General features: G+C 52.5%; 1 protein-coding gene and 1 long non-coding RNA gene across 6 annotated transcripts; one reads left to right on the top strand and one right to left on the bottom strand.

Moving 5' to 3' along the window:
- Positions 1–485: 485 nt before the first annotated feature.
- On the bottom strand, positions 486–15,359 carry LOC107542221 (uncharacterized). Of its 5 annotated transcripts, none has more exons than XR_001603691.2 (5): positions 15,285–15,359; positions 4,366–4,536; positions 2,251–2,825; positions 936–1,633; positions 486–638 (listed from the first exon to the last, which is right to left on the bottom strand). It is a non-coding gene; the product is annotated as an uncharacterized LOC107542221 (long non-coding RNA). The 5 variants fall into 5 exon arrangements; XR_001603692.2 differs by having other exon boundaries at positions 486–1,041; positions 1,393–1,633; XR_001603688.2 differs by having other exon boundaries at positions 486–1,633.
- A 424-nt stretch (positions 15,360–15,783) lies between these two features.
- Positions 15,784–47,110, top strand: MAP2K3 (mitogen-activated protein kinase kinase 3). The gene is made up of 12 exons (XM_087825714.1): positions 15,784–15,847; positions 33,721–33,787; positions 34,103–34,151; positions 35,382–35,495; positions 35,657–35,776; positions 37,189–37,305; positions 38,589–38,640; positions 40,038–40,165; positions 40,666–40,743; positions 44,702–44,841; positions 45,832–45,877; positions 46,425–47,110. Exons 1-12 carry the CDS (start codon positions 15,799–15,801, stop codon positions 46,506–46,508), a joined length of 1,044 nt encoding a protein of 347 aa, XP_087681840.1. The 5' UTR covers positions 15,784–15,798; the 3' UTR covers positions 46,509–47,110.
- Positions 47,111–60,948: the final 13,838 nt, after the last annotated feature.

Raw genomic sequence — 60,948 nt, 5'->3', positions numbered from 1 at the left:
CAGGGTATAGTAATTATCTAGCCAGTTCCCTGTTGTTGAGCATGTAGGTCAATCTCCAATTTCCCATCACATGGGATTATGTTTATACATATCCACCTGCGTGATTATCTTCTGAGAAAAGTTACACCAGCAGCAACACCTACTGAGTGTCCCTTCCAGGCCAGGTGCTGTGTAGAGTGCTCCGTGTGCATGACTTCGTTAATCCTCGCACCCACCCTGAGAAGCAGGGGTCATACAAATGAGGGGCTGGGCTTTGGAGAGACTGAGAACTGTCCTAAGTTCTCCTTGGTGGTGGATCATGGAGCCGGGATTCCAACCGGGGTGAGGTTAAATCCAGAGTCTGACGTCTGGGTGGAGGACAAGCCCCTGTGGCGGCCCTGACAGGGGCCTCCTGAAGGGGTGGGCGGGCATCCTCCCCAGAAGACCTGGAGGCCTTTGGAGATCATCGGGAGTAGATCGAGGGCTGAACCTACGTCACAGAGAGACAGGCAGGGTATCAGACAACAGGGAGCAGTGTGGGTGTGGCAAAGTGGGGATTAACCGCCTGTCCAAAGGGGGGGCTGCTGCTCACTCCAGCTGACTGTTCCATATTGGAGACCTGTTCTGGGTTCTCTGAACAGGAGCTATTTCAATAGGAGCTGGAAATAAAAGAATAAAGTGAGGTCTTCTGATATTGAAGTGATGGCAACTGATTAAAAAACACAATTATGTGTGTCTGCCACTAACTCTTCAATGGTTAGGGGAGAGAGAGGATCTGGCAAACTGTTAACAGTTGATGGGTCCAGATAAAGTTCATATGCATATTCATGGCAGGGTTTGGGCCATTTTTCTGGAGATCTAAATTTTTTCAAAATAAAAACTGAGGGAAAAAGAGATAAAATGAAACTGATTCAAAAAAATTTAGCCTATACGACATTTTGGAGCTGGTTGGGTACCTGAATGTGGACCATGTATTAGATGTCTGGAATTACTGCTTTTTTCTTCGGTAGGATAACTGTATCATGCTTACAAGGAGAAAGTCTTGTTCTCAGGCGATACATGCTGAAGGGTTAGGAGCAAAAGATTATGATGTCAGTAACTTACCTTAAACGATTCAGAAAACAATATATGTCTACATGGGGAGAGAGAGAAGCAGAGCGAGCGAGCAGAGGGGTCAAGTGTGGACGATGGCCGTCCCAGGCTTCAGTTGCTTATGTGCTTGAAATTTTTCATAATAAAAACTGGGGAAAGGGGTAGGGAGAAAGCAATCATGGGGTAAAACGAAATGTATGTCGGGGCTAGAAATGGCTCCGAGTTTGCCAGCTGTCATTTAGCCCAATTCACTCCCACTGCAAGATAGGGAAACTGAGGCCCAAAGCAAAGGAGAGCGTGCCCCTTTTCCCACTGGTTTACCTTCCGAATTTGTTCTCTTCACCCAGTGTGAGTGGGTGTTTGGGCTGGTGGGGATGAGACCGTAGTTAGCACTTGCCCCCTTTGGTTCCCCTCTTTCCTCACAGAGCTCAGTGAGGGCGGTTCTATTACAGGTCACATTACAGAGCTGGAGACTGAGGCCCAGAGAGGAGAAATGGGCTGAGCTGCACATCGAGTGGGGAGTGAAGCTGGTCCTCTGGGCCTCTCTCCTTCCCTTCTGTATCTAGAATGAGAACATGGTTTTGGAGTCCACAGGGCCGGCTCTGCTGCTGGCTTTGCTATGTGAACCGGGGACTCACCTAACTTCTCTGAGGCTCCTGCCCCCTGCCCTGTACTCAGTCAGCACTATCACATGCCCCTCTGCCCTTGCAGCCCCTGAAATCTGAGCATCTCCAGCCACTGTACCCACCCAGGCAGCCCACAGGGCCCTAGGCCCTGCCTCCAACCCTCTCCCCAGCCCCAGCCCCACCTACCGGCTGCTCTCCCACAAGCCTCCCTGCAGGTCTGTGTCCCCTCCTGTTGGGGTTGCCGCCAGCCTTGGAGCCAGCGTGCCACCTTTCTGAGCCTCAGCTTCCTCTTCTGTAACAGCAGTAATGGCCCCAACTGTTTTGGGCTTTTTTTCTTAAACAGGCTTCCTTCGCCTTCCCCCAGCTTTAATAAGGTGTGATTTATATACAATAAAATTCACCCATTTAAATGTAAGTTTGATGATTTCCGACCAATGTATACAAATTTGTAATGATCACCACAAAATCCACCTAGAACCTTTCGTTTTACTTTCAAATTTCCTTTATGCCCCTTTGCAGTTAATTCCCCCTTCCCCCAGCAGCAACCACTGACCTGTTTTGTGTAACTGTGGTTTTGCCTTTTCCAGAATGGCACACAAATGGACTCGTACTGAATGCTGCCTTTTCAGTCTGGCTTCTTGGACTTGGCATAATGCACTTGAGACTTACCCACGTTGTTGCCTCTTTCTGTAGTTATTTCTTTTTTGTTGCTGAGAAGTATTCCACAGGTCAGTGTTCCACAATTGGTTTTTCAGATTCATAGACTTTCAAGTTCTTTGTTTTAGTTATAATGAGTAATTCTATAAATATTTGCATACAGGTTTTTTGGTGTGTTTTTTATTTCTCTTGGGAGGGGAAGGGCTGGGTTGTAGGTGGGTGTATATTTGATTTTATGAGACTAATAAGCTGCTTACCAGGGTGGTTGGCCATTTCGCATTACCACCAGCAATGTGAGAGTTCCAGCTTTTACATATCATGTCCCATGCTTGGAATTGTCAGTCTTTTTACTGTTAGCTCATTCTATAGGTGTGTAGTGGCCGCTCACCATGGTTTCCGTTTGCATTCCCCTAAAGACTAATGAAGATAAGCTCACTTGCCATCCAGGATCTTCTTCTTCTTCAAATATATCTTTATTGATTTCAGGGAGAGAGGGAGAGAGGGCGAGAGAGAGAGAGAAAGAGAAACATCAATGATGAGAGTCATTGACCGGCTGCCTTCTGCATGCACCCTGCTGGGGATCGGGCCTGCAACCCCGGCTTGTGCCCTGACCAGGAATCGAACCGTGATCTCCTGGATCCTAGGTCGATGCTCAACCACTGAGCCACTCCAGCCGGGCCGGATATCTTCTTTGGTGAGGTGTCTGTTAAGGTCTTTCGCACATTTAAAAAATTGGGTTATTTGTTTTCTTATGATTGAGTAGTAAAAATTCTTTGTATTCCAGGTATAAGCCTTTATCGGAGATGTGATTTGCAAATATTTTCTCTCCAAGTTGTTTTGAGAATTAAATAACATAATAAACACTCAGTGAGTGCTCTTATCATTATGATTCTTATTACTACTGTTATTTTATGACTCTGTTTTGTCATGTGGCTAGAAAAAGACCTCATGTCTCTCAGGCCAGAGCTCCCAGTGGCACCTGCCAGTGGAGGCTCCTTGGTGCCAAAAACCTGGCACTCGGGTCCTCTCTGTTGGAATTCCGAGGGAGACTCAGCCTCCACTGGAGCCCAGGATATCTCCCTGTTGTTTGTTGTTTGTAACTGTCATTTATAAAAACCAGCCAGCTGGCTTCAGCTGCTTGGCTGGGCCCAGAGGACTCTTTGGAGACGCCCCCTCCACCCTGCCCACAGGACAAAACCACACCCCTCCCATCTCCCAGCCAACACGATGGCCCCTGACGCTGGTTGTGCACAGACATGTCCCCTCATTCGAACTTCACCACACACCCAGTGTCTGATTCCCATTTGTCAGATGAGACAACTGGGGCTTGAAGTCCTACAGCCCAGAGGGGTGGCACAGGTTTTCTTGCATAGACATTATCATTTGAGCATACCCTCATTCAGCAAATGTTCAGTTTGCACATATTGCCAGGCTGAGTAGAAAACAGCTGGAGGCACACGGTGACCATTTATTGAGCACCTAGTAGGTGCCAAGCACTGGGCTCTGCATGAAGTATCTCACTTGAGGGAGCAGCTCTTATGTCCCATTTTACAGGTGAGGAAACTGAGGCTTGGAGAGACCAAGTGACTCACTCAATAAATTAGTGGTAGAGCAGGATTTAAACCCAGGCATGCTGTCCTCTCAGCCTGAGTGCTTGACTGTGGGCCCAGCTCATGGTCTCTGCCTCTTCCGTGATGCCTGCCCAGACTGTGTGGCCAGCAGTTCTGGCCACCCAGGCATGGCATGGTGCATCCTCACTGACCATCACAGCAGCCCAGTTTCAACCTCCATTCCCATCTCCCTTCAAATTCATTATGGCTCCCCATCTCTTCCCACCCTTATCCATGAGACAGTACTGCTTCTTGGACTACCCATCCCACTCCAGTATCACTCTATTATTTAAAATCTTCCCACTGGAAACAGGCTGACTCCGTCTGTTGGGGCTCCCTATGTGGAGGGTGACATGGCAAGATCTGTTTATATTAAGATGCCCTTTGCCCCAGCGACCTACCTTCTGGGACTGTCTTCCTCACACGTGTCACAAGTGTGGTAAATGATGTTTGCAGGAGGATATGCATTGTAAATGCAAAAGCCTGGAAGGCCTACCAGCAGGGGACCAGCTAAATGCATTGTGGGAGTCATTTGGTGGATTCTCTGTGGATGTGTAAAGGAAGCAGCTGCTCTGTAAAGGAAACAGAAGGACACAGGATCTAAGGGGGATGGTGAGTCGCCCTTCCCTTGTGTGTTTGGGTGAGACTGAACACCCCTGAGGGAAGGGCAGGCTGAAGCTTATCTTTCAGGGGAGCCCACATATCCAGTTCAAGACCCTAGCAGGCCACTGAGTTGGCCCAGATCCGGAGGCCTCCTTCTGCCCCAGGCCTCAGGAGTGGGCTGCTTTCACAGCATCAGGCACACTCTACTCCTCACCCTGACTCTTTAAAGTGAGTACCATTCAAACCTTCACTTTACAGAGAAGGAAACTGAGGCTCAGAGCAGTTCTGAAATCCCATAATTCACTTGGTGTCACACTCTAGTAAACAGAGGAGCCAGAATTCAACCCAGAGGTTCTTAGTAGCCTGTTGTGGGATACTGGTATTCCACCCCCCAGGAGGCCCTGCAGCCTGGAGGTGCCTTCCTCTTGCACTGGATGACTGGGAAGCCAAAGATGCACCAGGCCTGGGCCTTTGGGCTCCCTACCCAGTGTGATGATGGCAGCACAGAGTTTTGGGGAGTCCAGAGAAAGCAATTGTAATTCCCCCTGCAGCAGGGGCTTCCTGGAGAGGTGGCTGGCACTCAGCCTAGAAAGATGAAGTACCCATCAAGCTCTTCAACTTAACATGTTCCCCACCGTGCTCACTATCTGCTCCCCACAGTTACTGCCTGCCTGGTTTTATCTTTGTAATTGGCATCCTTCTCCTGAGCTCGGAGGCTCCAAGCCTCCCCATTACTCTGGCCTCCTCCCTTGGCTTCCACCCTTTCCCACCATCCACTGAGGCTCTGAATCTTTTTCAGATCCTGTCCCCACCTTCCATCTCCACACTTGTCCCATCTGGACTTGCTCCAGCCTCCTCACTGGAGAAGATCCCTGCCCTAAGGGGCATGCACACACTGGAAAGTGTGGTAGGTGGCTCTGTGAATGGTCACTGTCTGCAATAGATTGCAGAAGGGACGTGGAGGTTTTAAATAATGGCTGCCTGTTCTCTGCCATTCCTCCCATTTCCAGGTGGGGTCTATGTTGCCTTCCCTTTAAACTGTGTGGGCTGCTTCAACCAACAGAGTAAGGCAGAGTGACAAAGGGTGGCTTCTAACATTTTATCAGCTAAAGGGTCAGCCTCCTTCTGCCTGGTTCTCTTAGGCCACCTGTGCTTGGTGTCCATCTGCCATGCAGTGAGGAACGCAGGGGCTACGTGCAGATGTCCAGTCCACAGGCCCAGCCAGGCCCAGCCTGCAGTCCTCCAGGCCCAGGTGCTGACGTGGGACAGAGGCAGAACACCCCTGCTATGTCCTGAGCATCGCAACACTCGGGTTTTTGCACTACTGAGTTTGGGAGAAGGGGCTGTAACCCAGCAGGAGGTAAGTAGACGGGGATTTTGTGACTTTGCCCACCTGTGATCATCATTCCTTTCTCAACACATGTCTGCTGCAACCTGTGAAGGGCTGGCTCAGAACTCGGCCCAGGGTCAAACCCTAGAGCCACTGTTTACCTCTCTCTAGTGAAACAATGGGGCTGGATTAGAACCAGAGAACATTGGCTGTGACCCTCTGCTTCCTCCAAACCACTATACACACCCAGCCCCTGACCACTGGAGTCTGGAGCCTTGAGTCACTAGATGGTATCAAGTCCCATGAGGATCTCAGTTTGGGTAATCCAGGAAGGCTGAATGTAAGAGGCAGGATATAAATTGTAAAGAACAGGCAAAGTTAAAAATAACCATGGCAGGCCTTGGCCAGGTAGCTCAGTCAATTAGTGTTGTCCCAATACACCAAGATTGTGAGTTCGATCCCCAGTCAGGGCACATACAAGAAGCAACCAATGGATGCATAAGTAAGTGGTAAAGCAAATCGATATTTCTCTCTTTTTCTCCCTCTTCCAAACAAAAACAAAAACAAAAAAAACCAATAAAAAATAACCATGGGTTTAATTTTTATTAAAATATTAAATTAACATTAATTGTGTTAATGAACTTTCTTAACATTAAAATAGTATATATTTAGTATATATTAAACATAACACATGGGTCTTACAGAAATATTTGACAGAAAAAGCATAAAGAAGATAAACACATTTCTTGTAATATCAATGCCCAGAAACCACATTGCTGACCTATTGGAGTCTTTCCTACATTTCTACTCTAGATCTTGGATCAAGCTGCAACTTTTAGCAAACTTTCCCAATGGCTCAAAGCAGAGACCAGATGGTAGAAAGAAGAGTTCCCATTAGTTGCAGATGAGGTCGTTTGCTGCATGTGGCCCCTGAGGAGTGTGCTGGCTTGTGCCCTTCTTCTGGCCCCCTGCACAGCCCCCAAGGACCAGGTCATCCCAGCAGTTCCCCCTGCCATAGCCCAAATTCTGTCATTCACAGGGCAGCCCTGTGGGACACACTTCTGAGTGTGCAATACAGAGCACCCTTCCTGCCATTTCTTGGCTCAGTGATCCTCAAGCACAATGACCTCTGCTAACTTAAAAATGGAAGAGCCTTTGAAAGTGAGAGTCAACAAGCATTTACTGAGATCAATAAGAATAGCCACTGGGGATGAGGATGCTCTGATTCAGGCAGAATCTACAATTAATATTCTGATTAGGTGACAAAGGCAACGGGCATTTATGAGAAAGGACAGGACAATTACATCAGTGGAAGACATTTCTGATGGTGCAGATAACATAACACAGTGCTGTTAATTCTCAACAATGTTTTTAATTTTTGGTCCAGTAGTCATCATAACTGCTTTCTTGTTATCTTTGCAAACAGTTCTTTGGGACACAGTGTTTCCCTAGGCCCAGTGCAAAGGTTATTTTGCTGTTTTAACATTGCAAGGTTTGAGGCGTAAGTCATGCAAGGCACTTTCTCTGTCATAGCGGCTCTTGCTCCATTTTAAAGTGACTCCTTTTATATTATTGGAAATCTATGCTTAGGAGGGCAAAGGAAGCCACTTGTCTAAGTGAGCCTGGGACACCATGACCACCTGCCCAACAGATGTCATGTCAGTCTGAGTGTGGGCACTAGGGGAGGAAATTAATTCCTTCACTGGTGGCTTCAAGTGTCCCCAGCAACCTGCCTTCCCCAGGGGACACATTTTTCTTTCTACCCAAGAATATTTGCAGTTCCCCAAGATCAACCTCTTCAGCACCACAAAGGGTCTGGAAACAGAACATTTGGGAGGATGGGATGGCTGGGCCTTTGTGGAGCAGGCTGGGGGTAGCAGTGCCCTCGGCCAGCTGGTCCCAAAGAGCTTTCTTTTGAGGAGACACAGCCTCTTTGCTCAGGGAGGTGGGAAATAGTGAAAAAAAAAAAAATCGATATAAACAACAAGTGTTGGTGAGGGTGTGGAGAAAAGGGAAACCTCTAGCACTATTGGTGGGAATGCAGACGGGTGCAGCCACTGTGGAAAACAGTATGGAGGTTCCTCAAAAAATAAAAAATGGAGCTGCCTTTTCACCCAGTGATTCTACTTCTGGGTATTTATCTGAAGAAACCCAAAACACTAATTTGAAAAATACTGTATATGCACCCCTATGTTCACTGCAGCGTTATTTGCAATAGCCAAGATATGGAAGCAACCCGTGCTCATCAATAGAGAAGTGGATACAAACGAATGAAATCTTACCATTTGCTACAGCATGGATGGAGGGTCCCAAAGGAGCAGAGCACCCGTTCTACAAGCACAGAGAAGTTTGAAGAAAGGAATGCTCCCCAGTCCTCACTGAAAACCCCCGTTTGTTTTGTCTGCAGTATTGGACCTAGAGGATGTTATGCTAAATGAAATAATTTAGACAGAGAAAGACGGATACCATATGATTTCACTTATATGTGGAATATAAAGAGCAAAATAAACAAAATTGAAACAGACTCACAGACAGGGAGAACAGGCTGATGACTGACAGAGGGGAGGCGGGTGGGGGCTGGGTGAAAATGGTGAAGGGATTAAGAAGTACAATTTGGTAGTCACAGGAAGTACAGTCAATAATATTCTAATATTTATGTATGGTGCCAGGTGGGTACTAGAAGTATCGAGGGAACACTTTGTACAGGATACGATTGTCTAACCACTATGCTGTACACCTGAAACTAAAACAAAATACTGTTAAATGTAGGCTGTAATTAAAAAATAAAAAAATTAAAAATCGATAGTTTCTGCTAAAAAGTGTTGTGACAGTGCTCTGCAAGGTACCCTCTGATCCGGGGCTTACTTCCATCCACGTGGCTGCACGGCTCCAGCTGTCTCCCCGGCAGACCCCTCGGCCAGGGCCCGGGCGCGGAGGCTGCGCCCCAGCCCAGCGCAGGCCCCGCCCCGCCCCGCCCCGCCCCGCGGGTGGGCACGTGCGCTCCCCGCCCGCCCCTAGCGGGGGAGGGGGGCGCAGGGCCGGGGCGGGCCCACCGTGCCCGCGGCCCTGGGGACCCGCCCGTGCTCTTTCCCTGGGTCGTGCGGGCCCGGAGCGCCCCGAGGGACCGAAGGTCCTCTGCAATGTCCCCTTCCCGTCTTTCGCAGCTCGGCCCCCGACCCCGCCCGCGCCACGCCCGCCTGGGCACACCAGCCTTTTAGTCTCTCCTTGGCCTTCCCTTTTATTGCTATGAAGCAACACTCGCTCGGAGTAACGGCCAAAGGCGCCACACGGCTCCCGACAGCGGCGAGAACAGCGGCGCCGCCCCGCCCCGCGCGTCCTTCCCTCCCGGCCCGGGCGCCCTGCTCCGCGCGGGGAGACGCAGCCCCTTCCCCAGGCCCCGCCCCGCGCGTCCTTCCCTCCCGCCCCGGGCGCCCTGCTCCGCGCGGGGAGACGCAGCCCCTTCCCCAGGCCCCGCCGGGCCGGCGCTCGCAGCCTCGCGCTTACGGCGCTGCTGGCCCGGCTGCGCTGTGCATACTCTCCACCGCAGGAGTTACAAGTCGCCTGGTTTTCTCCCTGCATCCAGCTGGGCACCCCGGGTCCTTTCAACTGGAGCGTCGCGACGCCGGGCCCCGGGGGGCGGTGGGCCCGACTCCCGCTCCTGGCCGCCGGGCCCCGGGGGCGGTGGGCCCGACTCCCGCTCCTGGCCGCCGGCCGGCCCCCGCGCTCCCGCCTCCCCCAGACCCGCGGCCGCGAGCCTGTGCGCTGCCTACTGGCTCTGCCCCGCCCACTGGACTCCACCCTCTACTCTGCTAAATTGGTTGCCATTTTTGTACTTATGTTCCAGCTTTGACAGTTTTGTAGATTTCTCTTGTCCCTGTCATTGACCTTCCTGTTCTTTGTGCTGTTCTGAGGTTGTGCCTTCATGTTTTAAAATATTACTGTCATTTTAGTGGGGATTTGGGAGGGAAAGGAGACAAATATCCCCGCTCAGTTCATGGTTAACTAGAAGCCCCCCCTTCTGAGTACCTTCTGTGTGCCAGTCCCTACCCCCAGTTTCACATGGCTTTTGTCACCTAAGTCTGAGCTTAGAGGACACTTCTCCCAGGAAGGCCTCCTTAACCACCCTCATCTAATGGAGCCACCTGGTGCCTCTCTGCCACATCAGCCTTCTTGACATTTGTTCACAGCCCTTAGCTCTACTTGAGATTGTTTTATATGTTTACTTTCATTGATGTATTTGCCTTTCTCCCAGCCTCCCCCAGATTTGCCATGTGGGGGCAAGACCTTGTATGTCTGTTCTTCACTCTACCCTTAGCACCTCACACAGTGTCAGGCAAAACACATGCTCAAGAATTCATGCTGAATGGCCGGATGAATTTCAGCTCAGGATTTCTAAGAGACAAACTTCAGCATAACCTAAGGAAGAAGCTGGGGATGGCCAGAGTTTCCTGAAAATGGAAGACACTGCCAGTGAGAAGGTCAGACTCTCATCCTGGGAGAGCTATAAGCTTAGGCCGATACTGGGATGCGCCCAGGTCTTGGAGTTAGCCTGGTCCACATGCAGTTCTACCTCTCCTCTTCCTGGTCCTATGATCTTGGGCAACACTGAGGTCCTGAGTTCTATTAACAAGCATGAGCCTTCTAGTAAAATGACCGATATGTAGTAGGCTGTTCCAACAATCTGGGCTAAAAGCCTGATTTCATCCTTCTGGGCAGTGGGACCTGTGCAAGCTGCTTGAAGCCTTGGGCCTCAGTTTCCTCATCTGAGATGAAGGTATAACCACACTGGCCTCATCAGGTCATGTCAAGTCTCAGGCTTGGAGAGCAACAGATGGCAATCAATGCCTGTACCCACCTCCTGGGCAGGAAGTGCCACACGTGAGGACCAGAGTGGGGACAGCAGGCTCTGAGCTGTGGCTTCTGGGGTGCCCAGAGACCTGGGGCATCTGTGCAACTCTGCAGGATATGGGGCAGAACAGACCTGAGGGCTCCATCAGAAGCAAAGAGCTTGACATCTCTAGAAAGCAGCTTTATTTTGCTCAGAAGGGAAGCTTGTGTAGGAAAGGGCAGGGAAAACTGTCTCCATCTGACAGTTCGAATAATAGCTCTGTTATTACTAGTGGCCTCAAGACACCTCTCTGAGCCTCAGTTTTCCCATGTTTCTCACCTTGCTGGGGTGAAGTGAGCCTTCCCCCATTCTAGCTGTTCACTGAGCACCTGCTGTGTGCTGGGGAAACCTCAGTGACCAAAGCAAAGTCAACGCCCCCCTGTAGCTTGCATTGGAGTGAGTCCATGAGATGATGTGCTTTGAGGAATTAGCACATAGTAGATGCTCTAAAAATGGTACTTGCTGTTTTGCTAGTGGAGCTGTCTAATGTGTATGAATTCACCCTTTGATACTTGAGAGTGGTGACAATTTAAATAGAGCAGGTAAGCCCCACCCTCCCTTGTAGTTTTCTCCTTTGTGTGCTGTAACTTCAAAGCCTGACTCTGAATAAGAGGCTCCTGCTTCCCTCCAGCTCTTCAAGGGTAGCCTCTATGGTCCCAAAGCACTACCTCCAGCCAGCCTGATGCTGGGCCAGAAGCCCCAGCGCCTGCTTTGGAGTAGCACAGGTCTGATGGAGAGGCAGATGGGAATGCGGCCACTGGCAGAGCTGGGGCTCCTGACGAGGGGCTGGGTGGGGGTTCCAGGGAGAGTCTCTCCTCCTGGTTTCTAAGCTGGTCCCTTTTTTTTTTTTTTCTAAATCCTTACCCAAGGACATGTTCATTGACTTTTGGGGGGGGGCGGGGAGAAACATCGATTGGCTGCCTCCTGCACATGCCCCGACCAGGGCCAGGGATTGACATGTAACCGAGGTATGTGTCCTGACCAGGAACAGAACCTGCGACCTTTTGGTGTACGGGATAACACTCCAACCAACTAAGCCACACCAAGCGGGGCAAAGCTGGCCCTTCTTAAAGGGGTGGGAATGAGTAGGTGGAGAATGCAGGGAAGGGCATTCCCAGCTGTGGGAACAACCTTTGCAAAGAAAGGTCCAGGGAGGAGAGCTTGAGTTGGGAGTGGCTGGACTTGGGAGATGTCTGGGCAGTTCCCCACTTAGGGAGCTGTGGCAGGTTTTGGAGCTTGGCCAACCCTATTTTGGAAGGCTTTCTCAGGCTGCAGTGTGGAGAAACGGACCAGGAAGCACGGAGGAGGGGCAGAGAGGGTCGCTGATGCTGCCGAGCCCCCAAAACTGGCCACCAGAGGGCACAGTAGGTCAGCAGGCCGTGGGGACCTCTGTCAGTGTCAGGATGTGTGCGGGCACAGCTGTGCATGTGGATTGTGTCTGTGAATGTACCTGAGCCTGTGTGGCCACTCCACATGACTGTACGTGCTTGTGTACTTCATTTGTTCATGAGTATGTGCATGTGTATTTGGGGTATGTGGACTTAGGTTTAAAAGAAGTCAGGTGGGGTTGGGACTATGCAAAGATGTGTGAATGAGCAAGAGTGCACAGAGGCGAGAACAGGGGCCTCAACATCTCCCACAACTCCAGCTATACTGTTATTCCCCCATAAGCCATCCATCTCAGGGCATTTGCACATGCTGTTCCTCTGCCTGGCACGTGTTCCCCCAGACATCCTCATGACTCCTTCCTCAGGTCTAGGCTTATGTTACGTCCAGTGAGGTTTTTTCAGACCTCCCTCCTTAAAGTTACAGCTCCCACCCCAGACATACTCCATCCATGTCCCTTTCCCTCCTTTTCACCACAGTAATTATCATCCTCTGACAAAGACTGTAATTTCATTTAGGCATTTTGCTTGTCTCGCTCACCCACTGGACCATTGCCTCCCGAGGGCAGGGAGTTGTGTCTGTCTTGTTCAGTGTTGTGCCCTCGAGCTAGGCACACAGTAAGTGCTCCATAAATAGTTGTTGAAAGAATGAATGAGTTAGCTTCCCCGATCCTGGGTTCAGACCAGCCTCTTTCCAGCCCTCTGTCTCCCCAGGTCCTGCCTACCTCAGCTCACACCCACATCATGACTTGGTCATACCCCTTTCCACCTGTGCCTCAGTTTCCCTGAGTCTAGAGAGAGGGATGTTTGGGACTTTTCTTCTAGGAGTCAGGGTAAGAGGCAGCTGTTGTGAGACTGTCAAATGCCCTTCCTGGTTTTTGAGTGGTTGTGGAGTTCCCCAGCCTCACTGTGCTAATTACAGGCAGAGGGAGGCAGAGACATATTGCTGCAACTAGCTAGGGAGAGAAAAAAGAGCTCTCCATGGTACTCCCTACTGGCCCTCGTGTGTGGCCCTTTCACCCTACAACCCTTTCCAGGGAGACTCTTGCTTCTCTGCATGATAAGCTCCTACTGATCCTTAAAGGTCCAGTCTCAAAGTCACCTCTTCTGAGGAGCCTTCCCTGACCTCGCCCAGCTGAACCTGGCATCTTCCTGGGATTCTTGCTCATGCATCTGTTTATAGCACCCCACACAGAGTTTTGTAATTCTCGGGTTGTCTGTCAGGCTCCCTGACTAACCTTGTCAACATCTCCAACTGGAGGGCTTGTCTGAGTCATATGGGCGCCTGGGAGGCCAGCATAGGACTAGAGGCATTTCATCGATGTCTGTGGCATGCGTTGTCCTTCCTTTGTTTATTCCTCAAATATTTATTAGACACCTACTATGTGCTAGGCCCTGGGCTGTGTATCAGGAATGCAGCAGAGAATGAGTTGGCAAGATTCCTGCCCAGGAGGCGCCAATAGTCTAGAGGGAGAGACAGATTAAAAACATTCAAGAAAGGCACCGGTGGCACGAGTGTTGTGCAGAGAATTAAAACTGATCTGGGCATGACTGGGAAGGCCTCTTATGAGAGTTCATTTAAGAGGAATCCTACAGCATGAAAGGGAACCAGTCCCAGGAATTATGGTGAGAGGGTAGGGGGGAAAGATGTTCTAGGCAGAGAGAATAGCAAGGGTTGAGGCCGTGAGGCAGTACCAGCATTGGTATGTTCAAGGGGCAGCACTAAGACCCTGAACATAGCAAGAGCAGAAAGGGCAAGGGGGAACATGGGAGGAATGGAAGCCTGATTGGTTGGCAGGGGCTTGAACCCAGAAAACACACTGGGCCAAGCTTGCAGTCCTGGTAGGGAGGTAGTTGCTCCTGGGTGCCCATTTTCAGATGGAAAAGCAGCAGGTTCTGAGAGGAAATGACTAGCCCAAGGTCACATAGCCCATTTGGGCCACTCCAGACACCCAGGAGTGGTAAGGCCAGCATGGTTTCTTGTTCCTACAAGAAACACACTGGCCCACAGTGTGTTTACAAACATTTTCTGGGCATTTAGTGAATGCCAGGCCTTGATCCAGGCATTGCCAAGTCTGAGCTCATGAACCTATATCAGAGAGGCCTCATTGTCCCATGGGACAGGCACGGAGCTGTTCAGTGACTTCTAGTAAGTGGCAGAATTGACATTCGAACTTATACCTGTCTGAGTCCATTGCTCATGATTTCCACCCACTTCCTGGAAAGAGTAAGCAAGAGACACAGGAGAGAATAAAGATCATAAGGTCTCCCCCCCTTATCTTACCTGGTCCTCCCTATCACTGTATGGATGGGGGGGGGCCATACAGGGATCACCCGTTTTACAAATGGGCAAGCAGAGGTCAGCACCCATGCTCCAAGCATTTCTAGCAGATGGTGGAATCTGCTTCCATCACATGAGGTCCCTGGCAGGCCACACACTCATGCCTGCCCTGAGGCAAAGGGCTGACCACTTAACCTTTGCCAGGTGCTTGTAGCTTCCAATCTAGTCACCTGACCCCAGCACCAGATTGATCAGTGGTTTCTTAAATCTTAAGACTCCATGTGGGAGGAGAGGTGAGGATTGGCCCATCTGGCCATTACAGAGATAAGCAGACAGGTGTCAAGAGGGGAGGAGAGAACCAAAGGCCTAAGAGACAGCAAGGCTTGTCGGCTGGAGCAAAATACACTGAAATGCCATCTTCCTCCGAGACTGTCTCCCCATGTGTAGAATGGGGGACCGCAGCGACACAACTGTTAAAGACACACCTACTGGCCTGTCGCGTGGCCCCCCCAAGTTCCCCACGGCGCTCGGTGGGCGTTTAGAGCGGGCGCGGGCGGGCGCGGCTCTGCTAAGCCTTCCAGGGCACTCTCACTTCCCGGCGTCCTGGAAAGCCCGGCGCCGTTCTCACCAGAAGCGCGGGGAGGCAGGGCCCGTAGGGCCGCTCTTTCCGCGGCGAAGGCAGAGCTCAGGGGCTCCAGACTTGCCCAGGGGCACCCCGGGCGAGAATCTGAGCTCTGGGGAGTGCTTCTCCCCCTCCGCAGCACCCTCCTTCCCGCTCCCCGCGCCCTGGCCCGGCCACCCTAGGAGACCTGGAGGTTTTTCAGATTACGCACCTGGGGTGGGTCCGCAAAGCGCAACGTCGGGGCGCAGCGGGCTGGGGACCCGCCGGCGCCACGCCACGTGTCGGGAGCGAGCCCGGCGGGCGTCCGGACGCGCGGCGTCGGGGGCGGGGCCGGCGCCCGGGGGGCGGAGCCTGGCTGGCTCCCGGCTTCCGGGGTCGGGCGGGGCAGTGGGCGGAGCCGGGCCCTGGGCCCACGGAGGGCGGTGCCACGCTCCCCCCGGAAGGCCAGGCTGGCGTTTGATAGGCAGGGGACGCCGGAGACGGGGGGCCAATCGGCGCGCGGGGGCGGGGCCTGCGTCTCGCCCGCCCCCCGGCCGCCGGGGCCCCGCACAGTCTGGCTCCCGCGCCGCCGGGCTCCGCTCGTCCTCCCCGCCGCGGCCCGCGCTCCGCCCGCCGCCGCCCCCGCCGCGCCCGGGCTCCCTGGCCGCAGCCATGAGCGTGCTCCGCCCGGGCCGAGCCCGTCGCCCTCTAGATTAGGCCCGCCGCCGCCCGGGCCCGCCCGCACCATGGAGTCGCCCGCCCCGAGCCAGCCCGCTGGCCTACCCCAGTCCAAAGGTAGGGCCGCCCGCCGCCTTCCCGCGCCCGGTCCGGCCCGGGATGCGAACCCCGAGCCCTGGGACCCGCCCCGGCCCCGCCCGGGCCCGGGCCCTACCCCGGCGCCCTCCGGTGCCGGCCTGGGGTCTCCCTGCACCCCGATGAGGCCTGGGCTCTGCACCCAGGCCCAGACCCGGGCCGGGCCGCCTTCTGGTCGCCCCTCTGCAGGTCGGGAGCGTCCCGGCCTCCTCTAGGCCGGAGCTGCGCCCCGCACAGGGCCCTCGGCTGCACCCGGTGGGATCCCCCCGGTCCTGCACCCGGCCCCTCCACGCCTGGGCTCAGGGCTGTCCCCGGCTCTGATTTGACGGGCTCCGCCTTTGGGCCCCAGCGGCCCTCCCCTTGGGGGTCGCTGCTGCACCCCACCCGCACCCCGTGGGTCGCCCGGCTGCTCCAGCCCGAGCCCCCTTCCGCCTCTCCCCCAGCCCTCGCCCTCCTCGTGGGCCCCGCTCGCGGGTCCCTGGCCTCGCACCGCGCCCGGAACCCCGCCCCCGAGCCTCGCCGGCGCCCCCGGCCCGCCCTCCGCCGCCCCGGCCGTGGCGCGCGCTCCTGTCCGGGGCCCCGGCCGCGTCTCCAGGGGGCTGCTGCCGCCCGTCCCTGCCGTCCGCGGGCGCGGGCCGGCCGCGCAGGGGCTCGCTCTGCCTTCCCCAAGTAGCCAGTCTTCCTGGAAATTTTTGTGAGGTGGCAGCTGCGGCGGCAGCGGGATTTGTCATGCTGGGCGGGGGGAGACTTGGAGGGTGAAAGGGTTTTTTTGTAGGAAGAGGAAAGGATGTTTTTGGCACGCCAGCCTCCGCAGGCTGGCTGTGTGGGAGATTTCCAAGCTAGCCCGAGCTGTAATGAATGGGCTGCTCACTTCGGCGGCCGAGGGCCCTGGGCTCTCCTTATCTGTAACTAGGAGTGACCGCACATGCCTTTTCTGTACTCTGGAGCATCACGTGAGATAGTGAATACTAAAGAGTTTTTAAGCACGAGTGGGTGATGAGATGACAGGACAGCGTGGTGCTGTCCTGTTACTATTGTTATCTTTTTTTTTTTTTTTTTTTTTTTGCTAGAAAGGGCTCAGCCATGTGGGGTCAAGGTCTTGCCTCTGCTTGGGTTGCAGCTGCAGAGTTGGAGGTGGGGAAGAGAGGGAACAGTGGGCACTTAGTGGGCCCCTAATTAGGGGTTGCCTTACCTCTTTTTCTCTGGAGAGGCCCAGACAGTGGGAGGGTATGCAGAGTCCTGGAGAGGGGCTGTGGTGGCTGTGAGCTAGAGCCCAGCCGGAGGTGGGCAGGGCAATTACATCTTACGTAAGTGGGATGTAGGATCCCTGACCATTGCCCAACCATTGTGAGTAACTCAGGAGGCACTTGGGGGCGGGGTGGGGGGGTGGCTGGGGAGGGACTTGCACTGCACAGACCTTGTGGAGCTTGGGAACCAGGAAACCACTCTGGAGGACTGGGAGATCAGACACTTTTCTCCAGCCCCAGCGGGGTCTAGGCCTTGCTTGGTCAGTGCAGTGGGATGGGACTTAGGGCAGGTCCCTCAGTCTCTCTGTGACACTGTTTTCATGGACAGAATGAAGAGGTTGGAAGCAGTGTTTGTTGTTTAAGGCCCTTTCAGATCTTCTAGGCAGGGAATGCCTCATCCAAATAAAAGTTAAAGTTGCAGAGGTGTGAAGGGAAAAAGCACTTTGGGGAGACACTGCTTGATCCCCCTGTGCTGTGTGACTTTAGTCCTGGCAGTGCCCTCCCTGAGTCTCTGTACAGAGATGAATTTCCAGTTTGTGAGTTCAGGTAACAGATGATGTTGGGTGGGTTAGATAGAGGGCCTTCCCCAGGGCCCAGGGGCCCTGTCAGCCTTTTTGGGGCCTGTGAAAGGATGTGGTGGGGAAACCCCAGTGCCCCCTCACCAAACATTCCAAAAGCTCCTACTTAGCAAGCTTTTTTCCATGTGCCATGAGCTCTTCCATTTATTCCTCACAGCCCCATTTAGAGTTGAGGAACCGCTGAGACAGTCAGTGTCTCACCTGAGGTCATAGGTGTGACAGATGGAGCTTGGGTTCTACCTAGGACTGTGTGTCTCCAAAGACCTTCTCAGTGCTCCACTCTTCCTGTGCTGGGTGCTCGAGCTGAGTTGTTGGGACACTCCCCTCACCCCATACACCTGTGTCCAGTCGCTGCCTCCTCCAGTCCATGCCCAGTTTGGAGGACAGACTAAGACAAAGGTGGTGCCTCTTTTGTGCACAGCCCTTTACATTTGGCACATTTTACTCACTGCAGTCCTGCCCATTTGGCAGATGGCAAAACCGAGGTCAGATGTGATGTGTGTGGCTGGACAGAGTCCACAGAGCCGGGTGCTCACCTGTGTCCTCCCCATCCTGGGCACAGGGCCCTAGTGTGGTGCTCTTCTCTGGCTCCTCAAAGGAATTTGAACAAAGCAGGGTGTGATTGGCACTGGCCTTAAGGGAACTTTACCTTTGAGTTGCCTGCCATGTGGTGGGTGCCCTGCCTTGTCTTCCGTGCCCCTGGCCTGAGGAGTTTTCCATGAGTGCACCAGGCCCCAGGCCCACAGCCCTGCTGGCATTCCCTGGCTTCCTCCCTCACATGCCATCTTTGGCTGGGGTCAGAAGCCAAAGACAGTGGCATGGCCCTGGTTTGCTGCTCCAAGCTACATTTGTCCTTGGTGGCACCACACATATCCTGTCACTTCCCCTGCTGCACTGTGTGTGCCCTCATGTGGGTACTTCATGGTTGATCTTCATGTTGCTCCCGGCTGCCCGATGGTACACTGAGGCTGCAGAGATCTGTCTGTGTCCTGGCCCTGCTTGCCGTGGCCGCTGCCCCACCTCCAACCTCGTCCCTTTCCAGCTGTTGGAAAAACTTGAGGGTGGCACCTTGGGGACTTCCTCCACCCCTGGTGTGACGCACAGGAAACTATCAGCCAGCCTGTGGCCCAAGGCCTGAAGGGAGGGAGCAAAGTTCTCAGTTGCCTGTGTGGGGACAGAGCCAGGGCAGCGGGAAGCTTCCGGTGGGTGAGTCAGCGAGCACTGGGCACTGACTCACCCACCGAGCATGCCATCCTGCTGGCTGTTGCTTAAAGGGGTGATGGCCTGTCAGTTGGTGGGTAAGAAGGAAGACTATGAGCCCCAGCCTCACAGGTCAGCATCTGTCTCTGAGGTGGATAAGGGAGGTGGCCCCCTTCTTGGGCCTCAGACTGGGCTGGGTCCCTGTACCCTTCCTGGCCCTGTGCCAGCCCCGCCCAGGAGCTTCCTCTATTAGGCAAGTGCCCTGCTTCCTCTTGTTCATGGAGCAGGAGCAGGTGGTGGTGGCTCTTCACTGCCCTTGGCCTAGGGGCTCCTCAGGCTCAGACCCACGGCTGGGGACTCTGGGAGGCTGAGGAGCAAAGGTGGTGTAGGGTAGGAGGCCTGAGGTCGGAAAGGTGGGTATGGAGAGGTGAAGACTGTCTGCAGTCAAATCTCAGCTCAGCCCCTTTTGCTGCGTGACATGGGACACGTCGTGTCTTGTACATTCACTGTGCTCTGTCAATAACTTCAATCCCCTGGGCATGGCCTACTTTTCTGGTGAGAGTCCTCAGTTTCCTCTCCCGTGGAATGGGAATGGGGACCCCACCTGCCCATCTTGCTGGGTGTAGACATTCACTTCATTTTTTTTTTTTTTTAAACTACATCTTTATTGATTTCAGAGAGAGGAAAGGAGAGGGAAAGGGAGAGAGATAGAAACATCAATGATGAGAGAATCATTGATTGGCTGCCTCCTGCACGCCCCCTACTAGGGATCGAGCCTGCAACCCGGGCATGTGCCCTGACCGGGAATCGAACCCCGATCGCCTGGATCCTAGGTCGACGCTCAACTGCTGAGCCACACCTGGCCGGGCCACTTCACTCTTGCTCTGTGTCAGGTACTGGGCACAAGAAGACTGTCCTCTCCCTACCAAGAACCTGGAGGTGGGGGTGGAGCCTGAGCTTGGGGGTGTGAATGGGCTGCATTCAAGTTTTGATTTGTTCCACTACTTCCCGACTTCCTCGACTTCCTCACACGCCCTCTCTGATCTTGTCTCCATTCTATAAAGTGGTAGTAAACCCCCTGCCTTGCAGGTGGTGGTAAAGATTCCAGATAGTGTTTGTCAGAGGAATGGCATCTGTTCTTATTTCCCTATTGCTGTGGTTATGGCAGTTGTTCACTGGTGGCGGAATAAACAAGACTGGGCCTTCTGATGATGGATTGGAAGCTCTGTGCCATGGGGATTGTCAGGCTGCAGAGTCCTATAATGCCAGCCAGAATGTACCAGGCTCTTTCCCACTGGTCCTCAAGCTGGAGCTGGGGGCTTCCATTGTCTCTTGGGCCTTCCTGGGGAAGGCCCATGGGGCACAGAGAGGACTGGGGGGCTACAGGTCTGCCTCTCCCAAAGCATCAAGGGGAGGTGTGGGATGGGGAATCGGGAGGATAGGAGCCTCCTAGGCTGGCGTCTCAGTTGGTAGAACTTCATTAGTGCCAGGCATAGTGCTAGCTGAGGGAATACAGGGGTGAGTGAGGAGCCCTGATTCTTAAGGAGCTCTGCCTGGGGAGCAGAAGGAGGCATTGGGAATAGTGGTTCCGAGTGTAGACCCAAGGCCAGGTGTGCCAGTCGACCTGAGGGATGCAGGGCCAGGCTGGGTGCAGGGTCTTAGCTACTGCAGGCTGACCTCGGGAGGGGGGCTGCGTTACCATTTCGTCCCAGAGGAAGGACACTGGGGAGTAGCATGGAGGACACCACACAGAGAGCCCATCCCTGCTGGATGGGGTGATGAGGCAGGTGTGCCCTGAACTCAGCTCCTGACATTGGGGCTCGCAGCCTTGGGGCACTGCCCACGTAAGTCAGGGCTGCTTGCTCAGCTGCCCCATTAGTGGCCCTGGAAACCCCCAAAGGCTCTGTATTAAGGGCATGAAGAGCAGACAGTAGCTGTCTGGTAGGCCCCTTGCAGCTCACGGACACCAAGTCTGGGTCCATGCCAACTTCGAAGAGGGTCACCAGGCTCACCCTGAAGCATCTTTCCTACCCTATACCCCAGTCCCTGGCACAAGTCCCTGTCACCCTTCCCCCAGCCCTGAGGGTGTCTCTCTGGGGTGTCACATCTGAGCTGGCATTCCAGGAGCCACCCTGGCTTCTCAGTCCCTCTTCCAGCTGGTGCCTTGCCCCCAGTGGTTCTGTACCAGCCCTCCTGCCACATCTGGGTGGGGCCTGCACCCTGCTGTGCTGACACACCCTGGCCGAGTCCCACCCCGAAGGTTGGGCTTTCTATTATTCCTTTTTAATTTTTTAAGTGTAAGTATATCTTGGACACCAAAAGAATATATAGAATGTACCTCTATATTTTACTTTACTATTTTATTTTATTTTATTTTTAAATATATCTTTATTGATTTCAAAGAGAGGAAAGGAGGGGGAGAGAGAGATAGAAACATCAATGATGAGACAGTCATTGATGGGGCTGCCTAGACCGCAACCCGGGCATGTGCCCTGACTGGGAATCGAACCCCGATCGCCTGGACCCCAGGTCGACGCTCAGCTGCTGAGCCACGCCCTGCCGGGCTGTACCTCTATATTTTAAAGAATAAAAATAAAATTAATTCTGTGTACCCAACACTCAGTTAAAGAAATCGAATGTTACTGTGCCCTGAAACCCCTGAAAGGTATCTCCTTAACAACTGTCCTGACTTCTGTATTAATCGTTTCTTTATTTTTTTATTATTTATATCTATTTTTTAAAAATTGTATAAGAATGTATTTGATCCAAACTGATGACATATGTGGGGAGAAGCTCTCTGATGCTCTGGAGAATTACGGTTTGCAGCTTCTTTTATGCACCTGGGGTTAAGGAGGGGTTGTGAGGGTGATAACGCCAGGGTGGGGGAAGCAAGGTGGGGCTACATTACGGGATGGTTCAGATTGTGTGCTGTCTTGAAGGTGGTCTGCTTTAGAAGGGGGGATCTGGAAGGGGCCATTTCAAAAGTGTGTTAAGCTAGATACACAGAAACCCTGCACAGGGCCTGCTTATGGAAAAGATAAGTCTTTTGGTCAAAGAAGTTACATGCCTGGGGCATATTTATGACCAAGACACCCTGTGAAGTTACTTTCCATAGAACCCCTTTTTTAAGTCCACAGTTCCCCCTTTTGGTTGAATACTGCCTGTAGTCTCTCAGCACTAGGAAGGCTCATTACTAGGAAGTCTCGGTATCGACCTTGTCTTGGCCGTTGGGGATGGGGCAGTACTGTGACCGTGGGATCGGAGTTGAGGCGAAGGCAAAAGCAACAGGACTCAGGGTCATTTCTGTCCTGTGAACTGTTGTGGCCGGGTTTTGCCATCTGTCTCATTTTCCTGTATTTGGCATCTAGCACAAGATTTACACATGTTCAATGATCATGACCAGTTGGACTATATAGAAAAACCCAAAGGACAAGTATAATTATTATGACAATATTGTCAGCAGACAGGTGAAGAAAATCAAACCAAATGGATTCTGAGTTCAGTAGCGATCTGTAGGTCTGCAGACTTGTGAATGTCCTTGGACAGCTGTCTACCTGCGACGTCAGTGGCTTCTCGACTGTGAGGAGCCTTTGATGTCTGTTGTAGGCGGAGGCAAGTGTCAGAGATGGAGTAGGTGGATGTCCATTTGTGGTTAGTGCCTGATAAGGTCCCTTCCAATGAGGTTGGACAGTGTATTTTATTTGATGATTTTTAAAGTCTTTGTGTCCCGCGAGTTTGCTGTGAAATGAGGCGGTTACCTATTTGGCATTTTCTTGAAGTGACTTTGTCTGCCTTGGCAATAGTGTAAGATGCCCCCCTTTCAATAGAGCCAGCTCATCAGTTCCTTCATCTAGTGTAAGTCCAGCTTAAATGCATGAAGGAATGTAAGAATCGAAAACTGGGGAGCCCGGAGCAGGGAAGGACGAAGCCACCTGGGTTTCCATAGCCCTGACTAAGCGCTGTTGTTGTTTTTTATCACTTAATCTCTAGAAACATATTTCATAGACATCAAGGTCAGTTATTAACATGGACTTATTTTTGTAAAGTCCAGGCAAATAGACATGTTTCTTTTACTTAAAGCAACAAACTTAAGCTAGCTTGTATTTACTGAGGATTAATCTTAGATCACATGAACTTGAAAAGCATTTGAGTTCGTTTCTCTATTTCTGAGAATTTTAGAATACCCGGTCCTTACAAGTGCTTGCCTTTAGGTTAATTTTAGCAATATCATCCAGAGGTAGAAAATTATTTCACATTTATAACACACATATATAGACATACACAGACAGACACAGAACAGTTGGATCCAAATTCTGTTTTGGAGGAATTTACAATTTATATCTGTTGTTGACAAGTTAAGTTCCAAATGACCTTCCCCCTTTTAAATTAGGAGAGCCATTTTTAATACCTCTAAGAATTGGGTTGGCACCTAAATGACATTTATTTAAATACTTTAGCTGTCTCTCTTTTGTAAATCCTTTTATGTGGTTTCACTTTAGCTTAGGGGAGAAGGCCTTTTTAAGTTCTGAGACAGTCTTTAATAGTTTTTTCATCCATTCTGTCTAATATAGCTGACTTTTTCTGTTGTGCATGCAATGTAGAAATAGCAAAGGATCCTCATCTCAGCCATCTTAGTATTAATGGGAGGCTGTGTCTTGGGTCTTGTTGGCCTGGGAGACATGATTTCCCATATTAATTTTGAGATCTGTAGAGTCTAAACAAACTTCTAGGAAAAACCAGCCCTGACATGCACATCTCCAGACAACCCCACAAAGATTCTTAGTCACCTAAAAGTACCCGAGCTAGGGCCAGTGAGAGCGTACCTGGTGCTGCTGGAACCTCGATGCTTTCCAAGGCATGGGCTCCTCTCTCATCTCAGTGTGAACCCATTCCAGGGCTCCTGACCTCTTCCCCATGGCTCCTTCCAGCTTCTCTGGGACCTGCTGTGCTACTGCCCTGGACACCTCCTGGCGCCCGTTTCTGCCACTCCAGATTCAGGGTTCTGAACAACTACCATCACTCCATTTGCTACTCAGGTTGGGGAAGCGAGTGTCCTTTCTCTTTCTGAGCTAAAGAGAGCTCAGTCTCTCATTTAACCAGCAAAGATTGTGTTCACAGTTTCGGTAAACATCATAGTTAAAAAGCCTAAACTTAAAGCAGCAACCCATTTCCCCCCCCTTTTCCCTGGTTTATGTCAGCCCTTATCTATCTCAAGGATTTTCCAAGAACAGCTCTAATAACGCCCCGGTCTGCTTGCTGCTCACAGCGAGGGGTCCTGGGGTCCTGCGAGGACTCACTCCTGTTCACCTGGGGGGAGCAGGGAGGCCGTGGTGCACAGGGGGCCTGCTGGCACCCAGCACTGGGTCTGGTCTGTAGGGCGGTCCTGGATGGGCTTCTTCTAAATCCTGTCTCACTGTGCCAACTAAATGTCAATGTAAGAAGCATCTGAACCTCTAGAGAGTTTTTATGAGAGGTTGTTTGAGCCAAACTGACAGCATTGCTGCGAGCAAGATCTCACATGCTCTCTTTATGATTTTTTAAAATTGAGCTCTCACTTACCTGTGGTATATCTAAGCTCGCTGTTCTACAGAACCCCTGGGCTCCCATGCTCACCCTGTCCATGGCCCTGCCATGCCGTGTGGCGGTGGGGAGGGGCAAGAGCCAGCCGGCCAGGTTCAGGAGTCTTCTACCTGTGAGCTGTGTGGCCTTAGTTTCCTCCCCTGCATAGTGGGTATGACACTTGAACCTAAACTGCAGGGCTGCGAGGACTTGCTGCTCAAGGTTCATGAACAGGAGCGTTTGCAGCTGTTTCTGTTGTTGCTTTGAGTGAGCCCGTTGCACAGCGCTCGGCCCGCACAGCTGCGCTGAGCCCTACTGTCCTGCCTCTGATGACCTTGCGGATGGTCAGCTCAAAGGTTTTCCTAAGGGTGCGTTAGCCAGTGGTGTGGGGTGACCGGTGAAGAGCTGTGGATGTCAGTGGCAGTGTTGGGGCACAATTAGGAAGTACATAGGGAGCTGGGAGCATGTACATCCAGTAAGTAGGTGCTTTGTGGGTGTGGGTGCTTGGTGCCTGCCGAGCGTGGACGGATTGCCCGCCGTGACCGCTCTGGGCGTGAGTCGGAGAGTCTCCTGCCCTCCTGTCCTTCTGCTTGTCTCTGACTTGGACTTCTGGTCGCCCCACACCCTCCAGCTACTAGCACAGCTTGCTGCCCACCCTAGGTTGCCCTAGGCAGGCCCTATGATGATGTGGTTGGACCCTTGATGGGTGAGCCTGGCGGAACTCTGAGGTGGGGGGGCTGGTTCTAGGCCTAGCTATGTCCCTTCTCCCTTTGTGACCTCCTGAGCCCCCCTGTTCTCCTGTGACCCAAGGGAATAAAAACACCCATTCTCAGGCTGCTGTTGAAGGTGAGGAGCCATGGACTTCCAAGTCCAGGAACACGGTAGGTGCCCAAGCAGTGCTAAATTTGCACCTCAGCTACATACCAGTGTTTTTACCACCAAGATTACCTTTTTGGGTATTTCTCCCACCAACCCTGTTTTGTAAGATTTTGTTTTGATACTAATGATAGTAAAAGCAAGAGTGGTGCTCTGGCCAGTGTAGTTCAGTGGTTAGAGCGTCCGCCTGCACACCAGATGGTCCTGGGTTTGATTCCTGGTTAAGGGCACATACTTCGGTTGTAGGTTCGCTCCCTGCCCCTGGCTGGGATGAGTGTGGGAGGCAACCAGTCGATGTGTCTCCCTAACACTGATGTTTCTCTCTCTCCCCTCCCTCTACTCTGAAAAAGTAATAGAAAAAATATCCTCAGATGAGGCTTAACAACAGCAAAAAGAGCAAGGATGACATTTGTTAAGGAAAGGCACTTACACCCTTTTGCCCAAGCAGGAGCATGGGGCCCATCAGGTGGCCTGGGGAGCTTGATTATCTCACACTGGCCCCACATGGAGACCTGTGGGAACTCAGCCCGCAGCCCAAGCACTGGGAGGGCCCCTTTTCCCTGAGACTCTGGGAAGGTTGTGTGTCCCTCTCTAGTCACAGCCTCTTGAGGCCTGGAATTTGGGCTCTATAGTCTGAGGTCCACCTTGCCCTCTGGGGGCTCACCCTGCCCTCTGGGGGCTCATGCTACTGTCTGGGGGGCCACCCTGCCCTCTGGGGGCTCACCCTGCAGTCTGAGGGCCCACCCTGCCCTTTGGGGGCTCACCCTGCAGTCTGGGGGCCCACCCTGCCCTTTGGGGGCTCACTCTGCAGTCTGGGGGCCCACCCTGCCCTCTAGGAGCTCACCCTGCAGTGTGGGGGCCACTCTGTGATCTGAAGATCCACCTTAGTAACTGGAGGCCTTTGGGCCAGGACCAGGGTGGCCAGTGATCCAACCTGTTTGGTGCCAGGCATTTTATATGCAAGATCTCATTTAGCCTCATGGTCACCCAACAACGTGGGTGTGTTTTTCCTCCTTGGATATCACTGAGTTATGAGTACACAGGCCTAGAGCGGGGGAGTGACTCACCTGAGGTCACAGAGGCCTGTCCAGAGCTTGGCTTTGTCTTAACCACCCTAACCTGGGCTCATTCTCTCCTGGAGGTCAAGGCCGTTGCACTCCCCAGAATGTCAAGGGAGGCTCAGAGAGGGGTTTGGCTTGCCCACGGTCATACAGCAGCTTAGGTTTCCTGATACCAAAGTCCATCCTTCCTCACTCATTTTCTCTCAGCCTCTGCCAGAGTGGCTTGGGGGAGGCTGTCATGGCCACAACTGAGGTGTGGGGAGCCAGGATCTGGTGGCCCCGGGGAGGAGCACCGGTCTAGTAGCTAGGGGCCTGCATTCAAGCCTGGCTGTGCCGCTGTCCTGGTGTGTGTCCCTGAGTGAGACTCCAGGCCTCTGGCCCAGGATCTGCACTGGACAGTCTCTGAGGCACCACCCAGTTCTTAGCAGGTCCTGCTACTGGGAGGCCCTGCGAGGGACACCGGTAAGTCCCGCTGAACCTTTAGGTGGAGGAGGACCCTGAGTCCCAGGCCTGCAGCAACCGAGGGCCCGGGGTTAAATAGGGTTTCTTCCTTTCTTATTATTTTATCTAAATTACATTTCAGTAACTGGTACTGCAGTGGTTAGGAACCTCGAAGTTACAAAAAGACAGCTTCTTGCTTACCCTGGACTCCTCTGTGAAGAGGCCAGCGTCCTCTCCCTTTCACGACTCTCCTCCTCCTGCTTCTGCTGAACCCGGGACAGCCCCCGTTGCGACACACAGTGTTTGTGCCCCCGGTCTGCCGAGGGCCCCCAGACCCTGGCCACTCCTAGGGGCAGCCTCTTGATTTTATAAACCCTGGGCCTCAGTGTCCTCATCGGTCACGTGGAGATCTGTCGTCCCTGCCTCTTAGGATCCCTAAGGAACCGACTGGGATGTGACTCAGGGTTAGCACAGGCCTTGCCTCGCACACAGGCCTCCCCAAGTGCTGCGACTCTTTTTCTCTTGAAAGCTGTAGCTTAGGGGTAAGTTCCTGAGGTGAGGTTCCTGGGTAGCACTGAGTCACCCTCCAGAGTGGGGGCCCTGTGCGCCCACATTCCCACTAGCACCAAGGGTGGCCTGAGGCTGCCCACTGTGCCCCGCAGGCTGGCTGCAGGCTCTTCCCCCCTTCTTCCTCCCTGCCCAGGGCCCTGTGCACTGTCTCCTGTGCTTGGGCCACTTTTGCTCTAGAGCTGTCCACAGCTGTCTTCTCCTCCCAAGTCAGCCTCAGCTCAGATCTTATCTCCAAGACGTCTCCATGCCGTGCTGTTTTTTGTGTGTGTGTTTTTTTTAATATGTCTTTAGTGATTTCAGAGAGAGGAAGGGAGAGGGAGAGAGAGAGAAACATCAGTGATGAGAGTCATGGATTGGCTGCCTCCTGCACGCCCCTGACTGGGGGTGGAGCCGCCCCCCGGGCACGTGCCTGACTGTGAACCGAACTGCGATCTCCCCGGTCCCAGGTCCATGCTCAGTGGCTGAGCCACGCCAGCCAGGCCCCAGGCCCCGCCTCTTTCTCCTCAGAGCATTTGCACACTTGGACTCTGTGTAAGCATTACGCACACTGACTTTGCCTGTCTGTCCATTTTCTTGTGGCCAAGCTGTTTGTTTTTTTTACTCCTCTCCCTAGGATATTTTTTTCGATCTCTAGAGAGAGTGGAAGGGAGGGAGGGAGGTGGAGAGAGAGAGGGAGACAGACAGACAGATTAGAGAGAGAAACATCAATCAGTTGCCTCCTGCACTCACCTCAACTGGGGCCAGGGATTGAACCTGCAACCCAGGCACGTGCCCTTGACCAGGAATTGAACCTGTGACCCTTTGGTACATGGGTTGACACTCTAACCACTGAGCATCACTGGCCAGGGCCTGGTCAGCTGTTTTGGGGCTGGATTTATTCTCAGTTGTGGGGGCTGGGTATGCATTGTGGGTTATGCAGCAGCATCTCTGGCCTCTACCCACTGGATGCCAATAGCACCCCCAAGTTGTGACAGTTTGAATGTTTTCAGACATTGACACATGCCCGGGTTGGAGCTTAGTCTGGGGATTCCAGGGCCCTGTCTGCTCATTGCAGAACAGATGGGTGCCTTGAGGTGAGCAGATACAGAGAATCCTCCCCATATGTTTTGCAGATGGGAAAGGCTCTGAGAGATTGAGGGTCAGGGGGGTTGCCAAGGGCCTTGCAGTCCAGGGCCTGGCCACCACACAGCTGGGAGATGAAAGGGCAGGGCCGAGGGGTTGAGCATTCCCCATAGCCCAGCCTGTGACTCACCTGTGTGCTAGGGCGTAGATGGTGACTATAGCAGGTGCCAGGCCTGGCGTGTATAGGTGCTCAGTAAACGAGAGAGCCCTTCCCTTCTTTCAGGACCTCAGGGAAAGGGTGCTGCAGCACTGGGGACCCCACTAGCCTCTGCTTGTCCTTGCTACCTGCCAGTGCTTGACTGTGGTGACCCCTGAGAGCTCCACAGGGGCCTCTTTGAGGGAGAGATACTATGGGGCAGGGACTCTAGCATCACACAGATGTGGGCCTGAGTGCCGGTTACTGCTCCTGCATAAGGGCTCTGAGCCCCAGTGGCCCTCGTCACGAACCGGGTGCTCTGAGCACCTCATCCGGGGGAGCTGGCGTGCTGACCGCGCCGAGTGGAGATAATGAATGTCAAATGCGGGGCATGGGTTTAGCTTGTCAAAGCCAATAAACATTAGCTTTCTAGGCAAGTCTACTGCCCACCTGAAAGCCTGCCCCTCCCCTTCTTGGGGCCTTAGTTTACCCACCAGTGCAATGGGAGTGGGTTGGCCTAATTGATCTCTCTCTAAGGGACCCTACAGAATAGGAATGACCAGCTGAGTGGGGTTGGGAAGGAGCATGGGGAGCCTCTGGACATCTGGCCTCCCCCATGTCCATGGCACCATGTGGTTCTTTACCTGATGGGAATAGACGCTCAGGACCCAGGACTTCTCCAGTGGATCAGAAAACATGAGCAGCACTCTGCATGTTCTGAAGAGGAGGGAGGAATAATAAAGAGGGAGCGTTGCCTTTGTCACTGGGTACTGGGATGGGGCTGAATGGAACATGCTGTGGGGCCCCTTCGTGAGTGGAATCCCTGGCAGGGTTCATGGTGAGGGGTTGTCCCACCCACTACCCCCATGACTAACCCTGAGAGGAAGTGGCACAGATGAGTTTATTTAGAACCTCCCCAAGGCCTTGGGACTGGGGTGGCTGCAGGGGTAGGAAGGCCCCTCTCTCAGGCTCTTTGTTGATGTTTGGTCATTGAAGCCAACAGACCTGTCTTCATGTCTGCCTCCTACTAGACATTCACTCTGTGAGCTCTCTGAACCCCTTGGTAAAACAGACACAAGAAAAGTTTTCCCTCCTGGAGCTGCTGAGAGTATTAACAGTGGCTGTCTAGGGAAGAGGGCTGGGGTTATCTTGGGTACTGTGGTTTCTGGATGGCTCCATGTAATCTTCCACGTGTCAGGCACTGCTGAGGCATGCCCTGGCCACCTCATTACACACCTGATGATCCTGGGAGGCTGGTCCATCATCCTCATTTCACAGTTGAGGCCATGTTGTCCAGAGAGGGTAAGTCACTTGCCCAAGGGCTCGCAGCTAGGAAGTGGCTGAGATACCATGTGAATTCAGGCTGCCTGGCTCCAGTCAGTGCATTTTGCTAGCTGCTTCTCAGATAGAAACTACAGGATGGTGACTTGTGAGAAGTGACAGGAGAGAAGCCAGTTGGACACAAAGACAGCCATTAATAAGGGGGTTTAGTTGGAGTATTCAGGAGTGCGTCTCTGAGCATGTGAAAGGGGAGGATCATATACCAGCTAGGACAACGTTGCAGGGTAGAGCGTTCTAGGCGAGGGAACAGAACATGCCAAGGCCCTGAGGTGGAAAGAAGGTGGCTTATTCAAGAAATGAGTAGGAGGAGTAAAGACGGGGTTGACAGAATGGTGGGATTTGAGTCTGAGTCCAGGGGCCTCTCTTTACTATCTGTGTATTGTAGGTCAGTGGCTGAATTCCTTGTTCCCTGCCTGTGGTACTGCTGGGAAGCTGGTGCTGGCCCAGGACACAGATTCCTGGCACTGTGCCCGCCTGAGCTGGGGACCCTGCAAGCCGAGGCTGGCGGGCTTATTGTGGCTTGTGGTGGTGGCCTGTGAAACTCTGTTTGTTGTGGTGACGGTCGCCACAGTAGCCTCGCACCTGGGCAGCCCTGGGCTGCCTGGCCATCTGGGCCCAGTGCTGACGTCTATGGCAAATAGTGGCAGCAGCTTGTGGCCTACGGCCTGTTTCTGGGCTGTCTCCATGGCAGCCTCACCCACTCCCTCCCATAGCTGGCACAGCTGCCCCAGGAAGACCATGTCACTCCAGACGCAGCCTAGTGACCCTGATGGGCAGGAGGGCAAGAAGGCCAGGACCATAGTGCTCCCATCTGCCCAGCCCATGTGCTCCCAGCAGCCTCTCTCCCTCCCAAGGCCTAGGAGGAAAGCAGATTGGAGGCTACCTTCACTGAGTGCCGTGTGCCTCCTCATATGGTCCTCACTCACCTGGCCTGGCCACAGGTGTGGAAGCTCCCTTGATAGACAGGGAAACTGAGGCTTGGTGAGGGGGAACACATCTGATGGCATTCTGAAATCCCGGAGTGGGAGATAGGTGTGTAGGCTGGAGTCAGAGGAAGGTGCTAGTGGAGCCAAGAGCAGAATAGTGCAGGGCCCTGAGTGGGTTATTAACTTTAAACATAAAATGTTTCACTTTCTACTTACAAAAAGCGTCAAGTCAAGAATAAAAGGTATCCATAATTCTCATTACTTAGGATGAAATTTATCACCTCTGTGGAGAGGCCTTTAATAATAGTAGCACCCATTTCTGGTCCATTATAGGACCATGTACATGTGCCAAGCCCAGTGCCAAGTGCCTTGCAGATAAGACCTCACCTTGTCAGGGCGTTTCTCTGAGGTTCTCTTTTGCAAATTGGAATCTGAGGTGCAGAGAGGCAGGTCCATGCTGATCTCAGCCAGGGTACAGACAGGAGGGTCTGTGCTGGTTTCAGCCAGGGTGGAGAGGAGGGTCCAAGTAGAGAGGAGGGTCTGTGCTGGTCTCAGGATGCAGAGAGGAGGGTCCATGCTGGTCTCAGCCAGGGTGCAGAGCTGGACTTCCTCGGGCTGCCACACACCAAATGCAATGTTGGCAACACCGGCCTGGCAGTTGCCTTCACAGTCTTTCAATCCAGGGCCCCTGTCCCTACCCCAGAGGTCAGTGGGGGCCTACCTAGTTAGATCCAGGGGCAGCACAGAAGTAGCCTTGGGAATTGATGGTCCCGCATGCCTTGACTTCTCTGTTTTCCTTTTGCTGTGTGGGATGTGCTGGGCCCAGGGAAACCTGGGGGGCCTCTGGGTTCCTGGTCAGCCTGAGATGCTACCGTGCTTCCCACTGGGGGGTATAATAGGCCTGTCCCTCCGGCAAGGCTCCCTGTGGGAGGGGGTGCTGTGAGCCGCTGGCCCAGCCTGTTTGTGTCTCTGAGTTAGCAAATCCAGGAGTGCCTCCTGGCCAGACCCCTGACTCACTGTGCAGTGGCTTCACCTTTGAGCCTCAGTTTCCCCAAATAAAGTGAGGCTAAGAGCTCTTCCCTTAGGGTTGTGGTGGGGCCACACATGTGACTGGCAGGTTCCTTCTTTGATGGATGAAAGCTTTGGAGACCCACTGAGCCCTGGACAACCATTCACATGGCCTCTTCTGTAAAATGGGGTGAGGACTCTTCACATGTGAGGTCATGACGAGGTGACTGGTGCACCCCAGTGCTAGGGGAGCGGGTGGCAGGCGCCCAGTGAATACTGCTGCTGCTGCTATTTATGGAAACCTGTTTCCTGAGCCTCTGGGTCAGGCCCTGGGCAGGCGCAGTAGCTCTGACACGGGCTGTGAGTTCTGCTCTAAGTGCTTTACTCAGAAACTACAGCATAGGCGCTCTTCTCATCCCCACTGCAAGGATGAGCACACTGAGGCTCAGGCGCATGAGGAGTTGCCCGAGGTCACCCAGCCTGTAAGGGGCAAAGATGGGATTTAAACTTGGGGCAGAGAGAGCCCATGTTTTTGGCCTGGCATCCGGGGGTTCCTGAGGTACTTCTGTGGAGAGACTGCTGTGCTCTGCCCACCTACAACAGTGCAGACACTGGGATCCCATCCCCATGGGGGCTGTTCTGTTCCCTAGTGGATCACAAGCTCTGAGGACAGCTGGGCCAGGCCTCGTCTTCCCAGTGTCAATAACAACCCCATCCCATCACTCCACAGTCATGCCGGGTGGCCTGGCTGCTGGGCCTGCACGGTGGCCCCCGTGCTAGGCTCAGGCAGCCACACAGTGGGGCATGGCAGAGGGTGAATTTGGACCTGGTTCATAGGTGGTTTCGGGGCTGTGGCCTCCCAGTGCTCCATGCTTTGTGGCAGGTGGAGGCAGAGCCTCGCCCGGTCTTAGTTCCCTGGTGGCCAGTGTGGCAGCAGTGGTTGTGCAGGGCGGGTGGGGAGGCGGAGCATGCGGCAGGGCTGTGCAGGGAGGCAGGAAGGGCTCTCCTACAGGAGTTGGCACGTGAGCGTCACCATTTCTGTTGTGGGTGGTTTGGGGAGTCATGGTCGAGTCCCAGCTCTGCCGCCCGCGCGCTTAGTGACCTGGGCAAGTCACTTCCCTTCTCTGGAAAACGGAGCCCCTAATCCGGGCATCTGGACGAAGGGGCTGTGGACACAAGCCCTCCTCCCTCCGCACCGGTGGGCTCCCTGGTGTCTCCAAACCTTGCTTTCCTGCCATCTTCAAGGGGTGGCCCTGGTGAAAGCGCCCCCTGCCGTGCAACCCTGCCCTGTCCAGTGCCCCATCAAGCTGAGTGTCCTTTAGCACCGGCGCATGCCTGGGACCTGGCCACACTGGCCTAGTTTGAGAGGCATGGAGCTCAACCACTCAGGCTCAGGAGGGCCAAGCCCTCCCCTGTCCTCGGGGTGAGGGTGGGAGAGGCGTTGTCTCAGGACTCAGGCCCACCTGGTGCCCCGATGAGGGGAGTGGGCTTCCAGGGTGGCCTTTCAAGGGGCAGCAAAGGCGAAAACTGAGGGGGTGGGAGAGAAATGGGCTCTGGGCAGCAGTTCCATGCCTCCCAGCCACCCCCAAGGTGACAGATAGGGAAGCCGAAGCTCAGCGAAGTGGTGGGCAGCAGAGCTGGGACCCGAAAGGAGCTCCCTCTGCCTCTGACGCCCCCACCGAGGTTAGCGCCACGATGGGGGAGGGCATCTTTGTCAGTTTGCTATGGCTGTCAGGCTGGGGGCCTTCGCAGAAACTGTCTCAAGGACGCCTCACTGTCTCCCCTTTTAGGAAAGTCCAAGAGGAAGAAGGACTTACGGATTTCCTGTGTGTCCAAGCCACCCGCGCCCAGCCCCACGTGAGTCTGCCTCAGCTTCTCCCCTGGCTCGGCCTGGAGGGGCCCCGGTGGATGGTAGCCTGCAGGGGGTAGTGTGCTCCCGGCGGAGCCTCCCTCGAGCTGGCCAGGTTGGGGCGCGGCTGTGCTGTGCCCTCAGCCCGTCTTAGGGATGGGAAGGTGAGGCCCCTTGGACCTGGCACAGCAGGTGCCCAGTGACTGATGAGGGACCTGGAGGCCACCTCCGGGGACAGGATGTACTCTGGTCCTGGGTTTGCCCCTTCTGTCGGGAAGGGTGTGGTTTTCTCAGAGACTCATGGGGTCTGTTTTTCCCTAAAGCCCCCCCAGAAACCTGGACTCACGGACCTTCATCACCATTGGAGACAGGGTAGGTGCTGGCTGCAGCCTGGCTGGGGCCTTCATGTCTTCTCACCTGACAGGGGCCCGAGCGGACCCTGTAGGGCCACTAAGAGGTGGCTGTGGGTGTCAGAGCTGGGCTTTGGGGAGGAGCCTCATTTCCTGGATGCTGGCTGTTTGAGCCCCCTCTCTGGTCTTCCCATCTGGAATGGGGACAGTGGCCTGCCTCATGGGGCTCTGAGTTTTCCTGAAACTCAGAGTTTGTCCCCATGTCACCTGTGGAAACTGTGTGTGGAGCATGCAGACGCCTGCCTGACCCTCAGGGCCATGCCTGGGAATCTGCATCCCACATGCCCCTCCAGTGGCTTTGGCAGCAGGGACTGAGAATCCTGGCTCTTAACCCACCATTACACTGAGGGCTCCAGGCAGAGATCTCATCCCGGAGGCCTCTCCTAGGCTGACAGCTGCTTTCACGTGAATTTCCCTCCCGGACACTTGTCACCGATGTCCAGCTCATCTCCCTGCTTCTTTCTTTCTTTTTTGCTGTAACCCTCACCCAGTCACCCGAGGGTGTTCTTCCCATTGCTTTTCAGAGAAAGTGGAAGGGAGAGAGAGACATCAATGGGAGAGAGAGGTATCGACCGGCTGCCTCCTGCATGTGCCTTGGCCGGGGCTGAGGATCGAGCCTGCAACTGAGGTATATGCCCTTGACTGGAGTCCAGCCCGCGACCCTTCCATCCCCAGGCTCTGCCCACTGAGCCACACCGACCAGAGGCTTATTTCTTTTTTGTCTGCCTCCCGCAATAGAGAGCGAGAGAGAGTAGGTGACCCGTGGCCACACTGCTTACTGTGAGGGCAAGACCTTTGTTTTGTTTCCTCTGTCTTCAATGCCTAAAATGGACTCCCACATAGTAGGTGCTCAGTGAAATACTGGTTGAATGAGTAATTCAGTCCACCCTTCTGCATGGGGTGGGGAGCCAGAGGGAAAGGGCATCTCAAGCTCTCTGTGCCCACTGGGGGAGTTTCACAGGCTCTCCTGGGATATTGGTGCTGTTCCTGCTTTATAGATGGTAATATGATGCTCAGAGAGGTTAAATGACTTGCCCTAGGTCACACAGCAGGAAGTGGTCGGTGCAGGATTTGAACCCAGGTCTGACTGGCTGTCTTCTCTTTCTGCTGCCCCAGCTCTCTCCACTGAATGAGGTGAGGGGCCAGCTCCTAACTTTTGACCACCAACCTTTTCTCTTTTATGTCCCCAAAGAACTTTGAGGTGGAGGCTGATGACCTGGTGACCATTTCGGAGCTAGGTCGCGGAGCCTATGGGGTGGTGGAGAAGGTACGACACGCCCAGAGTGGCACCATCATGGCTGTTAAGGTAAGCAGGGTCCTGCCCTGCCAGGGAGCACTGGGCTACGGGACACCCAGGATGCTACCTGCAGAAGGTGTCAGGTCTGAGCCTACCTAGCCCTCATAAGGGATGGTGGGGTGCTCGCCTCCTGCCGGGTTGCCCCTTAACTCCAGCCCTCTCACCTGCAGCGGATCCGGGCCACCGTGAACTCACAGGAGCAGAAGCGTCTGCTTATGGACTTGGACGTCAACATGCGCACAGTTGACTGCTTCTACACTGTCACCTTCTATGGGGCCCTCTTCAGAGAGGTGCGGCCTTGGCGGGAGGGTGGGAGGTGGGTGCTGGGCTAGGGCTGGGAGAAACCACCCTGCCCTCCCTTCCGTCTGCACACCTGCCCTCCTCCACCTATTCTGAAGCCTACTTTTGATCATTCTGAGCCCCTATCAGACACTTGCTGAGTGCCACTGTGTGCCAGGTGCTGGGCACAGGAATGAAACAGGCCCTGCCTACCTGTGAGAGCAGAGCGGGGCTCTTCCGAGCTCAGGCCTAGCAGCCAGATTGCCTGTCTTCTTTGCTTCCTGCCTCAGTTTCCTTGTCTATGAAATGAAACCCTTAATTGTACTCACCTCACAAGGTTGTCATAAGATGAAATGGTATCGCCCTTGGCCTGGCATTCAGTGAGTGTGCCACAGGTTGTGTGACCACCTGCCTTATCAGCTTCCTGGCTGGTAGGGGGGGCTCCAGGCAGGGGCGGCTGTGGAGGTGTGCAGGGTGTGGTTCTGGGTCCTCGGGGAGACTGGGTGTTAGTGTCAGGTGAGAGGACTGGTGAAGCCAAGGGAGTGTGGCCTGTGGACTGAAAGGATGGGCTCCTGCTGGATGGCGTGAAGGGCTGATGTTGGGTGTGAGTGGAGCCCAGGAGCCCAGGTTAGATGCTCTTGGTTTGCAATGGTGATGTACCATATTGAGTTCAGGGGTGAGGTCAGGGCTCTCGGTGCCCAGCCTCACTCTCAGGCCTGGTGGGTCCCTGGGCTTGCTGGGTGTGCCAGGCCCAGTGGTAGGTCAGTGCCTCATCGCCACTCGTCTGAGTGGCTGAGCATCCCCTGTGCCAGTTCAGGCTGCCCATCCCTTGTCTCTTCGGGGGGCGAGGGGGCCTCACCATATGCTGGGTCCCAGTTGGCAGGAAGGCCCAGGGGCCTGTGGGTGCCAGAGGAGATGCTGCACCCAGTCTTTGCGAGAAGGCTGTCCTGAAGGATACTCAGGAGTTTGCTGGGGATCAGAGGCTAGGGACGCAGGGCATTGTGGGTGGAGGAGGGAACTTTCTGCTGAGGTCAGAGCTGGGATGAGCCATATGTGTTGGGGGCCATCAGGGCTAAAGCAGGAGGACTTGCAGGGCTGGGTCATGGCGCTGAGCTGCAGCCACATCCTGAAAATTCCTGTTGGAGGGACACAGTAAGGTGTGTGTTTTAGTCACTTCTTCTTGGAAATTACCATGGAATCAGGGATCAGATAGGGGAGACCAAAGGTGACAGAGCTGGGGGAGGCTGGAGTGTGACCCCAGCAGTGTAGGCAAACCTGGATGGTGGAGAAGTGGGCGGGCTGAGATTTTGGAAGGCAGGATGGGAGAAGCTGGGGTAGGCAGATGTGTCTGCCAGAGGCCTGGCTGTCCAGGCACAGGTGCAGCCCCAGTGGGCCTGAGCTAACCTCCAGTGTCCACCCACAGGGAGATGTGTGGATCTGCATGGAACTCATGGACACATCCCTGGACAAGTTCTACCGTAAGGTGCTCGATAAAGGCATGATGATTCCAGAAGACATTCTGGGGGAGATTGCTGTTTCTGTAAGTGGCTGCAAGCCTGGTGGGGTTGGGAGTTCCAGGTGCATAGCCAGAGGCCCCAGCCTGGCTCCAACAGGCACAAAGCCCAGTCTGATGTGGTATCTTGGGCAGAGCTGGGCCCCAGTGTGGCCCTGAACCTGGGTGACAGCCCCCCAGGGGCCAACTCCTCAACCTGAACCAGAGCCTTTTTGCTGAGGAGACCCTGGAGCCTAGGGCTCCCAGAGCTACACAGGCGCTCCTGGGTCTCTAGGCCCTTGAATGCAGCCCCCAAGCTCTTGGACCATTTTAAAAAAGGACCTCGTACTTAGAGCTTCCTCCTGCCGAAAGGGCCCGGAGACAGCTCAAAGAGGCCCAGGCTAAGTTGGGAGGGAGGTCAGCATCCTGAAGTCTGCCTTTCACATTTATTTATCTGTTTACTTATTCGTATTGAATTTATTCGGGTGACATTGGTTAATAAAATTATATAGGTTTCAGGTGTACAGTTCTATAACACATCATCTGTATATTGTGTTGTGTGTTTTTTACCCCAAGTCAAGTCTCCTTCCACCACCATTTACCCCCCTTACCCTCTTCTACCTCCCCCTTCCCTCTGGCAGTCACCACACTGTTGTCTGTGTCCAGGAGTCTTTCTTTTTGTCTTTGCTTAATCCCTTCACCGTTCTCACCCAGCCCCCAACCTCTTGAGGTTGAACGTTGCTAGAGGAGTGTAGCAACACTGGGCTCTAGCTCCTGGCAGCCAGAGGAAAAAGGAAATGGGTATATCCGTGGTTTTTAATCCTGGCTGCATCTGGGTCTATTTAAAACATACCCATGCCTGGGCTGGGTATTGAGTCAGAATCTTTGGGATGATTGCCCAGGCACCCCTACTGTGTCTTCCTGAAGGGAATAGCTCAGGTACATAGTCCACTAGCTCTGCTGAGGGAGAAGAGAGGAGCCAGGGAGGCTACAGAAGGGCTGACTTTTACCCAAGAGCCTGGTAGGGAGTGGTGATGGCCCCCTTGGGGGTTCATGAGCCCAGGATTCTGCAGGGGTTTCCAGTACATCATTTCCCTGGTAAATGCTGGGCCCAAGACCCTGGCCCACTTGGGTGGGTAGGAGAGAAGCAGGAGGTCAGAGTTGCCAGGTGTCTGGGGCAAAGGTTGGGATGTGGGTAGGAGCCTGGGTTAATGAGGGGCTGGGTATGTAAGTAAGGGAGACAGGTGGACACGGATGGGGTGTGTGCTACTGCTCTGTCGTCGATGCAACCAGAAGTAACATCAGTTCTGTTTCTCTGTCCCGCATGTCAGATTGTGAGGGCACTGGAGCACCTGCACAGCAAGCTGTCGGTGATTCACAGAGGTCAGTGCCCACCACCAACCATCAGGGAAGTCCAAGGCCACTCATACGCATGGTCTCATCCAGTCCTATGAGGCGGGTGGACCTCTCTCCCTTTTCAAGATGAGCTTGCTGAGGCTCAGAGGAGTGACAGGGAGGGATGTACCTGCTGGAGTTAGGAGCTGAGCCTGCTTCCCAGTCTAGACCACTCTACTTCTCCAAGCCACTTTCCCTGGCCCCCACCTAGTCCCACCCCCCCTTAGGTTTGCCACCTCCCCTTAGGTTTGCTGGTATTCCGAGAAGGACTAGATGGACCTTTTCCCTGGGAAGGCTGACTGATTTTGTTTGGATATATCATTTGCATATTGTGAAACATACAGATCTGTAGTTACTGTTCAATGAATCTGTTCAGAGTTTATACCCATGTAACCGCCACCCCTGGCAAGATGCAGTATGTTTCCACCGTTCACCCCATCCTGGAAAGTTCTCTTGGCCCTTCTGGCTGGTCCCTGAGCCCCGCATCCCCCCACGCTCCTTGTCTGATCTCACCCAGTAGACTGGCTCCCTGGTTCTTGAACTTCATAGCACTGGACTCACATGCTCATGCCCTTTGCCCAGCCTCTTCCACTTGGCCTGATGTTTCTGGGATCCACCCAGCTTGTACATGTTGTAGCTCCTCCCTTTTCATTATTCTTAGTAGTCCTCTTACCCTGATGTCCTGCTTTTTACTACAAAGTTAATTAGACTGAACCCCTTTGGCCACTCAGTGGACTTCCCAAGCCCACCCCCAGCTCACCACTGTCAGCAGTTCAACATGGAACCTCCAGACCTTTTTCTGTGCATTTCTATCGTGTGCACATCCCTGTAGAAAGCACATGGGCTGTGTGTGTTGTGTGTACGTTTGCTGGAAGGTTTCCTGCTGTGAAGCCTGCTCTGGTCAGTCTTGAGTCATGGGGTGGGCTCCATGTTCTCTTGCAGACCTGCACCTGCTATTTTAGCTGCTGCCCTGTGCTTCCTGGCTGAACCTGCTGGCTCCTTGGCATGGACACTTGGGTGGTTTCTGGGTCTCACCCTGTCAGTGAGGACCCCTGCACCCCAGCCTGGGAAGACCCCAGAGCTAGAGGTTGTGCCGGGAAGTGGAGGTTGAGTCGCAGTTGGAGGCTGCACAGCCTGCTTCTCTGGGCCTCGTCTCCAAAGTGCTGCTGGTGGCACCAGGACGCCATCTGGGGTGGAGCAGCCAAGCCCTGACTTCGTCCTTACACGTGGCTGGTGGCCAGAGCACGTCTTTGCTGTGTCGTCGCCTGCAGCTTGGGCAGTGCCTCTTGGAGCCTCAGCCCCTCATTCACTCCCTGGGCCAGAGCAGCATCTGCCCCCAGGAGCCAGGACTCCTGGAGCTGAAAGGCCTGTTTTGTCCCTGGCAGATGTGAAGCCATCTAATGTCCTCATCAACAAGGAGGGGCACGTGAAGATGTGTGACTTTGGGATCAGCGGCTACTTGGTGGATTCTGTGGCCAAGACGATGGATGCTGGCTGCAAGCCCTACATGGCCGTGAGTAGTCCCCCCAACCCCAACTCCTGGACCACAGCTGAGGGTCAGGAGAGGATGTGCCTGGGAGATAACATGTCCTCTGTCCATCAGGGACAGGGCCTCCTCCAGATACCGCATTTTCGTGCCACAAAGGTGGCGCTCTGACACCCAGCCTGCCCAAGCAGCCCCTCTACCTTTGTTATTAATTGTGCCCTGAAGTACCCATTTGGATGACAAATTTTATGGACACCCACACGGAGGCAACTCGTGGGGTCTGTGCAGGTCCCACTCCTCCCCCAGTTTCCTAAAGGTGCTCTTCTCAACCCCCAGTTGAGGGTACCTTTGAGGCAAGGTTTGGGCCTTCACCACAAGACTCTGGCCCTCTCCTCAGTTTCCTCATCTGTCCCATGGGGAGGTGGGATAGGTTGGGGAGGCAAGACCCAGTTGGGGGTGTGTGGCTCACCTCTGTTCTGGCCCCTCCTTGTGAGGGGGTGTTTATGCCTCACTGGTCCTTCTTGCAGCCTGAGAGAATCAACCCGGAGCTGAACCAGAAGGGCTACAATGTCAAGTCTGACGTCTGGAGCCTTGGCATCACCATGGTACTGCTGGGGCTAGGCCAGGCCTGGCTGGTTGGGTGGGGCCTGGCAGGGGCAACGCTCGATCAGTGGGTGAGCTTTTGGAGGGCCCATCAAATAGTTTAGACCCTGGAAAACAGTGTTGGCTTCACAATCTGAGAAGAAAACGACTACAGTGATGTTAAGCCCTCCCTAGTAGTGAGGAGGACCCTTCACAAAAGTTCTGGACAGCAGTGCTCACTGGTCTGTTGGACTTTATCCAGAGCTCATGTTGCTTGTTGAGAAATCACAGCCAATTCCAAATTAAGTGAGCTGGCACACAAAAAATTTTAGAAACAAAAATGGTAAAAATCTTTAAAAAATTTTTTACAGCAAGAAGTATGTTGCCTGTGGGGTCCTGGTGCATTTCCATGGTGTGGTAGGATGGAGCAGGTGGCTCTCAGTCTTGGGCCTGTGGGGGCCGGAGTGGGCTGGGCACAGCCCTTGGCTAAGCTGGAGTGGCTCCATCGGAGGTTCCAGGGTAGGGCTGGGCCCATGTGACTCTCTTTTTTAAAGAAATGTCCAGCAGAACCCTGGCCCTGCTCAGGTGGGTCAAGACTTAGTTATTTTTTGGAAGTCCACTTAGGCACCCGGTGGGACATTGGCTGTAGGGACAGGAAAAAGACTAGGATGCCACCAGGGAGTCTTAGTTGTGTGTGAGACCTGCATACTCGGGAAAACGTTACTGTCAGGGGCCCATCATGCATGAATTAGTCCAGCTGACTTATTGGCCTGAATGGTTTTTGCCCCCCACGCTCTTGTCACAACCGTTGGAACTAACGGGTGTGGATTGTTGATGTTTCTGGGGGGTGTCAGCACCCTCTGTGCCTCAGTCCCTGGCTTCTCGGTGTTGGGGACAGAGTGCAGTCAATAGTCAAAATCAATCAGTAAAACATGGTGCGAAGGGGTATGGAGAAGAGTTAAGAGTTGAGCCGAGTGGGGGCGACCGGGGCAGCAGGAGCAGAGCAGCAAAGCCGCTGGGTGGGAGTGGGGGGGGGGGCTGCAGGGGTCTGGGGGCAGAAGCCCAAGGTGAGGTGGGCCTAGTGTGAGCCTGAGGACAGGTCTGGGAGGTTAGAGAAGTGTTAGGTGGGGGCTCAGGATCAATGGAGGTGTTTTAGATGTTACCGATGCTGCAGTTACCATAATCCTCCTCATCACTGTATAATTGTAACTTTATAAGCTGTGTCTGTTCACAGTGACTGAGAAGGAGTCAAAATCAAAATCATTTTGTCAGATGAAGTGGAGGAACTGGTGATACCTTCAGTTTTCCTTAATACTGCAATGAAACTTTTTCTTTTTGAAGTGGAGCAGTATCCACAGTCCAAAAGTAGATATTATACCTGCAGGTGAAAGTTTTCCAAATCCTCAGTTAAAAATAAGAGGGAGTTCTTGCTATATTTATAGGAGTGTCTCTCTGTCCCTCCCATCTGTCCGTCTATCAGCATTATTGGGGACCCACCATATTCTAGTGACCTGTGATGTCTCTACTGGAACTGGGCACGTATTTCAGGTGTCAAGTGCTGTGTAACAGACCACGTCCGGACCTAGTGACTCAAAAACCAACCATGGCTTATTATTTCTTATGTGTCTGTAGTCAGCTGGATTCAGCAGGGTGGGTCTTCCACTCCACACGGTTCTAGCTGGGGGCACAGCTGGGGTCGGGGTTGGGCCGGGCTGGAAGGTTCAAGAAGGCTTTACTGACTTCCTGAGGGCGAGCCTGCTCCCGGGGTGTCCTCACAGCAGCAGTGAGGGGACCGGCAGCCTTGTGAGTGGCTTCCACAGGGACGTGCTCTTAAGGTCTAGGCCCAGGGCCAGCCCGGTGTCCGTCTGCCTTGTCGTGTAGTCAAGGCGAGTCACAAGCCAGCCCAGGTTCAGGAGGATCTTTTCCCTCTGGGTGGGGCACTGGCAAGCACACATGGAGTGTAGCTGCTGTCACAGGGAAGTGACAAAGTGATAAAAACACAATATAAAAATGCAGAGGAAGAGAAAAGGAAAAGTCACTGGGTGTTTCTACTCCACACACACAGCCCCTTCTCCCACCGTCGGCGTTTAGCACTCAACACTGTTTCCTTCTAGGTGTTTTGCTCTTTGTAAAAACATATATTTTGCCTTTTCCACACAGCCTCACATCATTCATGTTTCCCCAGATTAACCCCTGTAGGCATCCCTTCCAAATAATTTACAACCATCTGCCACTCTCTGCTCAGCCAGTCTCCTAACTCGGGGCATGTCACTTGTTTCTGTGTTTTTTTCCCACTGCAAGTCCCTGGCCATCCTGAGGAGGGACAGGTGAAGCACTGCACACTGGCTCACCCTCTGGGTGGCCCCCCTCCCATCCTGTGAGCCCACCCTGGGCAGCTCTCTGTGGGCAACTGACCCCAGCCACAGGACACTTACTACGATAGACACCCGAAGGCTCTCGGCCATAATGAATGTTGACCAGGTGCTGACCACAGGAGCGCTTGTCTGGGGTCACAGGGCACTCTTCTCAGCTGCCCTGTGGCAGGCTGGTCCTTGGCGCTGGGTGTTTAGACTGCTTCTGAATATTCACTATTATGAATCACACCATTCCATGCACCTCTGGGCCCTGAGGGCTTTTTTTGTTTTGTTTTCCATTTTTTTTTGAGCTCTTTAGAGAAAATGACCAGGAAAGGGATTAGCAGGTCAAGGGTTTGGACATGTTTTGATTTTTAAGTTATAAACTCTGGTAGGTCTCTGGCCCTCCTCTGTAGTCCATACAGGGTTCTCACTCCTGCTTATTGGCATCAGCGAAAACTAGGAAAGTGCAGCCTGAATTTTTCCTGTGAAAATACACACACAGAATCACATCCACTGTGCTGTGCATGTCCCCCACCTGGGGGGTGTTTATATCATGGCTGGGGAGGGGCTTTAGCTTTATGGGAAGAGTTTTTCTTAGCATAGTAATTAGTGATCGATTTGGGTGCCAGCTGCCAATGTGAAGCATTTGTTTGAGTTGAGGGCTCTTCTGTCATCGAGAAGTCTCTGTGCTGTTTCAGGCAGGGACCTGCATTGACCTGATTTGTTTTTTCATTTTGGTGGTCAAAATCAGAACTCCGAGTTTGTCATAAGCTAGCCAGTTTGTTCCATAAGTGACTTTCTGCCCATGGCAGGCGAGGTACAGGCTGGGTGCCTGGCATGGGTGCAGAGCCTGGGGGCCCCCGATGTTGCATGCAGGGAGGTGCAGGTCCAGGTCCAGGTCTAGCAGGATTGACAAGGCTACGGTGGCCAGGGAGTCAGGGAGAAGATAATGGAGGCAGAGAGGAGAAGGCTTCCTGGAGGAGGAGGCATTGGAAATGGGCCTTACAGGATGTTGATGGGCAGGTGATGGGGAGCTATGGAGGAGGGGGGCTTCAGACTTCACACCTGATGGGGCCTGGAGCAGGTTCTTGCAGTGAAGGAGCTGATCAGATGTGGGCCTCATGGTGTAACATTCCTTCCTCAGCCTTGGGGAGAGAGGGGTGTATGAGTGAGCATCATCTCATTCCCATTTCTCCTCTAATCAATGGCAGCAGAGGCTGGGACATTGTAGAGACATTAGGGAGGGGAGTGGCCTGTGGTGAATAGTGAAGTTATTGCCTGTCCAACTTCCTTTGCCAATGTTGCCTTGGGGAAAGGCTGCTCAGGGCTGCCAGCTCCTCTGATTTTCCTAGATTAGCTGGAACCTGGGTTTTTATGTAAAATCTGAATTCAGATTGTTTGAAAATCTGAGGGTGGTCAAACTAGTCATAACCCAGGGCAGGACCTGCTCCGTGAGCCATAATTGTTGCTGGTTGGTCAGAGGAGCAAATGCTGTGTCCGCCTGGCTTTCATCTTTGACCCGATGTCCTTTGAACTTGACTGGCCTCTTGGCCAGCTCCAGGTGCCCTGCTTCTGGGTGCAGAGTGTGGGTTTATCTGACCCAGTGCCGCTGTCCTCACTGCAGATTGAGATGGCTATTCTGCGTTTTCCTTATGAGTCCTGGGGGACCCCGTTCCAGCAGCTGAAGCAGGTGGTGGAGGAGCCGTCCCCCCAGCTCCCAGCTGACCGTTTCTCTCCTGAGTTTGTGGACTTCACTGCACAGTGGTGAGTCTGCAGCCCTCTCCTGGCCAGACCATGGCTCCTCCCTGGGCCAGTCGCCCTCTCCTTTAGCAAATAACCCCAAACAACTAGCCTTAAAATATGCACAGTCCTTCTGAAAGTAGGCAGACCGAGGTAGACCAGAAGGAGAACAAAAGCTTTTGGAGGATTTGAGTAGCATAAAGAAGTTTACTTTTATTGATGTTTGGAACTTTGTACCAAATGCTCACAGGAACCTTATAAAATTGTGTTTGAGATTACAAAGGAAATAGGGAAAAAGGCAAAAGGCAAAGCCGTCAGGCCATGGCCTCTGCCCATAATTTAATAAAACGAGACGTCACAACTAAAGGGAAATTCAAAGTAAATTCTTCTGCTCACTCTTGGGTTATGAGAGTTTTGAAAAATGGAATTATAAGCTGTTCAGAAGTGAAAGGTAGTAAGAAAATAGCATGTCAGTATCTATGTGTTGTGGGTGAAGAGATACTCGGAGGAAAATTTGTAGCCTTTTTATCTTTTATTAGAAAATAAAAAGACTGAAGACAAACGAGGCTTGTAAATAGTCATCAGTCACTTTGACTCCTTTTAATTAGGTCCTCCCCTCTCCCAGGACCTGTGTTAAGGAATTTTCCCCCTGTTTAAGGACACCACAGACACAGTTGTTAATGGTAGCATTTCAGTATCATTTCAATATTAGGTTCATTGGAAATTTCCTAGGTTGCTATAGAGACAAGAAAGCTAACACCCCAAGAGACAAAGAACTAACACACCCAGAGGCCAAGAACTTGGTCTAAGTCTCTGTAGTTTGTACCCTCAGATCCCACTCCACCCTCGGGAGCTCCCTGGAACTGTCCCGCTCCTTATTCCCCGAGCCCCAGGAGCACATATGTCCCCCCGCTGCCCAGTCAGGGGTCAGCCCGGCTGGCTTGGCTGGCCCAGAGGGGCTGGCCTTGCCTCCTCCATGCCAGCCTGGCCCCAACCTGCCCTGTTCTCCCCTAGCCTGAGGAAGAACCCCGCAGAGCGCATGAGCTACCTGGAGCTGATGGTAAGTGGATGGGAGCAGCGCTGGGCTGGCTCTCTGGGGAGGGCTACATCCCCATGCACAGAGCTGGGCAGTTCAGGTACGGATTCACTCCCTGGCTCCCTCCTTCCCCCACGACAGGCCTGTGAAGGGGCACACAGGCAGTGCTGTGACAGATGGCGCAGAGGGATGGGGTGGGGGCGCAGGTGGACTGTTTCATTTGAAGACATCAGGGAAGGCTTCATAGAGGGGGTGCCATTTGAACTGGGCCTGGAAGGATGAATAAGGATTTACCCTCTGATGGAGAGGGGCATTCCAGGCTGAATGCCCGTCATGGGCGGAGGCCTGGCGTGTGTGGGGAGAAGTGAGTTTAGTATGGCCAGTGGATGGCTACTGGAGGGCCGAGGAGGAAGCCATCAATCAGTGCTGTCCCTAACAGGGAGGGCTTTCTGGGGGCGGAGACCTTAGAAGGGTGGTAGGAGTTTTCCAAGCAGAAGGAGCACCCGGGTCTGGACTGGTGTGGGGAGGTGGGAGGCCCCTGTGCCTCATGCCTTCTCCTGTCCCCCATCAGGAGCATCCTTTCTTCACCTTGCACAAAACCAAGAAGACGGACATCGCAGCGTTCGTGAAGGAGATCCTGGGAGAGGACCCATAGAGGGCAGGGCCCTCCCGCAGCCCCGAGCCCCCTCTGCAGGGGCAGTGCTTGCCCACGCCCATAAGCTACTGCCATACCAGCCTGGGGCATTCTGGGAGGGGGCGGGGGGGTCCCAAGTGCCAAAGAACCCAACTGTCAGGGCTTCCTGCTGGGCCCACGTGGGCCCCACCAGTGCCTCTGTCCTGCTGCTCCAAGGACCCCAAGTCTTCAGCCCCCAAGACCCTGGACTTGGAGGGACCTGGATGCCCCCAACAGATGCTGCTGCCCCTCGAGAGAAGGCAGCTGGCACGTGTGCACTGCCTTGGCCCAGCCCTGGATGCCACCCAAGTTGTATATTTTTTTATTTCTTGACTGAATGGACTTTGTGCACTTTGACTCAGGGTGGCCACATTTCTGTCCTGGCCTGGGTGGCGCGGAGGGGGATGAGCCACATGAGTCCCCTGAGCCCCCTTGAGAGACAGCAGAGCCGCTTGAGGCCTTCGCCCCGCACTGGCAAACGGGCCTCCAAGGGGCACCGGTGGCCTAGCCTCCTGCTACGTCTACCAGGGCTGTTGGCTCATGTTTTAAAATTTACCCTCTTTTTTTCTTTTTTGCTTTGTGGGTTTGGCTGTTGGTTTTTTTTGGTTTTGTTTTTGTTTGTTTTGCATGGTTTGGAGCCAGATAAGTTTTCTGCCACCCCCTAGGGAACCATCAGGCCAAGACTCACCCTGTCTGCTCAGGCTGGGGTCTAGGAGGGTGGGCCGCAAGGTCCCTGCCCGGAGGGATACTCTCCTTGGGGACTGGCTTCACAGGCTATGCATTCGCTTTTAGTATATATACATATGTGTGTGTGTGTGTGTGTGTGTGTATAGATATATATATATAGATATATATATATATATTTTTTCTTTGAAGAGAGGACTACCTGTCCTGGATCCTATCCCTAATGGGTTGGGGCAGTTGTCTGATTGCTGTTTTAATAAAAACAAAAAACAAAAACTGGGCCAGAAGGCTGTGTGAGACTGTCAAAGTGGTGAGCCCACTCCTTGTGAATGTCTATGGCCACTAAAGGACCTCTTGTCCCTGGGATGCGGCCTGGGGGGGGGACAGTGTGGTCAAGGGAGTCAGGGCTTGCTGACCTGCCAGGGACCTGCACTTCCACATATGAGGGCACCGAGGCTCCCAGAGGGCTGTGGTGAGGAGCCAGGCTCTGTGCTGGATGCTGGGCAGAGCAACAGACACAGGCCCAACCACTAGTGGGGCCACCTGGCCCACTGTCTGGGAAGAGGGCTTGGCTTGATGCAGTGTGTTGAGCAGGTGCTGGTCCCAGGCCTTGACGTTTTTGCCTCATTGAGAGAGTTATGTTACTGACTTGGGTTATTAATGTTGTCATCCCCAGTTTACAGATGAGAAAACAGGCCCAGAGATCTGAAGTAACTTGCCCAAAGCCACACAGCTTGTATGTTGGAGAAACAGGCTTGGAGACAGGTAGTGGTCCCCTGGAGAAGGCTCTTGGGAGTGGGGGCAACTCAAGGAAGGCCTTTTTGCCAGGGTCCAGTCTGGCTCTTTGATCCTTGAAGCCTGGGCTGGGGCAGAAACTGTTCATCAGTCTTCAGGAAGGGAGTTTACTTGCTCATGTAAGCAGAACTGTATGTGGCTTCAGGCACAGTCGGATCCAGGAGCGTGGTTAATATCCTTATTAGAACTTGTGTCCGTCTTAGCTGTTTTCTCTCAGTTCCACACTCCCCTCATGGGGATAAGTCAGGACCCAGTGGCTTCTACCATTTTAGCAAAGGGGCCCAGAGCTCCAGCTGAAGTCCCAGGTCTGGCTTATTCAGTGGGAAGGGGTCATGTGCTCTTCCCCAATCCAGTTACAAGCCAGGAGGAGAGTCAACCCACCCACATCTCAGAATCTGAGAACAGGGTCTCCCCAGTCCTCCAAGGGAAATCGGGGCATCTTCTCCAGGTTCACTCTCCTCTACCTCAGTCCACCACTGCTCCCATCCTTAGCTCAGCCTGTCCCCAAATAGCCCTCAGTCTGGGGACAGGCCTCTGCCTATTAACCCTTACCTGGCACAGCATTTAGCAATTTCAAGGTGCTTTTGTGCCCCTCCCTCCATGATGAAGGCATGTTCTCACTTTGGGGTCTTTGCAATGACAAAACCCCCTGCCTGGAACCCCCTTCCAATCCTGGTCTCCCATGTCACTTTCTCAGGGAGACCCCCCCCCCATCTGGCCCAGCCAGTCTAGATTATTTTTATCTGCTTCATCTGGGCATATTTGACCTGCCACTGTGTGCTCAGGGAACCTCAACCTTTGTTGAATGAATGGATAAAATGAAGCATGAAGGAGTGAATGAATCCCAAAACCTTGTGTGTGCACACGCATGCGGATGTGCTAGTGTGTGTTGTGTGTGAGCGCAGGCGGATGAGCTGGTGTGTGTGAGCGCAGGCGGGTGTGCCGGGGAGTGTGTGTGAGCACAGGCGGGTGTGCCGGGGAGTGTGTGTGAGCGCAGGCGGGCGTGCTGGTGTGCGTGAGCGCAGGCGGGCGTGCTGGTGTGCGTGAGCGCAGGCGGGCGTGCTGGTGTGCGTGAGCGCAGGCGGGCGTGCTGGTGCGCGTGAGCGCAGGTGGATGAGCCGGTGCGCGTGTGAGCGCAGGCGGGCGTGCCTGTGTGTGTGAGCGCACGCGTCCCGCCCCTGGACTCGGGGCCAGCCATGTTTCAGTCCTAGGGGCACAGTCCCAGTCCTTCCTCTTGCAGCCCCCAGGAGGCACCAGAACCCCGACTTTGACCCCATGTCCCTAGAATTCTGCGAACATGCCATCTGACCGCTCTTACCCTCCTGCTGCCACTTTCCCTGGCTCCTAGAGGCAGAGTCTTCAGATGGGCCAGGGTCCCGCTCTGGGGCTCCCACAGCTCAGCTCTTTTCTGCCCTTGCGCCTTAAAACGACTGGCCCGCCCGTGTGCACATCCTGTCCTCCCACCTCCATGCATAGGCCCCGTTGGGAGCTCTGCTGAGGTAGGGCGACGGTGGGAGGTCTCATCCACAGGTACTCATGGGTGCACAGTCCTCTACAGTTGGCAAATCACTACAGTTTACAGAGAACCCTACAGTTGGCACATGATGTCGGAGTTTGAAAAGCCCAAAGCTGTTTACAGGACACAATTTACAAAGTAATTTACAGTTTGCAAAGCCCTCTACAGGATTAAAAAGCACTTTATAGTTTACCAAGCAGTTTACAGTTTGCCGAGCAATGGCCAGATTAGAAGACATTCAGAGTTTGCAGGTTCCTCTCCACATTAGTCAAACACTGGTTGTTTACAGGTTCAGTTATTATTTAATGGACCCTTCTGCTTTTACAAAGGGCGTCCAGGCATCCAAGTGGGGGAAGCCAGTGTGCAGGTCAATTTGACATTTACAAAGTACCTGTCTAGCCCTCAGCGAAGGCTCTCACTATGTGCCTGCCCAAGTGGCAGGGCCCTTTTCCCTGTCCCTAGGCTGTTAGGGGGAGGTCCCAGCTGCAGGGGCTGGACTGGGACCTTTGCCTACCTTAGGTGTCTTCATTGCTCTCCAGACGTCAGGGGTTGGGTGCATGTCCCAGACCTGGGGCTAAGGAATCTCTGGACTGACTGAGACCTGTGGTCTTTGCTGTGAGAGCACCCTCATCAGGCATGGTAAACACTGCGACATTCAAGCCTGGTCTAGAGTGGGGTGGATGCCCCTAAGGGAGGATTTGGTGAGTTCCCTCCTGGAGGTCAGGGAAGGCAGACTTCTTGTTAAATATCAGCTCAGCCTCTCCTCCACAGAATCCTGCTGTGGCTCACACCTCCCCCTGTCTAAGCCTCCTGATGATGCCCCCAAAATGCTCAGACCAGCTGGTCCTCTGTGACTGCCGCACCCACCACTCTTCCACTTGCTCCCTGAGCTTCAGCCTCACTGTGCTCAGATACATCAAGCCCAGACTTGCCTCAGGGCCTTTGCACTAGCTGTCCCGGTTGCCTAGAGTGCCCTCCCTCAAGATGACCTGCTGGCTGACTCAGATGTCTCTACTCAGATGCTACCTCCCCACAGAGGCCCCCCTGATTATCCAATCACTCTATCCCCTCACCTTGCTATATTTTCTTAATATTTATTTTGTTAACAATAATATTAACAGCTGCTTTAAAATGGAGGTGGAGCTGCCATGCCAGAGGAACTGCTTTGCACCTCTTATGCTTAAACCTTGGAAGGTTAAAAATGACAAAATAACCTTTGGACTGGGCCTAAGCACTTTGTTTCCCGAAAAACCGCAAAGATAACAAGAAAGCAATTATGATTACTGGGCTAATGACTACCCGACTGAAAATTAAAAACATTGCTTAGAATTAACACCACTGTGTTGCCTGCACCAATAGAAATGCCTTCCTTCTACGGATGTCATTGTTCCCCTCCCCTTTCTCATAAATAACCCCCTGCCTTTGTGTCTTCTTTTTTTTTTTAAATATATCTTTATTGATTTCAGAGAGAGGAAAGGAGAGGGAGAGAGAGAGATAGAAACATCAACAACGAGACAGTCATTGATCGGCTGCCCCCTGCATGCGTGTGCCCTGACCGGGAATTGAACCCGGACGCCTGGATCCTAGGTTGGCACTCAACCGCTGAGCCACGCCCGGCCGGGCTGCCTTTGTGTCTTAATAAGAACATTTTTGGGGATTCTGCTTGAATCAGAGCATCTCAAATAGCTGTTCTTTTGAACTCAGTAAATGTTTATTGCCTCTTACTTTGAAAGGCCCTTTTATTTTTAGGTTAGTAATTTATTTGCACTCTTGTCCACTCACCACCTCCCTCTGTGTACTGGGAGCTCTTCTGGGGCTGGGATGAGTCTGTCTTGCTCAAAGTCTGGCATGGAGGGGCCATGACCTCGGAGGTGGCGGGCGCACGGAAGGTGCCCTCTGGCCCCAAAGCCGAGCCCAGAACCAGGGCAGCTGGGCCCACGGAACCGTGCCCAGGTCTGGCTGGAGGCGGGGTGGGGCTGCAGCTCTGTTTACTCTGGGCATCAGCCTAGGAAGACTCCAGGAGCCGGGCAAACCCTTCGTTGTTCTGACTAGAGACAGTGCGCAGAGAAGGGAGCGGCCTGCTGAAGGCCACAGCACGCGGCAACAAAGCTGGAACGGGCGCCTAGGGGCAGGTCTCCAGGAGCAGCAGCTCGCTCGGTCAGGCAGGGCCCCCCTCGGCCGGCCGGCCAGGGTTGGAGATTAAGGATTCCTCCCCTGCTTCGTTTTCAAAGCCTGTCTGGTAACTCTGGACCAGCAAAGGGGAAGGGCTTCTGCCACCACCTTTATCTCTGGTCCTGTCCCTGGCTGCGTTGTGGGTGGGGATGGTGACTGAGCAGGACTGTGTCCTCTCCTCTCCCAGCAGGGACTTAACAGCGTGTGGCTAAGCCTTCATGTGAGGCATGGGTCCCTTCCCACCCCCACCCCCACCCCACCCCACCCCACTCCACCCCACCCCACCCCCACCAGGGCTGCATCTTCCGCTTGCACAGCTCCCATTGACATGTGATTCCTGGAGGGGTCAGGGATCCTTCCTGTCCTGGCTCTACTCCTCTGACATGAGGGCCTTGTGTAAACCCCAGTGCACTCTACATGCTCATCTCTGCTTCTTGGGAAAGCCACTGTAAGTTCTTTTAGAAACCAGGCAGAAGAGTCTACAACCAGGGTGGGGCCAAAGTAGGTTTACAGTTGTGAGTACGTGAAACACAGGATTTATTCTTGTATTATGATCTAATCACTGTATTATTTCCACACGCACAGCTGTAACTTCCTTTCGCCCGCCTGTGTGCAGCAGCTGTGCATCCACAGCTTGTTCGTCTGTACTTCCAGGCAGTCAGCTCTTCTGGAAGCTGTGTTAGGGGAAGGGCATGAATTGTTCACTTTACTAACTGAAGACAAGAGGTTTTCTTACAGACCCTGGGAAACTGGAGGCTGAAACAAGGCCATAAAAAGATAAGATGCCTCGGTGGGCCCACTACTTAGAAAAGAAATACATTTTGAGAACAGACCAGGACAGGACACACTTTGCTTTGGTTGCTGTGCCTGGATCCTGATCCCCCCCCCCCCACTTCGGGAGTTTCCCTCAGGAACGCTGACCATTCTCTGGTCCCCAGAACAGGCTGAGCTGTTTGTAACATCATAGAAGATTGGCCACCTGCTTATTGGACTTCCAGCTCCTGGAGGCTGGACTGCAGACCCTCCTCTCCCCTTTCGCTGTTACACTCCCAGCTGTACAAGTTATCTTCCCTCTTCCCTATATAATCAGCCAACTGGAAGAAAAAGAGGAGAGCAGAGTTTTCAAGATGACCTGCTGCTCTTCCCATAATGCCAGCAATATTGGAATAAATGCTCATATATGATTCAACCCTGTCTCTGCTTAATTTGGCTCCAGTAGTGACATTGGCCTCAGACCCATTTAGTGTCCTGTATCAGTTGCAGAGTCCAGCCAGGTTCCAGCCCTACCTAATGGCGCTCAGACAGTGAGACAGAGCTGAGTGAGCCCAGAAACCCAGGAGTCCTGTCCCAACCCCCACCCCTAGCCCAGGCTCTGCCCACCCCAGTGAGCTATTTGCCAAGCCAGACTTAACTGCATCCGTCCCCTTCAGCCTCACACAAGCTGTCGGCTCCTCTATTCCTGTCCTGGGCCCATCTCTGGTGGGACCTGGGAGGAAGGAGCCTTGGGAGGCTTCATTCTCTGGTTGGGTTGCACCAGCCCAGGGAGCTCTTTCCTTCTTGGCTCCCAAAGCTTTCATGTTTCCTCAATGCCCAGGGACCCAGGGAAAGGAGACCCAGCATGGGCTCTACAGCAGTCTTATCTGGATTGTTCTCTACAGGCTTGGCATAGGGGAGGTGCTATTTGGCACCTACTGTGTGCCAAACAGCATTCTAGAGCTGAAACTGAGACAAGCCTGGGCCTGCCCTGGCAGCTGGGAGTACATCAGATATAGCAGAAGCAAACTCACAAAATGCTTTACAAACTCTTTAATTATAACTCCCTAAGGAGAAACATTGAAGTAAATAAATTAACTTTTAAATTAATTAAACTTAATTACAATTGTTTAAAATAATTTTTTCTTATGAGAGATACAACACTAAAGAATCAGATTTTGTCATGTAGATGTGCCATCTATGTTTTTTCACTCCTCCAAGAACTAACTTTTGCCTCCCTTGAAAATGGATGGCTAAGAAAATTATCAGCTGCATTTAGTGCCATGAAAAAAAGGGGTGCATTAGAGTGGGACCCTTCCTGAGTCTTGGTCACGGCAGAGTCCACAGTTTCAGAAGACTCCATGGAAGGGCGCGGGAAGCAGCAGCATGGAATTAAGTAGGCAGGGAGTGGAGAGCACGTGCCGGGAACAGCCTGTGCAAAGGCCCTGAAGCGGGAGGGAACTTGGCATTACCTGGGGGGTGGATCACATGGGGTCATGGCGAACACTCTAGACTTTATTTTCAGGGCACAATCGGCATGATTGGAGGGTTTTAAGTAGGGGAGAGATGTGATCTGATTTACGTTAAGAACAACAATAACAGGACCCCCTTTCTGAAATGTCCTGTCTCTGCCAAGTGGACGGATGCCTCTCTGCTTCAAAGCCTGCCCATGGCCGTGCCGGCATGGAGGGTTGTCTACCCCCAGCCCAGCTCTTGAATCAGGCAGCCTTGATTTGACTCTGTCACCCCTTAAAAATGTTACAGCACTTCTCTGAGACTCAGTTTCCTCATCTGCAAATCGAGGGTGCTAACACTGACCTTACAGGATAACAGGTGGTTTCAATAAAATCCTGGAGGGCATGAAGGCCCATCATAGGCCTGGCACATAGTGGGTGCTCAGTTAATAAGCCCTCTCCCTGGTTCCTGTCCGCCGTCTCCCCTTGAGCCTGTCTGGTACCAGAGAGTGAATGACAGGCATTAGGCACTGTGCTCCTTGGGCTCTGAATTCATCCTTCACACAGTTGCTTTTAAACCAAAACATCATTCCCCGTGGTCCCCCAGGGTGCCACTGCACATCTGTTGCTGAGATGGGCTTGCCTTTTGAATCGTGGTCTTGGTGTCTGTCCTGGGCTGTAAAATTTCACAGGCTGCTGTGGCAGGTGGTGACAGACTTGCCCATCTTGGGGTCCCAGGGGCAAAGGCAGAGCCTGGCTGGTTGTCTGAGCCTCTGCTGGAGCCCACTTGGTCCCTTCTGTCAATGGTGACCTTAAATAAGTCACCAGTTCTTTCAGGTCCCAGTTGTGTGGGTGGTGAAAGGCAGTGGAGAGCAGGTCCCCCCCCCCACCAGGCTACCTCCTTGATCGCAGTCAGTCAAAGCTTGCCTAAGGGGCAGGGCCCTGCTCAGGACCAGGACCGCCAGAGCAATCGCTCCCTCCCATCTTGTGAACTGGAAATAAAAGGGCCTTTCAAAGTGAGAGGCAACAAACATTCGAGACCAGTAAGGATAACTTTTGGGGATGCTCTGATTCAGGCAGACGCCCTAATAATGTTCTGATTAGGAGACAAAGGCAATGGGCATTTCTGAGAAAGGACAGGACAATCACCTCAGTGGAAGGCATTTCTGATGGTGCAGAGAACACAACACAGTGCTGTTCATTCTCAACAATGTTTTAAATTTTCAGTCGGGTAGTCATCAGCCCAGTAGTCATAACTGCTTTCTTCTTTGCAGTTTTTTTGGGAAACAAGGGTGCTTAGGCCCAGTCCGGAGGTTATTCGGCCCTGTTTTAACCTTCCATAGTTTGAGAGTAAGTCGTGGAAGGCAGTTCCCCTGGCACGCAGCTCTGCCTCCATCATGAAGTGGTTCAATTCATATTATCATTTACAATCTCTTGTTTATTTTGGTCTTTCTGCTAGGAATTCCCTGTGAAATTCTTGGTTTCAAGCAACAGCAGTGACTGTCCACCCAAGGTAAAGGGATTTCTTGGCTCAATCTCAGGGCTTATAGAATGAACAGGAGAACTTTCAGGGTATGAGGCCTGAGGGGCCAGGGCATCCAGGTCAATCTGGTCAGTGCTCTACTGTGGCCTTGGCCCCAGATACTAAGTTTCAGAGTCCCAGGCAGGAGTGACCTATTGACCAAGCCTAAGACTGGTTCGTTCAGCTTCTGCTGTGTGAAATAGGACACTGCCCACCCAGGATTCTACACAGGAGGCTCTTTCCCAAATAAGCAGGGATTTGGATGTTGTACAGCCACCCCACCCCAACACACATATTCACTACACCTCCCCTTTTCTGCCTGTGAACTCCTACTCAGCCCTCAAAACTCATTTTTGCTGGCTCTGCCTTTGTGAGACTCCCTTTAGCCACTCCTTTTCTGGGTTCCATAGCCTCTCCCTTCACTCTGCTGCCCCGATCATGCTGGATGCCGTGTCTATGTCCAGGTCTGCTTGTGCACCGGACTCTGCTCTCTTGAGGCAGAGGGTGATCATTGATTACCCACCAACCTTGGTCCTGCACACTTTGTATGGGTTATTGCATTGAATTTTCACAACAACCCTAGGAGCTGGGTTCTGTTGCTTTTCCCATTTACACACGATGAAAACCAAGGGTAGAGATGCTAAGCAATTTGTCCAAATCACACAGCTGGTGAGGGGTGGACCTGGGTCCTGAACCCAGGTAGCCTGGCTCTAAGGGCTGGTGATTGAGGGGGTGTTTAGCTCCCTAGAGATGGCTCCATCCAGGGTAGGGTCTGGCCACTTGGCTGCTCTTCCCCTCTCTGGTGTTGGAAGACAGTGACCTTCCTCCCCCCGCCACCCCCAGTGGGTTAATCAAGGTGAGCAGGCTAAAAGCTCTGCATCATTCAAATCTTTAAAAAATTGTTTTTACTGTTGACACTATTACAGGTGTCCCCCACCCGCCCAGCCCTGTCCTCCACTGTGGTCCGTGTCTGTGGTTACGCATGCATGTTCTTTGGCTCATCTCTTCACTTCCTTTTTTCTTTAACTTTTTTTTTTAGATCCTCACCTGAGGATATTTTCTCCATTGCTTTTCAGAGAGAGGAAGCGAGAGGGAGAGAGAGAGAAACATCGATGTGAGAGAGACACATCGACTGGTTGCCTCCCGCACAGGACCAGAGCCAGGGATTGAGCCTGCAACCGAGGTGCGTGCCCTTGTCCAGAATTGAACTCAGGACCCTCCAGTCCGTGGGCTGACGCTCTAACCACTGAGCAGCACCGGCCAGGGCTCGTCACCTTCTTTCATCCAGCCCCCGCCCCCGTCCCCTCTGACCTCTGTCAATCTGTTCCATTTTGGTTCCATTTTGTTCGTCAGTTTTTTCCGTTCATTAGATTCCACGTATGAGTGCGACCATGTGGTGCTTGTCTGGCTCTGCCTGGCTTCGTGTGCTTAGTGCAGGGGCACAGTGGTGGGTGCTCTCCAGTCCCTCAGGCTGTCCCAGAGGGCATGGGGTCCGTCTTTCTCACAGCCGAAGGGGCATTCCATGGTGTAAAGGCACCACAGCGCTTTTGTTTAGGCTGAAAACAATTTTATATCACGTGAACACAATTCTGGGCTTGTCTGATAAGACGCTGGGTCACATATTCACTGTCAATGGCATGTATCATCTCAAGAGCACATTTCCCCATTTCCCTTGCTCCCCACGTCGGGCATGTGTTCTACCTGGAGTCGGAAGTGCGGTTGGTCCTGGATGCGGTTTGCTAAGCACCCGGAACCACCGAAGGAGCTAAGGCTCGAGAAATCCCGAGGACAGGTCTCCCAGCTGCGAAAAGAAGCAGGCGAGCGAATGCCCTGTATTTTTAGGGCTAACGTAGTTTTCAGTCTGCCCTGTTTGTTTATTTAACATTTGTTAGAAAAGAACACTGGATCTCTACCTCCTATATTCCAAATGCTAAAATATATTCCCTATACAGTAAAGATTTATGTATGTATGTATTTATTTATTTATTTAAAAGAGACATTATTTTAATACTAGTTTTCACCCAGACATAAGCCTCTCTGATTTCATTTTTTAAAAAGTGTAATCTAGTATTTATTTTATTTCTTAAATTTTTAAAAATTTATCTTTATTGTTGAAAGGATTACAGATGTCCTCTTCACCCCCCCCCCCCCACTGACGCTTCCTCCCTCCCTCCCCATCCCAGGCCTTCACCACACTATGGTTTGTGTCCACGGGTTACGCGTACATGCGTATAAGTCCTTTGGTTAATCTCCCCTCCCCTTCCCTCTGAGATCCATGCTTCTATGTCTCTGGATCTATTTTGTTCATCAGTTTATTTTGTTCATTAGATTCCACGTATGAGTGAGATCATGTGATGTTTGTCTTTCTCTGCCTGGCTTATTTCACTCAGCATGATATTCCCCAGGTCCCTCCATGCTGTCCCAGAGGGTACGTAGTGTTGGGTTTGATTTCCAGTCAGGGCACATGCCTGGTTGCAAGTTCAATCCCTGACCCTGGTTGGGGCGAGTGTGGGAGGCAATCGATCAATATTTCTCTCTCGCATTGATGTTTCTCCCTCTCTCTTTCCATTCCTCTCTCTCTAAAAATAAATAAAAATGTACTCAGGTGAGGACTGAAAAAAGAAGAAACCATCAACAAAATGTAGTTTTTATTTGCATCTCTCTGATGATTAGTGACCTTGAGCATTTTTTCATGTCTATCGGCCATTACACCTGCATAGTATTCCATGGTGCGAATGTCTCACAGCTTTTCTATCCACTCATCCTGGTGGGCACTTGGGCTGTTTCCAGATCTGAGCTATTGTAAATTGTGCTGCTATGAACATAGGGGTGCATATGTTCTTTCTGATTGATTAGTGTTTTGGGATTCTTAGGATATATTCCTAGAAGTGGGATCACTGGACCAAATGGCAGTTCAGTTTTTAATTTTTTGAGGAAACTCTGCACTGTTTTCCATAGTGGCTGCACCAGTCTGCATTCCCACCAGCAGTGTGCCAGGTTCCCCATTCTCCACACCCTCGCCAGCACTTGTAGCCATTCTGACAGGTGTGAGGTGATATCTCATTGTAGTTTTTATTTGCATCTCTCTGATGATTAGTGACCTTGAGCATTTTTTCATGTCTATTGGCCATTAGTAGTGTATATTCAGGTCCTTTGCCCATTTTTTAATTGGATTGTTTCTCTTCCTGGTGTTGGGTTGTATACATTTTTTATGTATTTTGGAGATTAAGCCCTTATCAGACGTGTCACTGGTGAATATGTTCTCCCATACAGCGGGCTCCTTTACATTTTGTTGGTGGTTTCTTCTTTTTTCAGTCCTCACCTGAGTACATTTTTATTTATTTTTAGAGAGAGAGGAATGGAAAGAGAGAGGGAGAAACATCATTGCGAGAGAGAAATATTGATCGATTGCCTCCCACACTCGCCCCAACCAGGGTCAGGGATTGAACTTGCAACCAGGCATGTGCCCTGACTGGAAATCAAACCCAAGACATTTCTGTGCACTGGATGCTGCTCCCACCAACTGAACCACACCAGCCAGGGTGTTGATGGTTTCTTTTGCTGTGCCGAACCTTTTTATTTTTATTTATTTACTTTTGTAACATCCATCGCCACACATAGTTACAAATTTTTTCTTGTGATGAGAACTTTTAAGATCTCTTAGAAACTTTTTTGTTTTTGTTTTAATTTATCTTTATTGTTAAAAGGATTAAAAATTCCACCTTGCATCCCTCCCCCTAGGGCTTCACCACACTATTTTTTTAAAAAATATATCTTTATTGATTTCAGAGAGAGGAAGGGAGAGGGAGAGAGAGAGATAGAAACATCAATGATAAGAGAGTTGTCACTGATCGGCTGCCTCCTGCACGCCCCCAACTGGGGATCAAGCCTGCAACCCAGGCATGTGCCCTGATCGGGAATCGAATCATGATCTCCTGGATCCTAGGTCTATGCTAAACCGCTGAGCCACACCCGGCTGGGCATCATCTCACTATTGCCTGTGTCCATGGTTTATGCACATATGCATATAAGTTCTTAGGTTAATCTTTCCCTCCCCTGCCCCCAGTTTCCCTCTGAGATCCCTCAGTCTGTTCCCTGCTTCTATGTCTCTGAATCTATTTTGTTCATTGTTTATTTTGTTGATTAGATTCCACATATGACTTGTTTCTCTCTGACTGGCTTATTTTGCTTCGCATAATACTCTTCAGGTTCCTCCATGCTGTCTCAGAGGGTAAGGGATCTTTCCTTTTTTCAACTGCATAGTGTTCCATGGTATAAATGTCCGAGAAGATGCTTGATATGATTTCAATCTTCTTGAAGTTGTAGAGACTTGTTTTGTGTCCTAACATGTGGTCTGTCTTTGAGACTGTCCCATGTCGTGCAGAAGCTTTTTCATTTGATGTGGTCTCATTTATTTTTTCCTTTGTTTCCCTTGCCTTAAGAGATATATTGGCAAAATATTGCTATGACAGATGTCTGATATTTTTCTTCTAGGATTTTTATGGTTTTGTGACTTACATTTAAGTCTTTTATCTATTTTGAGTTTATTCTTGTGTATGGTGTAAGTCGGTGGTCTAGTTTCATTTTTTTGCATGTATCTGTCCAATTTTCCCAGCACCATTTATTGAAGAGGCTGTTTTCACTTCATTGTATGTTCTTGCCTCCTTGGCTTGGGTCGATTTCTGGGTTCTCTGTTCTGTTCCACTGATCTATATACCTGTTCTTGTGCCAGTACCAGGCCGTTTTGATTACAGCGGCTTTGTAGTATAGTTTGATATCAGGTATTGTGATCCCCCCTACTCTGTTCTTCTTTCTCAAGATTGCTGAGACTATTTGGAGCATTTTTTGATTCCATATAAATTTTTGGAATATTTGTTCTAGATTTGTGAAATATATGAATGATATTTTAATAGAAATTGCATTGAATCTTATTGACTGCTTTGGGTAATGTGGACATTTTAATTATGTTAATTCTTCCAATCCATGAACATGCTAGATGCTTCCACATGTTTGTATCTTCTTCAATTCATTTCTTTAATGTCTTATAGTTTTCTGAGTATAAATCTTTTACTTCCTGTGTTAAAATGAGTCCCAGCTACCTTATTTTTCTTGTTGCAATAGTAAATAAGATTGTTTTTTTATCTCTCTTTCTGATAGTTCACTATTGGTGAATAAAAATGCCACTGACTTCTGAATATTAATTTCATATCCTGCTTCCTTACCGAATTCATTTATTAGATCTAGTAGTTTTTTGATGGAGTCTTTAGGGTTTTCTATGTACAATATTATGTTGTCTGTGAATAATGACAGCTTTACTTCCTCCTTTCCAATTTGCCTCTTTTTATTTTTCCTTCTTGTCTCATCCCTGTGGCTAGGACTTCCAGTACTATGTTGAATAAGAGGGTGAAAGTGGACATCCCTGTCTTGTTCCTGATCTTAAGGGAAATGGTTTTAGTTTTTGCCCATTGAGTATGGTGTTGGATGTAGGTTTTTTATAAATGGCCTTTATTATGTTGAAGTATGATC

This window comes from Miniopterus natalensis, chromosome 17 (assembly GCF_054644295.1).
Source record: "Miniopterus natalensis isolate mMinNat1 chromosome 17, mMinNat1.hap1, whole genome shotgun sequence".
Classification (NCBI taxonomy): Eukaryota; Metazoa; Chordata; class Mammalia; order Chiroptera; family Miniopteridae; genus Miniopterus; species Miniopterus natalensis.
This window is presented reverse-complemented; position numbering and strand designations above follow the sequence as displayed.

Bases quoted from the DNA above. Each gene is read 5' to 3' on its own strand.
- MAP2K3 (XM_087825714.1), top strand. From the start codon at position 15,799: ATGGAGTCGCCCGCCCCGAGCCAGCCCGCTGGCCTACCCCAGTCCAAA. The intron at 35,496-35,656 runs GTAAGCAGGGTC...TCTCACCTGCAG, and splicing joins GCACCATCATGGCTGTTAAG to CGGATCCGGGCCACCGTGAA. The intron at 45,878-46,424 runs GTAAGTGGATGG...GTCCCCCATCAG, and splicing joins TGAGCTACCTGGAGCTGATG to GAGCATCCTTTCTTCACCTT.